Genomic DNA, 72,089 nt, shown 5'->3' on the forward strand with positions numbered 1-72,089 from the left:
ATTTGAAGTTAAAGGTCGCTGTTTCTATACATATTGTTAAATGATCTACACATCATTGTGCAATGAATATGTCACAAAAGCAAGGAAAACACTTTTCTTCATTGTTTCTAAAAGAATATATGATTACCGAGCCTGGAACCCGAACTCCTAACTCTAACAATTAAAGAAGAAACTATGCATCACTTTAGCTAAAAATTCAATAAGAATTCGCTGAAGGCTCAGTAATTTATTCTGACAAATGGAGAGCTTATGCTAATTTAATACAGCATAATCAAACTGACACATCAGTTTTTGTTAGATCACAAAAATTAAGCAACTTTGTACGTAAACACATCTTCTGCAAGAACTGCAAAAATCTAACATTGTCACCTCTCCTGATTGGCTTATACAGGGGACTGGGAACAGCTTGTGAATTTAATATTCACTTGACACTTCCCCTTTTGGAGGAAGCTAGTTCAACTTGCTGAGGGTGAAAACTGTGTGTCTTTTTTGTTGTGCTAATTTAAAGCAACTCAGTTTTCATAATTAATTCTTAAATAATCAACAAAATTTTGTCAATTTCAACACCAGAGCAAATAACAAGAAATTGAAATTGCCCACTAATGAGCTTAATATGAAGATTTTTATATTGAAAAAAATTTGCTGTAATATTATGGACTGCCCCCCCCCCTAAGATCTCGAAGAATGTGAGAAAATGAGTCACAAAAAAAAAAAAAAAAAATGGTCAGAACTAAGATGAGAGAACAGTCGATAGATAGAAAAGCTGCTAAAATCTTTGAACTGTCTAAATGAGATGGAAGTCATAAATTGGAATCAGAGTTTGATAAAGATCAGATACTGAAGGCCTGAAGAATGAATCAGTTGGCCTCCAGAGGTCGGCAAGAGAGTACAAAATTCAGTGACTCAACATCAGACGAAAACGATTGTCACTAGAGCAACAATAACAGCAGCAATGGCAACAAACCATAGTTAGCTTGATTTAAGCTGGCTCCAGATTGGTGCAAGCATTTAACTTCATTTTGGATTTGTCCAACTAAGGGTCATTTCTCATACAAACTGAGATGAGTGCCAATAGTAATAAAAGACAACACTTGCAACCTTTTTTCTTTTCTAACGATATTGCTTGAACTAACCACAGTACTTCTATTTTAGGACCCCCCGCCCCGGTCCATTTGGTTCTGGATTCAGCAATAAAAACCCAAGGATCCAATATGGCTTCAACCATACACACACACACACATGCTTACATACATGCATAGAAATAGCCTGGCTTCAACACCTGTGTACATAAACACATTCTCAGATATGAACTTGTAGGGCTCATAATAAAAGATTAGTGAAGTGAGGGTATTGTGAGATTTGCATAAGGTTTGATTTTTTATGATTAGAGTGCTACACGTTGGCTTAAAGTTAATGTGATTATTTTCTGAGAAAAGCATCATATCATAATCATATAAGTAAATGCATGTGTGTGTGTGCATATCGTAAGAACAGTAGTTCGAAATAAAATTGTTTGAAGGAAGATTTAAATTCTTGTTCATGCGCGTAATATCAGGATGAGGGGGTTTAATGTTTCCTGGTGATGGAGTTATCCAGAATATGTGCTGTTCTTGAGAAACCGAAGAGAAAACTAACTTGATTTTTGGCGGACAAATCTTTAAATACAAATCTTCTTGAACGTTCCAGACTTTTCACTATATTTTTATGCAAGGGAGCGCATCATAGTTCCTTTTGTTTTATATATGCATGTGGTTGCACTACGATGTCATCTACCTATGCATTCTTCATATGCATAGGCGTAGAAGTGATGATCACTATAAAATGTTCTGGCCAGGCATTGCAGTTGCCACAAACTCTTTTCTTTTCTTACAAACGGGATATTTATCCTAGCCTTTATATATGAATTGTTCGTTCTTGCCCACTAATTAAGGCACCATGTGAACGTTCTAATCTGTTGTCCTTTTCCATTTTCATATTAAATTACTAACATCCTTTCTTTCATTCTGTAGTGGACTGGTGGATATATTATATATATCCCCCAGTCGTACAAAATATGAAAAATGAATTGCATTGAGAAAGGAAAAATGAATTGCTTTGAGGAAGGAACGAACAACACGTTTACTTGAATTAAACAAACTAGAATTTATTTCGTGAAGAAACAAATGAAAGAAAAGGGTACCGCACGTGTTCATGTCCACGTTCGTCTCTCGCTGTTTACTGGTGAGAAGGAAAGTCTATTGTCATAGAGAGAGAAAGAGAGAAAGTCAATCCAGTTTGGTGTGCGTCTCTCGCTATTAGCTGGTGAGAGAGAAAGTCTATTGTAGTATAGAGAGAGAAAGAAAATGAGAAAAAGTCAATCCAGGCCATGGAGGTAGAAAGCATGTAAGGTGTACGTACAGTTTGTTAGCTCATGCCCCATACATAGTAGCAGGGGATGTGACGCACGCGGGCGCCCCGATGGGGGGGGGGATGGTCCGACGACGCTCAGTTCGAGAGCTAAGTCGTCAAAGGAGGAAGCAGCTTATTGCTCTTGCTTTTATATTTGTTTCCGGTGGTCTTTTGCGCATGTGTGGATTTCCTTCGAAAGGGAAGTGACGTTGTCTATGTGTGCGTACATTAGCGTGTGTGTGTATACACGTGAATGTGAGTGTATGTACGCGAACGTGAATATATCTACTTGTGTGTACGTGTGCGCGTATGTATATGACAAGAAAAGTGTCTTGAAATGTGAACGCATGTTTTTGTGTGAGACTAGGAAAGGCTCTCACAATTCCCTTTTATGACAACAAAGATAACTCAATAAAGTTGTTTTAAATGTTAGAATGAGACTTTGTTTTTCTGGTCTATGTATTCACTCATATGAGGCTGCTTGCCATATTTATCCATACACGCAACGCAGTTGGTAAAGGTGTTAAGCTAACCAATTCACATTCATATTATTCACACTTTATTTTACTCTGAAGAGATCCAAACATTTTACATCCGAGTTCATGTACACTGCGGATAATATGTGTGTGTGGGTGTGTTAATTTCTGTACCAAACGAAATTATCTTTTATTCCACAATGATGCAAATAATAATAATAATAATAATAATAATAATAATAATAATAATAATAATAATAATAATAATACATGCAATTTCGGTAATCGTGAAGAAAGAGAGAGCCTGTTTCCTCCGTTTGACTATAGGTGGCGTTAATGTCTGTCCACCCAGTTACGGAAGCACAAAATGTATATAATGGCACCGTTGAAATAAAAATAAATGTTTAATTTTAAACATGTTTTTTTTTGTTTGTTTTTTTGCAAACATATTTAAGTTTGTTTGTTTTTGTTTTTTTCAAACATATTTACGTTTTTTTTTGTTTTTGTTTTTGCAAACATATTTAAGTTTTATTTTTTCAAACATTTACGTTTTTTTTTTTTTTTTTTTTGCAGGCATAAACTAAATATTTTTGAAATATTTTTCTTTTAGAAAAGTTTGCTTATGCACTTATTGTACCGCGCTATTTTTTTTTATAGTAGTTTCAAGTAAGATTCAGGTTTTACAATATCCTTTTTCAAATATATATATAAATACTCGCGGAAAAGGTAAAATAAAAAAAATTAAGAAAAAAGGGGTGGGGTCCATAAAAAAATGATAAAAGAAAAAACGTTGATTTTGTTATTATAAGAACGTAAAAAATACTCGCGGAAAAACGGTTGTACCCATAAATATGTTTAAAAGAAAAATATAGCAAAAACATTTAATTTATGCTTGCAAAAAAAAAAAAAAAATTAAAATTAAAACAAAAAAAAACGTAAATGTTTGAAAATAAACCAGCAACAAAACGTAAATGTTTGCAAAAAAAAAAAACAAAAAAAAAACGTAAGTATGTTTGAAAAAAACAAAAAACTTAAATATTTTTGTAAAAAAACAAAAAAAAAACATGTTTAAAATTAAAATATAACAAAAACATTTATTTTTATTTCAACGGTGCCATTATATACATTTTGTGCTTCCGTAACTGGGTGGACAGACATTAACGCCACCTATAGGCAAACAGAGGAAATAGGCTCTCTCTTTCTTCATGATTACCGCAATGGCAATTTCTTTAGAAAAAAATAAAACGCTTTCAATGAAACTAACAATTTTGGGGGAATTCCTAAAACCACGTGACCACGGAAAAGGTCACATGATTAAAGGTCATATGATCGCCAAGATGGAGTCGATCCCAACGTAGCAATCGAGTAACTGTAGTAAGAGGCGGAGAGAGAAAAATGAGTGTGCTAGAAGCTATCAAGGATAGATTCCAGACTGTCCAACAGGACCTGTCGGCAGGGTAAGAATGAAATATCTTCTTACCAAGTAAATTGAAAACCATTTTATCCGATTTTTCACACTCTTGTCATGTTTTCATTTATTTATTTTTAAATCGCTCACTGCAAAACAAACGCTGTTGCTTATTCATGTAGACGACTGTTTAATAAGCGTTTGTTTTTCATTATCTGAAAAAAATAATGTTTAGAGAAATAAATTAGAAAGAACTAAGGAAAAATCGAATACTTTCATCTTTTTAACAATAATTTAAAAATAATTCTTCAAAGAAAGTAAACATCGTTGTCACAGTTTATGCACTCGTTATTTATAAAGTTGAAATAGCGTATTTATTTAGATTTTCCTCACCCGGTCTCCGGCTCCAAATTCCTCGAAAACCAAAACAAACTCACCACACACAATAAAAAAAAAAAATAGATAAATTAAAAAAAAAAAGAAAAAAATAAATAAATAAAAAAAAAACGAAATTGGCCTCCAGGCCAAGATCAAAGTGTAGTATCTGCTTCTTCACTGCTGTGCTTCTTCAGATGCCACACTTCAATTTCTTCTTCTCTGTCAGTGGAGGAGAAATCCTTCACGACTGAGACAATTTTAAATTTTTATTCCTTTTTTCCACCTTAAAAAAAACTACCCTGGTGTCTAACCCTGTCCCATGGGGGAGGATGCAGCGTAAATAGGATTCTTAAGAACGTATTTGAATTATATTTTACCAGTTTTATTTTGCCTTTCACACTTGTAAGTAAGATCTGATTTAAAAATATGTATGTAAACATCTTTTATATCTTATAAATATAAGTGGTTTAAAATAGAATGAATGGCGTTTATTTTTTTTTACTTAAAATATATATATTTTGTATACGCAATCTGCCCATTCAAAGGATTAGGGAGAGCTTCTTTTTAGTGGGTATACGCGTAAACACAATCCATTTAGTTTTTAGATGTTTATACAAAATTTGGTACTTACACTACAGAAGTGCTGAAATAATAACGTTATTTAGAAATTAACTATTCTATACTTTCACCTAATAATTATAAATTAAAAAAAAAAAGTGCAAATAGCGCAAAGGAGTCTGAAATTCGAGTCTCGTTTTCAGTTTGGGAAAAGTTAGGTCACGTAATACTTAGTCGATGGTGTCACGGCAGAAAATTAACCCTTTCAATGGAGATGGGAGTATGTTTTACTGTCCACAGTCCTTCGAAAAAATAGTAACAAATCAAATACATAATAAATAAAAGGGTACTTGTACAGTTTAATCAAGACATTAGAAAATGAAAATATCGAAAAAAGTTTAAATTGTACGTCCGTTATGGAATGAAATTCTCCGAAAAAAAAAATCATTTAATTTCTTCAAGTAGATTTTTTTTTTACAGCGAAAAAACAATTTGTTATGATATCGAGCAAGGTTAGATTTTTAGGAAGAAAAGCTAATAATAAAAATGGGGAGGGAATGTCGGCACCTTAAATTGAGTTATCTCCCTGTGGCGTATTCCAAAAATTCCAAGATGTCTATCTTCAACGCGCTGTCATAAAAACGTGTTTTTACGCTGTAAAAAAAAAAAAAAAAAAAAAAAACCTACTCGGATACGTACAATATAACCCTTTTCTTCGATAGTTTCATTTTTTTAATGTCTTGATTAAACAGTACAGGTGCCAATAAATGTTACCAAAGGCAAGATTAGTTACTCTTGTACCTACTTGGACATTTTTTTTAGTGGTTTTACTCACTTTAAAACGTTTAATCAGTTCGAAAAAAACAAAAAAAAAACAGTGTCTAGCCTTTATGTGAGAGCGCCCCAACACCACCACCACCTCCTCCCTAATGTAAACAGAAAACAGTAAAATCTCCTAAAAATGTTAAATAGTATTCTAATTGGTAAATGTCGACGTGTTACTTATGGAAAAATGGTTAATTAAACTGCAGAAGCACCTGTTAAGCTACACAAGTTCTATAACTGAATCCTTTCCCCCCAAAAAAGAACGAAAAACATCACCTGTTAAACTACACAACTTCTACAAACAATTGCCCCCCCCCCTAAAAAAAAAGAACATAAAAAACATAAAAATGTTTGCTTATGTTTTTGTAAACCGCTCGTGAAAACTTTGTTTTAGATCAATTAAAATGCATTAAAACTATGTAAGACAAAAAAAAAAGGAATCACATATTTCTTTTAAAAACTTTCCTGCACGATGTGATAAGTCACTTCACTATGCCCGTTCGCACGCGAACGCATCATGTAAGGAAAACATTACTGAAGGCGGTGAAATGGTGCAAAATAGTCCCAAGGTCCAGGGGTTCATACCACGTGAATGGTTAATTTGCGACGGGTTTGATTATCAAGTTCATTGTCAGCGACCTCAAATACCCCTAAAAAAGCAAATTAGAGTGGTCAGTGTTCTGTTGTAGCGTAAGGTAATATTTACCAAAAAAACTATACAAAATACTGTTACCATGACATATTTAAACGGTTATCTCCAAGATCAGTGCTTAGAAGAATTAAGCTACTGGAAGTGGATACGGTTCATAACAGAATGGAACGGAAGCCTGACACAAAAGACACAACCATATATTTATTTCAAAAACGTTAAAAAAAAGAAAAGTCATTTTTTTTTGTTTCGTGATAACACAAAAAGTGTGGTTTAAAACTGAAATAATAATTTAATAAATTATTCTATATGATAATTTATATGAGCCTCCAATGCACCCTACAGATTTAATTCTCCGGTTAACAAACGGAGAAAAAAGGAGCTCAAAATGAAAGAAAAATAAAACAAATTATTTTTACAATTGTAGCCATCCGTATTATAAGATTTGTGTGACGTCACTTCCAATGTAAATAAAGAAGTGCGGAGCGTCAGGATAACCAATTCTCCTATATGTAATATCATGTAACTGTAATTTAATTTATCATCCTAACTTTTTTACCATTTAAAAGAAGCTTCAAATAAACGCTAATATCTAAAAAAAAATTTTTTTTTTTTACAGCGTACTGTTATGTATAACCAAAACCCCCACCACTGCCTTCCCTAGCCCTCTTCCCTTTCTATATAACTCTCCTATTAAAAGAGGAGGACTTCTTATTTGTAAGATGGCTGCTCAATAAAGCTACGATTACACTTAGTTCTGTGTCGTCTTCATTCTAATACTAACCCATGAACATAACATAGTAGCAGGGTGTTTACGGAATTTGTAATATCCAAGAAGAATGACGGATCATCAAATAACGTGTAAGCAGTATTCCTTTCGGTTGTAACTTCTGTTATGTTTTTATAGTTCGGTTGCTCCCACATGGATATATTAATGGCGTGCCCTCACCTCATGGTCCCTGCTGATCTCTACAGTCTGTTATTATTATCATTATTATTGTTATCGCGTTGCTGTCACAAGTGATTCTTGCCTAAACTTTTTTTTTTGTCTTTGCATTGAATTTCCAAAACAGAACATGGTTGTCACGCAGTGATATCCGCCAAAGAGAATATGACTACCGCAACTAATACTGTCTCCTTGACTGGCGATATGTCCAGCTTACACATCAAGGCCCCAGAACAACTCATATTTAGTGGGAATAATATTTTATAAACGATGGTCCAACTACTCATTATTGATAGGTCTGGAGCATAAACCATGAGAAAATATGCCAGGGCATGCAGTTTGTCTGTACCATAAACTATGTGGAAATATACCAGGGCATGCAGTTTGACACTCCAAAGGCTGAGCGCACTGTGGAGAACATACTACAGGCACTGGAGGAATATTCTGTCTCAACGAAACTTGTGAGAGATTTGCGTTCCATCAGAGGAAACAAGGTGAGGGAGAGGCTTTTGACAAATTTTACAATAATCTAAGAGTACTGTCGAAGATGTGCAGTTTCTGCGCTTGATGCAGTGACTCACTTCTGCGGGACCAGATTGTAGGTGTTCATAACCAGTTAACCAAGCAGGATTTGCTAAAAATACAGAACCTTACCCTACAGGAGAGTGTAGACATGTAGAGCGGCTCAGCCCAAAGTCAAGGAATAGATATAGCCCAGGTGATGAGGGTATGTGAAACCAGTAGAGTGAAGGAACCAGTTTCTGAAAGAGAATGCCTATTTTGTAGCTATACACACGCCAAAACACAGCAGATGCCCAGCCCATGGCAAATTGTGCCATGCCTGCAACGAGAAGGCACACTTCGAGTCCAAGTGTCCCAACAAAGACAGAACAAAGCGAAAACAGAGACACAACACATGAATGAATGGAAGCAAGAAGCATTTTGCACCTCCACTATGAGTACATCAACAAGACACATCATCATCATCAGAGGATGAAGAATACATCCACTGAGTGAATGCGATAAAACCCCAAAGACAAAACTGGTAAAAAATGCCAAATGCTTCTGAATAAAAAAGATGTTTTCCACATTGACACGGGGACATCTATTAATACTCTTCCTGAAAAGTTTGCCAAGAGGATGAAACCCTATAAAGGGGTCTTATCAATGTAAAACAAATCCCTGATGAAACTATGTGGTGTATGCTGAAGAAAACTAAAAAAAACTCAAAACACAACAAACCTGCTCAGTAGAATTTGTAATATTAAAAGATGAAGATGACTGCCAACATCTGCTTGGTTTACGGCAAAGCATACAAATGAGTCTTGTGGAGAACTTCCACTATGTCGCAGCAGTCAACATAGAAAAAAACTATAAGGAGGTGTTTGATGATCAACTTGGCAAACTGCCGGGTGTTGCCACTCTCCAGCTCAAGCCAGATGCAATACCAGTTGTAATGCCCAATTGGAAAATACCTGTAGCTATACGTTCTGAACTGAAAAAGGAGTTAAGTCAAGTTAAGTTAAAAAAGTTAAGTTAAAAAAGGAGAGTAATTAAACCAGTAGAAAAACACATTCCGTGGATTAGCCAACTTGATATCACAAGAAAGAAAAATGGGACAATGAGAAAATGCCTGAATTCTCACAATCTCAACAAAGCACTCATATGAGAGCACTACACTATACCAATTCTTGAGGATGTCCTTCAGGACATGAGAGATGCAAAAATATTCACAAAAATGGACCTCTCATCAGGATATTGGCATGTTGAGCTTGATGATGCATCCAGTGGACTGGCCACCTTTCAGACATCCTTTGGTCGATACTGTTGGTATTGGTTACCATTTGGCCTGAACTTCTCAGCGGAGATATTCCAAAGAAAGCTGAATGAACAATTTCAAGACATTCAGAGAGTTATTATTGTAGATGATCTGGTCATTTATGGGAAAGACCAAGAAGAACATAACAGGCGGCTCCACAAACTACTCCGAAAATGCCAAACAATAGGAGGAAAACTTAACCCAGAAAAACTAGAGATTGGACTAAACGTGATCACTTTCATAGGGCATTGCATCACCAAAGATGGCATTGGAGTCGACCTAGAAAAAGTGAGGGCTATCACTGATATGGCAGCACCAGGAAACATTGGAGCTCTCTGCAAATTCCTAGGCATGACAAAATACATAGGGAAATTTATTCCAGATCTAGCAACAATGACAAAACCCCTGCAGAACCTGATTAAAAAAGATGTTCTGTGGACATGGTCAGATTTCCAACAAGCAGCTTTCAACACTGTAAAAGAAGCAATGACAAACTCCCTCATCTTTACGTACTACGACCTTCACAAAGGATTAACTCTCCAGAATAATGCATGTGAGTATGGGTTAGGAGCTAACACAGGTTGACAAATCAGTTGTATTTGCAAGTAGATCCCTATCAGATGCTGAACAAAGATATGCACAAATTGAGGAGATCCTGGTAATTGTAGATGGCCTATAAAATTTCACCTGTATACTCACGGAAGAGAAGTGGTAGTTCTGACTGACAACAAGCCCTTCATCTCAATCAGCAAAAAGCCCCTATCAAAGGCACCAATACGGCTACAGAACCTCCTGCTACAGGTCCGGCAATACAGCTACACACTCCAATATAAACCAAGGAAAGATATCTCATTGACAGATATGCTGATGAGCACCAACAAGCAAGCCAGAGTTGGAAGAAATAATGTCAGTGAATAATCTGAGAATGCAACCGATACAAGACCACAGGTTTGTCAAAAGGCAGTAGAGGACTCCCACATGAGACCACTGGCAGAAGTAATTGCTAAGCCTAAACCTAACTTGATCAAACTGTTCTTCAATTACAGAGATGAACTCAATGTACAAAATTGACTAATACTGTGAGGACAGAGAATAGTCACACTGTATGCTATGAAACAAAAAGCACATGCCGGACACCTAGGCATAAATACATGTCTGCGAAGAATGAAGGACCTCATATTTTGGCCAAGAATGTCTAAAGAGATGAGACAATACATTTAAGTCTGTGGCACCTGCACAACCTATGCTGACCACCAGCCAGCAGAAGCACAAATCATAGCACCAATACTGGAAAGACCTTGACAACAAGTAGCACAAGTACCGCAGATGTGCTGACGGTTATATCCCACAGGATTAGTGAATCTCTTGACAAAGGCTTCCTTTCCAGGGCAATTACTCTTGACATATTAAAGGCCTTCGACAAGGTATGGCATAAGGGTCTACTTCACAAGATTTCCAGCTACAGTATAACTGGAAATGTTTTCTCAATCATTAAATCATTTCTCTCTGATAGGCTCATAAGAGTAGTAGTAGATGGACAAAAATCGGAGGCCTGCAATATAAATGCTGGAGTCCCTCAGGGGTCAATCCTGGGCCCAACTCTCTTCCTGATCTACATCAATGACCTCCCTAAACACATACTTAAATCATTCGTTGACATCTATGCTGATGACACAACCATCTACGGCAACACATCAAAGGCTGTAAATGACAAAGTTCTCTCTGATTCTCTCTCCTCTGATCTCGAGCGCGTGGTTCAGTGGGGGAAAACGTGGCTGGTTGGTTACCTTTAATGCATCCAAAACCAAACTCCTATCCTTACATCATCAACGCTCTGATCCCCATCTGGCATCAATTGGGATGGATGGCTCTCATCAAGCTTCTGGGTTTGACTTTTACTCCTGATCTGAAATGGAACACGTACATCAAGTCTGTTGCCAAGGTCGCTGGAAAAATGGTGGGATCCTTCTATCGCTCCAGAAGATATCTCACTACTGATGCAATTCTCTATCTATATAAAAGCCAAGTACGTCCAAGGATGGAATACTGTTGCCATATCTGGGCAGGAGCTGCTAAAAACAGCCTATCCTGCCTTGACAGAGTACAAAATAGACTTCGTGGCTTAGTGGGGGGATGCCCTTTTCTCTACCCTGCAACCTCTCTCCCACAGAAGAGACGTTGTGAGCCTATCCGTGTTTTATCGTTATTTCCATGGCAGGTGCTCGTCTGAATTCTTATCTCTGGTCCCCCCTCGCCAATCTTTCACGAAAAACACCCGTCTAGCTGAATCCACTGTGAAAAATTTCCCCTACTCTTTATCTGAGCCTAAATCAAAACGTGGATTCCATGAACAAAGCTTCTTTCTTAGAACTGCACGCCTGTGGAACTCTGTACCGTCTGCCTGCTTCCCACTGGACTACAACTTGGATGTCTTCAAGTCCAACATTAACAAATTCCTAATGAACCGCCTCCTTAAGTAAACACTTCATCAAATCTCCACACTAACGTAATGTACTTGCAATAACCCTTATCCCTGAGTGGCTTCCGGGCCTTGATAAGTGGTGATCACTGTGTAAAAAAAACAAAAAAAAAAAAAACAAGTAGCAACAGACCTCCTATCATGGGGAGGGAACAGCTATCTGATCACAGTGGACAGACATAGGAATTTCTTTGAAATTGTCAAACTGAACACACCCTCATCAGAAGCAATGATTGAATGCATGAAAGCGCATTTTGCATGCCATGGAACTCCAGAAGTACTGACATCTGACAATGGTCCTCAATTTTTCTCATACATGTTCAGAAAATTTGCAAGGAAATAGCTGTTCAAATGCAAAACAATATCACCAGGCAACAGCCAAGCAAATAGTACTGCTGAAGCAGCAGTAAAAATCACACCTCTTCCATAAACGCAAAGGGTCAGGAGAAGATCCATTCTTAGGGTTGTTAATCTACGCAATGCACCAACTGAAGAACTAAGCACCAACCCAGCACAAAGACTCTTTGGTAGGACAAGATTAACAGTGCCAGCTGTTGAATTAAAACTTAAGCCCTCTACTCACACTCAACTGATGAAGCATGAAGAAAACAGGAGAGGTGGCTTAAACACCATGAAATGGAGAAAGAGCTGAAAGGCCTCAACGTTGGTGACAATGTTTGAGTTCAACCATCCAATCCCTACACAAGAGATTGAAGGGAAGCAACAGTCCGAAAATACATTACTGGTAGGTCCTATGAAGTAGAAGCAAAAAACATTATTTATTTCACTTACATTAAAGTTGTAAGTAAAAAGAACAGAAAATCAATATTATTATGTTAAAAAAAACAAAGCTTTTTCTCGATAATATAATTATTTGAATTACAACAAATAAACAGAATTCTAAAACTAATTATTTTTAAAAAGATTTAAATAATATTAAATTCCAATATTCCACGATATGAAGCTTAAACATAGAATTTTTTTATAACAAGTTTCCAATATTAAAAAATATATTCATATAATAAAATATATGACTATTGGAGATGTTAAAATCGGAAATCCAGCATCAGCTTCAAAAAAATTAATTTTGATTTGATTGTTTGAATTGAAGAAGTGTCAACTTTGTTTTTGCGCCTTTTTCTAAAAAAATGTATGGAAGCCTCTAATTAATTAGCAGACCTGTTATTTACATAATTTTCGTCAACAGAGAATGACGTTGAAATTAAGTTAATACAATTAACTCTTGTCTGTGTAATTCATTAAAGAGAAATTTATTTATTTTACAAAAAGTAAGTCTTATATTATTTTTTTTATCCCTTTTTTATTGTAAATGCTTATTTATTCATTTATTTTTACATTTACATAAAAAAAAATATCATATTCGTTATTCATATAATTCCTATATTGAATTTTATTACTTAAACAAATCCGAATTTGGAATAAACTTTCTGAATAAGGACTTGATATCTGTATAGAAATAACATATATGAAAAAAATAAACAATATTACAAAAAAACTATTACTGGTTTCACCGTGTTAAATATAGTGGAGGATTATATATTTTTTAATATAAACAAATGAAAAGAATAATTGATAACCTTTTTTTTTCTTGTTCGTTTGAAATACATTTTCAATGCAATTGTTAAAAAAAGAAAAACTATTCAAAAATAAGTTTCATTTTCATGCAGATGATAAAATACATTTATTTATTGTCTAGGGGAAAAATATAAGGTAAGCAGAGTAATAGATACATATATATATTTTAAATTAATAATTTTTTAAAAATCAATATAATATAAACGTAAAAATGAAAATCCGATAACAAAAAAAAAATGTTACTTCCATTCCATATTTAAGAAGATGTTTCCTCTATAGTATCAGACCTGACAGAATGGTTAATTGTAGGTATAGACCGTTTCATACCCTCGAAAAATTCCAGCAAAAACCTATCAGCCAGCCGTGGTTCTCTCTGGAATGTTTTTTTTTTTTTTGTTTTGTTTTTTTCTTCCAACAAACAAATAATTTTAAACATGTTATTGATTAATTTGTTGTTAACCCTTCAAACTTGCTTTAATTCAATAACATGTTTAAAATTGTTTATTTGTTCGAAAAAAAAAACCCAAACTATTTTATAAAGATCCAATGTTGCTTTCATTACAATATTATATTAAAATTATATTTTCTTACGGAAACTTTTCAATAAATGTTACTACAATTATATTTTGATAAATTTTTATATAGTAAATGTTTTTGTTTTCATTGCCCGTTTTCAGTAATTTATTCACTTTTTTCTATAGTTCTTATCGGAAGTTTAATTTTTTTGTTATTTATTTCATGCTTCGGCCCTAGTTTAAAATAATGGTGTCTCCCTTATATTTTCACAGCAGGTGCGTGAAATAAAATGGCGTCTCCAATTTTGGCAATAAAGTGTAGAAGCACCTTATTTTTTATTTAAAACAAAGTGTTTACAAAATGCCGGCAATAAAAAAAATAATATTTCTATTATTTTTTAAACAATTTTAATGGTTTATTTTGGAAGTATATTCCATAAAGAAAATAAACAACCCACTTTAAATGGAGAAATTACGAGTTTTGTATGTTATTTGCAGTTTTGTGTTAGGGTTGTCAAAAATTCCCCCCAAATTCTGATACTGCTAGTGGCGCTGTAAACGAAAATAACGTTTAAAATTACGGCAAACGAGTAGTTTCCAAGATATGAAGAAATGTTAGTTGGGGGATCACTTTTCTATAAAAATTTAATGTAAAATGGGCACCCACTTTATGGCCATCGTTTTTTTGTTTTTTTTAGGGCGCTTTCTTTTTAACAAATAAAAGCAAAGAAAAATGAGTATGGCCACCTTTATGTTGGGGGTTGGGAGTCAACGTACAATGAACACAGTTTAATGTAAAATGAGCACCCCCTTTCAAAAAGTGTAAACAGAATTTTTGTCGGGGAGAGGGGGTCAACTGTAGGTGCTCATTTTACGTTTAGTTGTGTTCATTGCTACATCAAAGAGGCACTTCGCCTTGTTTGAGGCGAAAATGTAATTTTAAAAAAAATTGCTCGTTGCCCATTAAAAAAAAAAAAAAAATTGGCCATAAAGTGGGTAGTCGTTTTAGGTTAAATTATCCCTCCTCCTTTTTTTTTTAACTAACATCTCTTTATATCTTGGAAACTACTAGTTTGCCGTAATTTTAAACGTTATTTTCGTTTTCAGCACCCCCGAAAACCTATAAAAGTGGTAATTTAAAAGTATTTTCTGAGGGTGGACTAATTCTGCACATTTACCTTATTTTTTTACTTTATCGTTTTTTTTTTGTCATGTAATTTTCTTCTTTTTTTTTGTATTAAGTCAAACATGGTACGATTTTCTTTTAAATTATTTCTTTAAGTATGTGAACTTCATTTTCGACCTGAAGACATACAGCGAGAGGCATCAGCATTTGATGAAAGAACTGGAAAGACAATTAGTGTTAAATTAAAAAATCCCTATCTTAAGGATGGTGCTATTCCTCGAATATTACCAAACTGTCCCTCCTATTTATAGTCATCAACCACTTTTAGAGAGTCTCCTAACGCAAAGAAAATGCATTTAGAAAATTCTGTTCTTAAGCGTACATTATGTGAAAGTGTTGCTGACGATAACTCATTTCGGAAACGTAAAACTTTCCATAATATTGATGATTTAGAAAAAAAATTAACGAACTTCTATTAGGCAAGACAATACCATCATTATATGCTATATAAAGAGATGCCCATACCCCAAAATAAAAATGTCTATGGTGATTGAACCGGACTTGGCCGTTAGAGTATTCTGTAGTGATGTGGAAATGAGTGCTATGGGGGAGTATAGAATTCCTAAACATGTAATAGAGGAAAATACTCTGCAGATTTTGATGGAAAACATGAAAAAAATAGACATCGAAAAACAGGAAATGAAAACTTCTAATATAAGTTCTTTATTAAAATTAATCTTATCATTTTTGCTATTAGTGCAAGATGAATCATTTAAATATTTTAATGCCATTAAGTTCATATATGAACAAATTAACATAATGACAATGAATAAGGTTAATTATTTGAGTGAAATGATGGTATTTTCTTCCTTATTATATAACTGCTCCCCTAGAGGGTACAGACAGTTAAGAGACACTAAAAATGTAATTTTACCATGCTATTCAACCATTCGAAGATTAACCTTATCAACTTCTATGAATCCTGTCATTGAACAACATGATAACAATTTTCTCATGTATATTAAAAGTAAGTTCAAGTTACTAATGCAGAATGACATCACAGTATCTTTATTTGTTGATGAAATACATCTCAAACCTTATTTTGATTATAAAGATGGTAATATTGTTGGCTTAGCTCACAACAGCAATGAACCTGCCACAAGTGTATTTGCTTTTATGCTTAGCAGTGTATTCTCACAATATAAGGATGTTGTGCATGTTATGCCAACTAAGTGTCTTCTAGCTGAGAACTTATTTGACATAATTAAATGTGTAATAATTGGCTTAGAAGATATAGGGTTTAAGGTATTATCTGTTATAACAGATAATAATGCAATAAATAAAAAAGCTATGTCTTTCTTTTGTAGCCCATCAAAGCTTTCAATTGTATATCCCCATCCAGTTAGAACGTCTAGCCCTCTTTTCTTCTTATTCGACTCAGTGCATATATTAAAATGCATTAGAAACAATTGGCTTAGCCAAAAAGATGAACGTAAATGCATGATATTCCCAAAGTTTTGTTATAATGGAAATCATGAATTAGATAACATCCAAAGTGCTCCATTTTCTAGTTTACATAAACTTTATGCCCTAGAATCTCAATCACTTGTGAAATATTGCTATAAGTTGACTTTAAAAGCTCTTTCTCCGACTACTTTTGAAAGGTAAAATGTTAATTTGGTTTTGCAAATTTTCAACGAATATACTATTCAAGGTTTGCTAATCTTAGGAAAACAGGAATGCTTGCCAAATTATGCAGAAATTGTAGAATACATTCAAATATTTTATATTTGGTGGACAATACTGAATTTGAAAACACCATATAAAGGTTGTCGACTTCGTAATAAATATGCTAATCCACTTACATTAAATAGTAATAATTATAGTTTCCTAAATGTGTTCTGTGACTGGTTAGAAACTTGGAATAGCATTCCTGGAAGAACTGGTAAGTTAACAAAGGAAACATATACTGCTTTGCACCATACTACTTACGCAATGTTAGAATTGACTAAATATTGTATAAATGTACTGAACATGGTGTATATATTACCAGGAAAGTTTCAGACAGATAACCTTGAGGCAAGGTTTGGCCAGTATTGACAACTTAGTGGAGATCAGTATAATATATCGATACGTCAGGTATATGAATGTGAAAACAAACTCAGAATGTTGTCAGTTTTAAAATTGAGCTTACCAATTAATAATTGAATTATTGAATTGAAAAATTTAAAAGAAACTAACTGGGATGAAATGACAAGGGAGCAAGAGTTACATGTTTATAAATTTAACATAGATGTCACAGAAAATGATGTTAATCAATGCAAGGAAGTACTTCCTGTTATATTATACTTAGCAGGTTATTGCTGTCATGCAGTTTTCAAAAAACTGAAATGCAATAGCTGCAAATATTTAATATCCGGGAGAGAGGCTGTTGAAGAAATATCTGAATTAAACAGCTACTTTCAGGGTATTAACAGAGGTTCCCTGCTATACCCAAATGATATAACTAATTATTTTGCCTTATATAATTATATAGTTATAAACAAACTTACAAAATGTGATTCTTTTTTACATTTGATTCATCAGAGAAAATTAGCCATGTACATAACTTTAAATATTTTGGTTGATCAAAATCGATTATTTCATGTTGACTCTTGTGATGAGGATCACACTATTCAGCAAATTGAAAAAATGCTGATATGGAGTTCATCGAATTCCCTTATAAACAATTTTTGTCACAAAGAGAATGACAATATTAGTAAAAAAAAAAAATATCAGAAAAAGAAAAATTCAAACTTTTAATTAAATTCTACAACAGATTTTTGAAAAGTTTTAATATTCAATGTTTGAAATATTTCTGCCTTAGTAACTTTGTTTATACTAACATTTGTTTGAATTTAATTTTTAACTTATTGTTTGTTATTCCGTTAAACTAATTTATTATTTGTTATTCAGTTAAACCAATTTATCGTTTGTTTTTCAGTTTTGATTTTTAAAATAGTTTTTTTATTTAAAAAATATTTATTGTTCATTTTTATTTATTTCTATTGAATAAACTTCAGTTTCATACAAATCAAATCGTATTCCTTTTCTTTTTAATCTTTTTAACAACTTTTCTCCCTTTCAATTCGTTTTTTATTATTAATATTTTCATTATTAATATTGGATGAGTTTCAGTACAAAGTATCATGTTTATCTTTTTTAATCCAATTTTGAAGTTTTCTAACGCTTTCCGTAAAAAATGCCTGCTCATTATCGACAGTCTGTGTTCCACTTATCTTGCTTGCTAGGACCTATGGCGATGACATCATTTTTCAGCTGACAGGCCATCTATGACAATGGTCACGATTGTAGTCAGCTGGAAAGCAAGGAAATTGAAGGGAGTTTCATAGGCATGCAGTTCTAAGAATTTGTGTAAAATTTAAAAAAAATTTACCCAGTTATTTTGTAGCCTGTAGAGAACGAACTCACACACAGACACAGAGTTCTTTTTATCTCTATCTCTACATATATATAAAAGGCACTTTGTATGTGTGTGGGCCAGTTTAAACAAAATTTCACACAAAGGTACTTTATGTGTCTAGAAAGGTTCTTAGATAAGTTTTGTATTGGAATACCTCTGATAAGTATCGAAAATCGATTATTGAAAAAAACTTTTTAGTGTCTGCATGAATATCCAAAAGAAAAAAAACCCTTGCTATCATATGGGCCACATAATTTTTATTTTTTGCCCACATTAGTAAATATGTGAAAAATTCTAAAATCTGATACTCAAATAGAAATTTCCGAGCAAATATGATGCCATTTTTGGATTTCTGGAGTCCAAAAATTTACCTGGGTGAATTTTCATGGTTACATCATGTCCCAAACCGAAAATATTTAAGAAAATGCAATTTTTAAACATCTAGCATGATTTTTATATTCTTTTTATGTTTATAGTGTTTTTTAAATATTGTTTTTAGGTTCTAACAAATTTTGATGCTTCCCCTCTTTCATAAAACAAAATAAAAAAATATGTCTATATATTTGTGATCTTTTCAGACTGAAAGAACACTGTCTGCAAACATTCTTTCATACTTTGAAAAAGATCGAGGAAAAGGCATAACTGTTGGAAGACAGGAGGTTTATTTGACTTGATTTGTGTTCCAAATCATTGACTAGTGAAGTGGAAGGACAAACAAAGAGAGATTGATAAACATGAATCATAACAACAAAAATCAGAGCATTTAAAAATAATGTGTTCACATATGTAGTGCTTATAATGAACAGCCGATTTCTCTCACTCACTCTTTCTTTGAGCCATGTGACATCACATCCGTTTCTATCAATTCCCTCAGACAGAGTAATTCAAACTTGAGTTCAGCAAGTTGACCCTGACTGAATTTTCATTTCCTGATATTTTCAACTGATCAATTTATACACTAGTGAGTCTACTTACCAAATGTTTAACATATTCTGTCCAATCAGGGATGCAAAATCATGATGTTGATGTTAATATTTTGTTTCTTTGAAAATAAAGCAGGACTAATTTTCATTCTGAAACATAACTCTGGGGCTTATTTTAAGGGGTCTTATTTTTTATGTATCAAAAAACATTACAAAGTAGAAAATTACAAAATTTCTAAATTATGAAAACAATTTACATTTGTTTATAACTAACATGTTTTTTTTTTTATTCAAAAACTCGTTAAAAAATAAAGAATTAATCATATCATTCTGTGAAATATAATTGACTGGCAAGTCACATGATTCCAATATTCTAGCAGTGCTTTTGTATGACTCAGTTTCTTGCAAAATTTTCGCCCTTACTCTCTTATGTCAAAAAATAGGAACTTCATTAAATGAAAAATATTGTCAAGGGTTCTGTATGACATGGAGAGGTGTATATATTATGTACATCTGTCTAATACATGTAACGTATAAAACTTATGACAACGTATACATTTTTACAACGGACATGTAACAGTTCTCTGAGCCAATCAGAGAAACATACCTGGTCCATCCCTGATCTTGTTTGACGGATCCTTGGGAACAGCTGCAAAGAAGACTCATTCCAATGAATCAATAAATCTCGGACTGTCTCTTCAGCAACCTTTATTTCCGATGTTTCCCCATTGGAAAGCTGCTGCTGGTCCTAGACTTACGCATTCTGATCCCCTTCTATTGGGAACCATCACTGTCCGACTTGATCTACTCTCTCCCACTTCCGATCTCTGACTCATCATATCTTTTCCCAAAACTCTACCTAAAGTCCACGTCACTTTATAATGACCCCTATGTAAGAGTCATCAGACTCTAGAGGTCAATTTATTTTAAATTATTGTTTATGTTCTACATTCTTTAATTTATTAAACATCTTAACATAAATAATTTTCTCTGTGAATATTTATTTTGTTATGATAGCATTCTATTTTTACAAATATTACAACGATCATAATCGTCGACTAGCAATACCTTTGGCATTGCGCTGCTATATCTAACAGAAGTTCTTATCCAGGTAGCTTGCTCCTAATGTATTGGTAACACAACTGTCTGTAAATTCCATCACACAAATCATAATTTCTTGTACAAAATTTTCATGATTGTTTCTTAACATTCTTTTTTCAATGTAGTCATTAATTAATGCTAATCCATAGAATAGAAAGTGCACCTGACATTTACTTTCAGTTACCTTGTAACTAGTGGTGAGACGATTAATCAAAATTGGAATCGTTATCGTAAGAATTGTATATTTTGGGGGGAATCAGAATCGGAATCGCATCGTTAAAAAGTACCTTAGATTTACGATTCTTTCATTACGATTCTCTTATATTTTTAAGTTGAACTGTTTGTTTGAAGTAAGATTAATGCTGTCAAAAATTTATGATAAAAACGTCATAGAACTTTTCATAACATATTTAATATGATATACAAGAATTTTATTAACCACTTTAAAGGTAAGTTATTTAGTTTAATGAGTTTCAAAATTTCTTCGAATTTTTTTCTTTCTTTAATTCTTTGAATTAAAAACAAATTTTATTAAATTTTAGCTTAACTTGCTTTTATATTTCACCATTTCGTTTTTTAGTAATAAACGCTGCTCTACATTAAAAACCAAGCTTGTGTCTAACTCTGTCCTCGTTGGGAGGCAAGTAAATAGGAAGTAATATGGTGGCTGAAAAACGTTTTTTGACCACTATAAAAGCATTATAATACATTTAAACCCTGAAGAATTTCCGCCATGCACACTTGTTGTTTTAAGTTAACTAGCCACTATTTGTGTTACAAACTTAAAAAAAAAAAAGGAAAAAAAAACGTTTTAAAATAGTAAAGACACTAAAGCTTTTTTCATTTTGGAAGAGAGGTTTCAGGCGCCCCTATTATCTCAAAGAACCAGCTATGTAAACACTTTGCAATATTTTTCAATAATTATTTAAAAAAAAAATTCTTTATAATCAATTTTTATTTAAAATTAAGAAATTATTTTCTAAAATATTTTGTTTATATATGTTTACATTTTGTTTTTAAGTAAAATTAAGAAATTAATTTTAAAAATATTGTTTATATCCATCTTCATTCAAAAGGATTAGCTTCACCGGTTATTAACCTAAATTTTCCGAATGTCAGAATGAGGCTTGTCTACCGGACCTACTTATCTAAGCTTCACCGATTTTTGTTATGATTTTATCTGTATTTTTTTTTTTTTTTTTTTTTTTTTTACCGAAGTTTATGTAATTATTAACAGGAAAATTGGTGAAAGTCAAAATGGAATCCACACTATTTTAAAATATTATTTTCAAGTTTAATTAAAGTTTTACGATACCCTTTTCTTATTGTTTTTGTATTCTTTTTTTGTTATTTTTATTTATTTATTTTTTGGGCTGGATTTAACAAACAGAATGAAAACAAAACAAAACAAAAAAAAATTTGGTGCTTATGCACTTATGTTACTATTATTATTATTTTTTTAATGGTTTAAGTGCCTCACCCAATGTTTGAAGAGATTCTAATTGTTTTGTAGCGTCTACCCGGGAATTTATTTTGTTAGGACATTTGAACATTTCACCGTTTCCGGAGAGCTCCGAAAAGAAAGACAAAAAAAGGTGTGGCGCCAAATTTCAAGAACTCTCTCGATTTCTTTTTTGCTCGGCACCTGAAAGGTTAAGACGCATTACTGTCACGCTCCGTCGCTTGTGCGCAACACACCTTGCGCCGATTTCCCTTGATGAAAGAACACACAAAAAGAAAGAAAAACATTCTTATCTTTCCTTCAGCTGACGCATTTCCTATAAAGATTAATTTCCAACGTAACGTCAAAAAACATTGAACTGGTCAAGAAGGATTTCTTTTCTTTGTCTTCGGATTAAAAAATAACACGAGTGAGATATTCCAGGCAAATAAATTCACATCTATTACAAAGAGCTAAGTCTGATGATTTGTTTGTTTTTAATTGATTTTTCCAGATGTTTACTTTCGTATAAATGTTTTGAAAAATTAATCGTAAGTGAGATGCTCGTTGTTTTTGCCCAGCGAGCACCCCGCTTCACTGGTGACCCCTCTTCTTTGTCAGACTTTGGCAGAACACGCAAGGAAATGTGGATATTACCTGTAATCACACAAGGGAAAATTCTCAGCGACTACGCGCACACCGAAATGACGTACATGTCGACCTTAGCGGCGCATCGGTTTTTCTAGGCGTAACGGATCTCACGGAGATTTTCTGCAATCATCGTTCTCTTCAACGCGTTCCCCCTGATGGACAGTGAGGCGCTTCCTTCAACGACGGCTACTCAGGCTATTTTGAGGATTCCTCTTTTTTGGACGCACGATCCAACATTATGGTTCGCACACGTAGAGGCCCAGTTCTACACGCAAAGGATTCTGAGCGATGTGACGAAATTCAACCACGTGGTGGCCGCATTAACGCACGAAGTGATGGCTGAAGTCCGCGACTTGATAATGGCACCCCCTAGATCGATCAGCTACGATTATTTCAAATCGGAATTGATTCGGAGGACAACCGATTCACAGCAAAAACGCCTTCGTCAACTTCTCGTAGAAGAAGAACTCGGAGATCAGAAACCATCGCAGTTACTCAGACATATGAAGCTGTTGATGGGTGAGAACTCACTACCGCCGGACATACTTAAACAACTTTTCGTTAATAGACTGCCATCGAGTATTCAAATGATACTCGCCTCTTCGAATGACTCCACAACCATTGAGGAGCTAGCGGAATTAACTGACAAAATTATGGACGTGACCGTTTCCATAGCCCCAGTTCACACGCCCAACTCTAACGATGCCCTGCCTAACGTCGCAAACCCCTCCACGGATATACGCGAGGAACTAGAGCAACAGGCTCAAATGATTCACGACCTGAGTGAACAGTTACGTGACCTCGAGCTCAAACCAAAAATGCATAAGCACCCCACTGAGCGAGTCCGTCCCCGGCGATTTAGCAGCACTCAGAACAGCGGTGGGCTCTGCAAGTACCACGCGCGTTTCGATGAAAGAGCTTACCGATGCCACCAGCCATGTTCATATACGAAGAAACGTCTCTCGGGAAACGCCCAGGCCAGGCAGTAGGAGCGGCAGACACTCCTGGCAAGAACAACATTCGTCGCACCCTGTACGTGACTGATAGAACCACTGGTATACGATTTCTCGTTGATACCGGTGCGGAAGTCAGTATCATCCCTAAGAAGTTCGTGAAAGAGAAGCGTCCTCAATCAAACCTATTTCTACACGCAGTGAATCACTCCTCTATTCCTACTTACGGAGAGACATCGATAACATTAAATCTTGGATTACAGCACGCACTACGTTGGGTCTTCATCGTCGCAAAGCTACCCATTCCGATTTTAGGGGCGGATTTTCTGCGCCATTTCGGCATCCTTGTAGATGTCAAACGCGGCAAACTCATTGATAATAACACTGGACGTTCTGTGCAAGGCATAATCAGTGGGTCGACCGAGATCAGCCCAGTTATACGTAAAGACACCACGGATCCGTATACAGATTTGCTGCGAGGTTTCCCGCAATTAACGCGTCCTATATTTAACGGTGACAAAGTCAAACACGATGTCACTCATCATATCCAAACAAGGGGACCGCCTGTGAGCGCGCGCCCGCGCAGACTTAAACCCGATCGTTTAAGGGCGGCTAAACAAGAATTTCAGCACATGTTGGATTTAGGCATTATTCGACCTTCTAATAGCAACTGGTCATCGCCACTCCACATGGTGCCAAAAAAATCAGCCGGCGAATTCAAATGATACTCGCCTCTTAACAGTCGCACTACTCCGGACAATTACCCTATTCCGCATTTGCAAGACTTTTCTAACTCGCTTCACGGAAAAACAGTGTTCTCCAAAATCGACCTTGTTCGCGCGTACAACCAGATTCCCGTACACCCAGAGGATGTTTCTAAGACTGCGATCACAACTCCTTTCGGCCTTTTCGAATTCTTGCGCATGCCCTTTGGATTACGTATTCCAGTCCCTTTAAGGTATTGAAACGCTACTCAAAGTTTTTCGTTATCGACATTGACGGAAGACGAGATTCAGTCAGTGTTGATCGCCTGAAGAAAGCTATTCTGGATGACGATGTGCTAGCACGCAAACGGACACAAAACACTGCAGTTCAGAACGGAAACTGCGATTCACCAGTAATTACAACTTCTATCAAATCGGGCAAATTAGTGCAACGTCCTCATCGATTTGCTGTGTATACCCAGTGACTTTTCCACTTTCTTTTGTTCGACATACTGTCTAGTAGGGGGGGGGGTATGTAGCGTCTACCCGGGAATTTATTTTGTCAGGACATTTGAACATTTCACCGTTTCCGGAGAGCTCCGAAAAGAAAGACAAAAAAAGGCGTGGCGCCAAATTTCAAGAACTCTCTCGATTTCTTTTTTGCTCGGCACCTGAAAGGTTAAGACGCGTTACTGTCACGCTCCGTCGCTTGTGCGCAACACACCTTGCGCCGATTTCCCTTGATGAAAGAACACACAAAAAGAAAGAAAAACATTCTTATCTTTCCTTCAGCTCCTTACTCGACGCATTTCCTATAAAGATTAATTTCCAACGTAACGTCAAAAAACATTGAACTGGTCAAGAAGGATTTCTTTTCTTTATCTTCGGACTAAAAAATAACACGAGTGAGATATTCTAGGCAAATAAATTCACATCTATTACAAAGAGCTAAGTCTGATGATTTGTTTGTTTTTAATTGATTTTTCCAGATGTTTACTTTCGTATAAATGTTTTGAAAAATTAATCGTAAGTGAGATGCTCGTTGTTTTTGCCCAGCGAGCACCTCGCTTCAGTTTTTTAAAGGAAAATTGGTGAAAGTCAAAATTAGCACTTGTGGCGATAAACAAAAAGCTTTAGCATGTACGTACCTCTTATGGAATGTTGTAGATCGAAACACAGTGAAATGTTATTTGGTGCTAGTGCATTTATTGATCCGCGTTATTTTTAATAGTACTTTCAAGCTTCATTAAAGTTTTGCAATACCTGTTCTTAAATTGTTAGGTGAAAGTACCCACTCTATTTTTAAATAGTATTTTCAAGTTTAATTAAAGTTTTACGATACCTGTTTTTATTAAATTGTTAGGCGAAAGTACAGAATAGGTACACAACATCCTTCCATTCGCATGTTAAGAATGGCTTTCTAAATAATGTCATTATTTCAGCACGGCTCAATAAGTGCATGAGTACCTTTTATCTTCTTAAATAAAATAAAAACTACTCAACGAACACTATTGTTTTTGTTTTAATAATTATTTTTTATTCAAAAATAAAAAAATAAAAATTTCAATTGTTCAAAACTTGTTTTTTTCCCAAAGCTTATGTAGATGTTTTTTTAATTACCATATTTTTCATGCAGATGCTCTAAAAATGTTTCAAAATTTAATATTTTTTCACTTTTCATGTTATAAGCCTCTCTATACATAGCCTCATCAACATGAGACCATTTCATTTCTTCTACTTATCCCGATATGTATTTCAGTCTTCTTTTAATATGGGACCACTACCAGTAGGCTTCAATATTATTGGTGCAAACACCAGTAAGCGGATCCACAAAATTTTGTGAATGGTTTACAGTCCCGTGAACATAATTAAACTTGAAAATAATATTTAAAAATAATGCGGATTCCATTTTGACTTTCACCAATTTTCCTGTTAATAATTACATAAACTCCGGCAAAAAAACAAAAAAAAAAAAACAGATAAAATCATAATAACAAAAATCATGAGCAAATTTCAAGCCAAAAAAACAAAAAAAAACAAACTAGGTCACATATGCGAAAATTCTTTCCTTGTAAAAATAATAACTTCTCTCTCAGTCGAACAACTTACAACATCGGAGCCGATGTGTATTTCGTTACAGGGATAGTATTTGTGTACGTCCGCCCTTTTTCTTTATATTTTTTAATATATAAAATAACTCCTGAAATTGATTGTTATTAATTTTATGGTGCATGTTTAATTCATGGTTAAAATATTTGTTTTGACTTTTATCTTCAATGAAAGAAATTTTATGAAAAAAATCAAATTGTTTTCGAAATTCCCTTAATTGTATTTCCACTTTTTTGCCGGACCAAATTTTTTTGCTACACAGAAACTTTGATTATATAATGGTATATTTCAAAACAACAATTTCATGGGAATCGGAATCGTACTTGGTATTGGAATCATTAATCAACATTTTCCTAGAATCAGAATTGAAATCGGAAAAAATTTAGGAATCGTCCGAAAACTACTTGTAGTTTTTTGTTTCCACCATGTCTTTTCCTATGGTCCTCAGATTTCATGAGTGATGTTTCTGATAGAGATAGAAGAATTGCTGTCTTCTAAGTTGGCTGTTTTAATTTGGTAGTATTCATCATTATTCACCTGTCAACCTATCCATTTCAGTAACACTTATTCTCAAGTGGTTCTTGGCCTTGATCATTGGCATCTCATTAGAAAAACAAATGATTGAAACAAACATGTTTTTGCTGATATAATATTAGTTATATGATAAATAAATTAAAAAATTTTTTATTTTAGTTTCATACAAAATAAATTCCATTGAATATTTTGAGCTTGGCATTCGTTTGCTTCTCCATGAAACTGAGTTCATTGTGGAATTTGTTCATGCTGTTATATGAAAAGGGTAAGTATGAAAATAGCCTAAGGTCTCTCAGCTCCATTTTTTTAGTGGGGAAGCATAAGTAGTGTAATGGATACTGCTGTAGACTATGGGATCTGTTAACCCAAGTTCAAATATAGTTGCATATATTATACATTCACTTGCACAAAAAAAGATCTTCACACAGTCTTTGATATGTACTAACTACAGCCACATCCTATACATCTGCCTTTCTGACTAAATCTCAAATAATACCATACATGCAAGATGTAAGTGCATAGATGGCCAGCTGAAACCTGGATTAACACTGTTAAGACAGACATGGAGCTGATAGCTGGCCCCCACGTTTTTGGTATTTGTTGTTGAAATCAGGGATGGCTGAGGTTAGTTAAGAACTCAGCTGTCAGTTGTTGTGGATGGACTGCCTTAGTATGAGACACTGGAACTGGCTCAACTGGGTGAATGCCATTACAAATCACAAGTTTCAATTCACTTACACTGTATAACGATTGGGATAAGTTTGAACTAGAGTTTTGATTCAGGAGTTGATTTAATAAATATGCAATTCCGATGCCTGACTTGAAGGTGGAGAAGTTAACTGAAAAAATCTCACTCTTGACTTTCATTATCCACCTGATACGTACAAGTCTTTCTAGCTTGTGTTTAATTAATCTTTTACATGTTTTGGCTTTAAGTAACCACAGAAGAGTTGATAGATGTCAGACTAAACTACTTTTTCAGGGGTTGAGTTCGGTTATACTTCCTTTGTAATATGAAGAGGTGGAAGGGTTCTTTGCACTTTGGTATCTAAATTTAATTGCTCTTATTTCTCTCCATGAACAACCAAGTGCCCCATTGTCCACTAAAACCAACTGAATACACGCATACACACACTCATAGCATTGCTGTAATTTACAGAAAAGTATAATCTTTGAAGCAGTGATTTTAGTATATTAGTATTGTACTCTACATTATCCTCCCTCTGCTTAATGTATGTTGAGAATAGGGTTAGTTTTCTAACCCCTCCTCTTCCTCTTCTTCCTCCTCAATGTAGGTTAACAATAAGAAGGTTAGTTTTATGTCATCATGTGGGAAACAGCAATCTTCTTTTGTCTCTATTTTCTAAATTTGACCATCTCATTTACATAATATATCTTGTTACAAGCTTTTTTCCTTTGCCTACTTAATAAAATTTTAGACTCACACGCATTATTTTCATTAAGGAAAGATATTTTTAGTGGGACATGTGCCTCAGTGTTGCCTGGGAAAATTAAGGAAACTAGGAATTGTAATCCTTAGAAGTAAATTGACCGGAAAGATTTTTTTTTACTCAATAAAAATGTTTAGGAATGTCCTCACCGATTTCTTTGCTTTGTTGTAATAGGTGTGTGTGTCTGCATTTTTTTTTTTTTTTTTTTTTTTAGGGTGGTGATGGTAGTTTGTGGTGGATTTGATTTTAATTTATAATATTACAAGAGAATGTAATGTCTGACTAGTATACAAATGAACGAAAATGCATTATGATGGAATGTTTTTGTAATGAAATGAATATGAGAAAAAGGGAATACTTACTAATCCATTTGCTTTGCTGTAGAGTGTATACGTTTATGTTTTTTTAGGGGGTGTGACAATTTACAATGTAGAAATGGATCACAACCTCTAAAAAGTCCAACTCTTTTCACACAAAATGTTAATTTTTTATCCACGATTTGAAAAATATGCCTAAATAGAACTCTTAGAAAACAGTAATAGCTAATAATAATAATTTTTGTTAAAAATCAATTTGCAAATCAGCTCAAATACATTGACCACATAGACATGCTTAGTATATAAAGAAGCTGAACTTGCTTTATTTTGAAGATGAAATTAGAGTTTTAATGTCATTTTCAGTGTGATAAATTTCCCAACTTTATAAATAGAAACAATTTTAGAATTAAAAAAAGAAATTGGATTATTTTTTTATAATAAGCTTGTTATGAAAACGAAATTGCTTTATTAACCTTTTAGTATTCCAATTTTTGGCATGAGTACTTCAGTTATCATAGACTTTTACAATCTCTGCAATTCAATAACAAAGAAGTATTAGTTATTTTATTTTTTAACGTTTTATTTATTATACAGTCATGTTTTAGGAGTTAGTCATCTATTGTGTGTTTGTATAAACTACAATTATACAAAATTACAGCTGATACTGATGGATGTGCCTGTATAAGAATTATCAGAACTTGTCATCAGGCAAAATTTTGCAGTGATGTACTTGGTATAAAGCTTTCATGGAGGTGATCTAATGTGCCTAGAGTCAGATCAGAGTTGTTGTCTGAATCGATATGATGTAGAACCTGAAATCTACAATGGAGATAGTGCATCACTTAAAACCATCCTTGAGGGATCTGAAAATGTATTTTGTGATTATAACTGTTTCCTATAAATAAAAGTTCTGTCCTCTGAGATCGCTCTTATATAGACATATTTATGTTTGTATAAACTACAATTGTACAAAATTACAACTGCCCCCCCCCCCCAAAAAAATTATTTTAAATTAAAGTTAAATTTAAGTTTGATTAAAAGGAAAAAATATTAGCTATAAACATCTGAATGACAGTTTCTTTATTTTAACTTTGGCCAATATGGAGAAGCATTTCATGAATTGTTACTTATAACTGCTGTCCTATTCATACCCTCCCTCCTGAATGGAGTTAGAATATTCCCCACAAATGCTCCTTTTACACATCTATATTATTTGGCATCTGCCTAGAAAAGAGATTGATCATTGTTAAGCCACCTTATGCAGTGGCATTACTCATTAGATCCATCTCTCATTATACAATGAGGTGAAATCTTTTTGTAGTAAGATTAATGAATAATATGTTTCTAATCTCAAATATTCTAATGTCTCTGCCATCCATCTTATTGCAGTGATGTTTTGATGATTTGAGCATGCAGTTTGTTGCTCAAAGTCAGAATTAATTTGTGATGTAATTTTACCTACCTCTCTGTCTAGGTGGTGCAAGCGTATTTGTTGGGCAGCTGAGGATGTCAACGACAACCATCAGGTAGAACTACAAAATGGTCAGTCTGTGAGGGTCGATTGCTTAACCATCTCTTGTGAGCTTGCTTAGGACCACCATGCATGGGTTACCATGGTTTGGTATATTGTGCAGGCCAAGAGTGAAGCTGCATCAATCTAACGAGGGTGAATGCTGTTGCAATAACAGTAATCTTAAATTGTCAAGAGTTTTTTTTTTTTTTGGTTTGGTTTGAAGAGGGATATTGGAAAAGGTGATGTTTAACTATTGGGGACATTAGGGAAGCCAAGGGGTCATTTGATGAACACCTTGAGATCCAAAGGAACTTTTGATGGCCACATTAGAAAGAGAGAGTATTAGCTAAAATACATTTCTGTAAACCACATATTTATACATTTGTTTTTATTTTATTTCACAGTGTAACTTATTCAAATGCCAGGTATGCTAATAATTCAAATGTGGGAGAGTCAAGGAGGACAAGTTTTTTTTCTTGCACATGAAAAAATGAAATGAGGGTTTATCTATTAAACCGGAAATCAACTAAGATCAAAAATGTGGCCAAGTCCACATTAATCGCAGATAATTGGTTGAAGGTTGTGATAGATCTTATTGTCGAAATTATCTATGGTAAGAAGTCAGTTTTACCAAATATGAAATTCTGTTAATTATTGTTTGTTTATTGTTAACTTCTTGATTGCAATGAATTATCAACAAATGGAAATTAATGCTTTAATTTCTTTATAATATATATTTTTAAAATATTTGTTATATCGAGTAAAATCTTATTTACTTTAATTATTTTCTCTTTTTATTTTTTTTAACTTTAGGATCAGTTTAATCAAAGGGCATGATGCAGTCGTCCCACCCACGAAAACAAATACGGACAACGTTAATTATGATGCTGGAGCTGATCTTCTCTATAAGTAAGTACTAAATGAAACTAAGAACAGCTACTTTTATGATGTATTCATTCAATTTGTGTGTATAGTGATGGCACTGCTGTTTCAAACGTAAGCATGATAGACAGAGCCTTATAGGTATTGTACAGCCAGGTAGATCAAAGTGTAATATCTGTTCCATCTATGAGGAGGAGAAATCGTTCTTGACTGGAGCAATTTTAATTTTTGTTTTATCCAAAAAATGTTTCTTTAGGGAACTGAATATCTCCATATGAAAAAATGATATTGTGTCTAAGTTTGCCATCATGGGGAGGCAAGTAAATAGAAATTCAGATAACTCTTTAATTTCTTGATTATCAATTATTTACAATACACTTCTTAGTAATTAACTGTTCAATCATTATAATTCAAAATCATACCTGTTTTTTCTTCACCTGTTACTCTATGTACATGTAGGTTGTTATTCTGCTGGACTGAAGACAAACTCATAGCTATAATCTAAATCATCACATACTTCTCTCATTATTTAACTAATTGATTAAAAATTAAAATCACTTCAAATAAGAAATTATTTATCTGATTGCAATTCTTTGTATTAAAGCTTTTGAAAACTAATGAACTAAATACAAATATGCAATTATATTTTTTTGGTACTTGTACAGTTTAATGAAGACATTAAAAAATGAAAATATCGAAAAAAAGTTTATATTGTACGTATCCGTTCTGGACTGAAGATCTCTGAAAAAAAATTTCATTTAACTTGATTGAGTAGTTTTTTTTTTTTTTACAGCAGAAAAACACATTCTTATGAGATCGCGTTGAAGGCAGCCATTATGAAATTTGTTAAACACGCCATGGAGAGATAACTCCAGTTAAAGCACCGACACTCCCTCCCCATCTTTAATACTCGCTTTTCTTCCTAAAAATCGAACCTTTTGCTCGGTATCATAACAAATTGTTTTTTTGCTGTAAAAAAAAAACTACATGATGAAATTAAGTGAATTTTTTTTTCTGGGAACTTTGTTCCATAACGGATATGTGCAATATAACCTTTTTTCAATATTTTCATTTTTTAATGTCTTGGTTAAACTGTACAAGTACCATTTTTTTAAAAATATATCTATCATAAAATTTCATTTTGTTGAATAGTAGTTATCCAGAAATTGTATAAGCCATAGATTGCATTGGTTGATCATATTGCTAACATGACCACTATAAACACAACTAATTTGACTATTTGACTAATAAAGCATTTATTTTCATTATTGTGCACATTACTTCCAGTACATTCACAACTTTAGTTCTTTTTTTTTTTTTTTTTGCAAAGATCAATGTATGGCATCTATTCTGATACTAAACTTTATCTGTTCTTGATCAATGGAGGAAAGATCCTTCTAGTCTGAGGGAATTTTAATTTTTGTCCCAATACAAAGTGCCCCTTTTAGGAGTCTGGATTTTTCCCACATTAAATGCTGACCTTATGTCTTACTTTGCCCTTTTGGAGAGGCAAATAAATAAGTACTTTCTATATTAAAAAATATATATTTCTATTAATCTCATTCTTTTTGTTTCTTTCTTTGTTAATCCATACTAAAACTTATCAGTTGACAAAAACATTTGTTGAAGGATCTTCTAGAATGCTTTGTTTTGTTTCAAAATATTTTAAAATTCTATAGGTATTCATATATTTTTGTTATTCAAAAAAATTCTATTTTCAATTGGCAGATACCAAAAAGTATGGAAAGACGTCCAAACTGCTAATGAAGAAAATGCCAAGAAAGCAGAGGTACATATTACCATTTTTGATTATGTATTATTTTTTAAATTTTATTTGTCAGACCAATGCTCTCCTATTTTATGTCCACTTACAACTTATATTTTAATAATTATTAGAATTGTGAACTTAAGAAGGTTTTAATCTATATCTAATATGGATGATTTGATTACATTTACCAAAATGAATATTTCTGATACCTATAAAAATAATACAATATATAATACCATGTTTAAAATGGCAGTAATTGTACAGTCTCGGAAGGAATGCTGTTCAGCTTTTAAAGCTACTTAATAAAGAGAACAGTGAAGTAACACTATATTCATTTAGTTTACTTATTTAAATCTATTATATTCATCTTTTATTTATATTAATTAGTAAAATGAAGCTGCATTTTTATCTTATGTTAAAGTAGTGTTTATCTGTAACTAAACCTATACCATTTCTGAAAAAGTGAAGAGATCAAAGTAAATTTCTATTGTGCTACTTAGCTTCTACATTAGTGATGTATATTGCAATGTGTATATTTGATTTATTTCCCTCATCATGCACTATATCAGTAATTTAAAAAGTATAATAAGAAATATGGCCAAATCCTAGACGAGAGCCATCCATAGGAGCTTGGTTTTAGATGCATTAAAAGTAACCAGCCACCTCTTCCCCCACTGTACCACATGCTCGAGATCAGAGGTGAGAGAATCAGAGAGAACTTTGTCATTTACTGCCTTTGATGTGTTGCCATAGATGGTTGTGTCATCAGCATAGATGTCAACGAATGATTTAAGTATGTGTTTTGGGAGATCATTGATGTAGATCAGGAAGAGTGTTGGCCCCAGGATGGACCCCTGAGGGACTCCAACATTAATACTGAGGGCCTCTGATTTCTGCCCACCAACCACTACTCTTATCAGAGAGAAATGATTTAATGATTGAGAAAACATTTCCAGTTATACCATAGCTGGAAATCTTGTGAAGTAGGCCCTTATGTTATACTTTCTTGAAGGCCTTTGATATGTCAAGAGCAATTACCCTAGAAAGGAAGCCTTTGTAAAGAGATTCACTAATCCTATGAGATATAACCGTTAGCACATCTGCTGTAGATCTGGCAGAATGGAAACCATATTGCATGTCACTAAGAAGGTTATTTCTGCTGAGGTGGTTGACTACTTCTCTATTTAATATGGATTCCAGCAAGTTACTCATGACACACAGGAGACTTATTGGTCTGTACTGAGAGGAGGATGACTTATCACCTGAATTTTTAAATACAGGGCATACTGATGAGGTTTTCCAGGGTGTTGGAAAGCACTTCTCCTTAAGGCAACGCTTAAACAGTTTCGTAAGTATGGGGGCAAGTTCTAGTTGATGCTTTTTCAGCACTATAATTAGAATGCTATCAGGACCGGTTGCTTTACTGGAATCAAGGTTCTTGATTAGCTTGGCGACATCACGCACAGATATTTGTATATTGCATAGCGTGTTGTGTGTTATAGGAGGAAATATGGGGAGTTGATGGCTTTCATCACATAGGGTAGAATTAGCTGCAAAGTTCTTGGCAAATAGTTTGGCCTTGTCTGATGTTGACGAGATGACCTCAGGTCCATTGATGATGGTTGGGATAGAATGCACGCTTCTGTTCAGGATTCTGTTTGGTATTTTCCAAAACTGGTGGGAACCAAGCTGCTCCTCAGCTACTTTTGATTTAATGGACTGAGCATATAGCTCTCTTGCATTTTTTATTACTCTTTTACAGTGGTTGCTGGCAGTCCTGAAAGCAGCTTTAGTCTCAGTACATCTATTACGTTGGTAGCTATGGAAGATATCTTTATATTCATTTACATATATAAACCCTATTTGTAAACATTTAAAAAAAAAAATTATTATCATCTCCTGGATTAAAGCTCATCTTCATTTTTATGATGTTTTATAGACAAGTTAATGCTTTTTAATTTTATAATTTCTCCAGGCAGCAGATCGAGAAATCCAAATACTTTATGGTGATATAAAAAAGAATTGCAATAATTTGACTGGATTCTATCGAGAAGTCAAAAGTTTGCCAAGTTTTTTGAGTGTCCTTCAGAATCTCACTGATTTGTTAGGTAAGTGAAAAATTATGACTGAGTTGTGCAGAAAAATCATGTGAATGTAAAACTATTATTGAAAGCAAAATCATTTCTATTAAACTTTCATTCCAAACCATCTCCAATAAATGAAGCAAATAAGTGTGACAAATCAAGTAATGCAGAATGGACTGATCTATAGGCACTCTTATAGAGATGTTTGACTGTATCTAAAAATATGAGTATATCAGCCCGACATACAAATAAAAATAAATTAGCACACTATAGCATTAGTGCAATAAACAAACACCTAGGAATTGTGTGTGTGTGTGTGTGTCTTTCTCTCTCTCTCTCTCTCTCATATATATATATATAGAGAGAGAGAGAGAGAGAGAGAAATAAAAAAGGAACAAACCAAATTATGTGTTCATCAATGTTTCATCTTTATTTCGAGACTTCCTCTGGATGAATGAGATTAAGAAAACAAAACACCAGTACAAATATTTGAAAATAAGAATTCAAATACCTTACAAATACTTTGAAAACCTTGCAATATCCCACATATTTTATATTAAATGCTAAGAAAGAAGCCTTGCAAATATTTTCCAGGATAAAAAGCAAAAATCATATACACCAGACAGTTCTCTCATAAACAGACATCTTTTACTTACACCAATAATACAATAACTTGCAACACACTAAAAAAACTAGAAATTCCAATGATACAAACCACATCACAAACTATAAAACAAATATTAAAACAACAAAACATTTCCAAAACAAACCAGTTTCCAATGCAGACATATACACCATTCTTTGTCAAAATTGCCATCATAGATATGTTAGTGAAACCCAATGTGATTAGAAAAAAGGCTCAATGAACATAAAAGAAATATAAGAAATAGCAATTCTCTGAATGCATTATTCTCTCATTCATTGCAGCATTATCATACTTTTGATTTTAAACAAGCAAAAATAAATTTATTTCAAATAAATTGTGACAGAGACTTCTTGAATCAGCGCTAATCACAAATTCAAGCACAATCAAACAACGTGGAGGTTTCTATAATTTATTATTAATAAACTTCTATTAAAAGAACATAATTTAATTTTAGACACAGGTTAACTCTCTCACACTATAGAAAACACCTCCTATAATATATATAATCAGTTGATAAATTTCATAACAAAAATACACTCATTTCATTTCGGTTTCACATTTGAGTTTGAGTTGTAAGGAACATATTTGTTCCAAAAAGAATATGAATTGCATCATATCTTTTAAAATCTTTTTTATTTTTAAATATATTAACGACTATATGACATTATAAACAAATTAAAAAAAAATATCTTACTCTCTTTCACAATGCTATGCCCCCTTTTTTCAAATTTCTAGCAACTTTTTTCCGTTTCTGAAATGGAACAGGATCATACATTTAATAACGTTAAAAATATATATTCTAATATTTGTACTGGTGTTTTGTTTTCTTAGATTTCCTCGGGATGAATGAAATTATCTATGCTCCTATAAATTTGTTTTTTTGCGTGTGTATTGATATTCATATTAAAAACCCTCTTTTCTATTTATTTAAAAAGAAAATACAACTTTCTTATAAATGGGTTGTGGAATTGCGTTCACTAGCAAAAGATCTAGCTAATTTGCATATTCTTTTAAACATTCATTTTAATTAATTCCCTATTAATTTATTCGGTTTTCTTATGGGATGATCATCTTTAGTTAACTATTACGTGTAATTATATTAATGCAGATATTCTACATAATTTATACTTGCATAATATTTGCGTAAAAAGTTTATAGTAAACACAAAACTGTTTCCATATATATTTATGTATATGCATATATTTTTATTTAATAAATTTTGCCTACCAAAATCCTCCTAGAGTTTTTGGTCTACAGACAGGAAACTTCATATATAATGTATTTGAATCCATGCGAAACTTTATATTTGGGTTTTACTTGGGAAAAATCATTGCAAAAGTATGATAATTAAAAAAAAAAAGAAATTTGCCAGGTGATGGTCGAATGCTGGCATTACAAATGCTATGAATGTAGTAGCTATTGGTTCATGTTTTAATTTTTAGTCTTGCATTATAAATGTCTTCATAGCCCAATCATTGACGACAGAGGCAAAAATATATTGTGAGCTGAACGTTTTGGTTTTGATTCTCGGTGGTGGCGTACAAGTCTTTTTTTGTTTTTGTTTTACTTTTTAAATCATTATTATATATTGCGTCCAATATCTATAAAAGTTAAAATGTCTGTCTGTCTGTGTATACTTCCCTACCATACATATTCACACTTTTTTATATATACATATGCACATAAAGTTATGAACAGTACATAGGGCCCGAGCAAAGCTGGGAGGAACTGCTAGTTAGTATATTTGTGAAAGTGTCAGTGTGTGTGTGTGTCTGTGTACATTTCCCTACACAATATCTCTGTAAATTTTCAGTCTACAGACTCGAAATTTGATATACAGGGTACAGAGATTTGGGAAAATCTTTGTAATCCGTTTTTGACCAGAAATTTGGCTGTTAAGGAGTCAAAGTTCAACGATTTGACTTTTGAAAACTCTACCAAACTCCTCCGACAATTTTGTATCTAAACACTTGAAATTTTAGATATAGGTCCCTTGGACATGGATGTAACTTAATAACTTGATTTGAGCCCAAAACAATAAATGTTAAGGGGTCATAATAGAGGTCAAAGTTAAAAAAAAATGTGACCTCTGCGATTTCTACCAAATTACTCAGACAATTTCTTGTCTAAACATTTGAAAATTTAAGTGAAGGGTATTCAGAGATAGGGCAAGTTTTTTAATCGGTTTGAGTTGAAAATTTAAGTTACCAATATATAAATGTATGTATGTTTGCATGTCTGCCTAAAACTTTCGACAGAGGTGACGGATTTTCACAAGATCAGTATTGTTTTAAAACTCGACCCTTCAGACGACAAATACCGTAAAATTGGCTAAAAAGAATAATTTCTTCACCCTCAACAGGGCACTTTTTTACAGGGAGGTGTCGCTTTTTTCGCTGATATTTTCGAAAGTCATCCCCTCTTTTCGATTGTCTAGCCTTAATTTAAACCTATGTCACTTTCGGTTTGACGGTGGTCGTAACAGCAAAGATGTCACGTTTTTTTCCTGTTCTTTTCCTCCTTCGCGGTACGGGTTCAAGGTTCCTTCCTACTATCACTTCTTTTTTTTTTTTTTCTCAACACACACCTCCAAACACCCGGGCAACACCGGGCACCCATGCTAGTATATCTATAAAAGTGAAAATGTCTGTGTGTGTGTCTGTCTGTGTACATTTCCCTACCAAATAACTCTGTCAATTTTCGGTCTACAGACTCGAAATTTGACATAAGGGATATTGAGATTTGGGAAAATCTTTTTCATTAGGTTTCGGCCAGAAATTTTGCTGTTAAGGGGTCAAAGTTCAACGATTTAACCTTTGAGAACTCTACTAAACTCCTTCGCCAATTTTGGGTCTAAACACTTGAAATTTTATATAAGTGGTTAAAATTGAAGTCAAAGTTCAAAAAAATTTTTATCTCTGTGGTCTCTAACAAATAACTCGGCCAATTCTTGGTCTAAACATTTGAAATTTTACATAAAAGGTATTCAGACATAGGGCAAGCTTTTTAATCGTTGTTTTTGCTGAAAATTTGGCTTCCAAGGGGTCAAAGTTCAAAAGATTTGACCTTTATGATCTCTAGCAAACTATTAAGCTAATTTTAGGTCTAAACATTTTAAATTTTACATAAAAGGTATTCAGACTTTCAGCAAGCTTTTTAATCATTTTTGCGCAAAAATTTGGCTGCCAAGAGGTCAAAGTTTACAGAGTTGACCTTTGCAAGCTCTACCAAACTCCTCTGCCAATTTTGGGTCTAAACACTTGAAATTTTAGATGTAGGTTTCTTGGACATGGGTCAAACATTTTAATTTAATTTGAGCCCAAAACAATAAATGTTAAGGGGTTAAAATTGGGGTCAAATTAAAAATTTGACATCTGCGGTCTCTACCAACTTTTCTCAATGGTAGTTAAGTAAGCCTATTATATAGAAAGGCATTACCATACATATTCACACTTTTTAATATATACTTATGCACATAAAGTTATGAACAGTATATAGGGTCTGAGCAAAGCTGGGCGAAACTGCTAGTTGGTAATTAATCTGATGTCACTATTATAAACAATTCTGACTTTACTCATTTTCAAAATGTATCATTCTTTTTCTGGATTTGAACAATATTTAACTGACAATTATTTTTATGATGAGACAGAATATTATTTTAAAAAGAATTAAATTGCTATAATTTTAAATAAAGAAGAGATATATTTTTTTTTATTTATAGATGGAGAGCTTGTCTTGCTACATATAATTACATTGTGTGTGCCTCCCGCCTCTTGGGAACAGCATCCTAGAAACTTTTTTCTTACTTGAAAACTTGCCAAGTGACAGAAAATCTCTGACCGGAAATCACATAATTTCATTGACTTCTATTTGAGGTCATTTTTGACCTTTAAGATATCAAACATTTTCATTCAGTCTGTTGTAAAAAATGTGAATATATATTTAAACTTTATTTATTTATTTTAAAGTTTATTTAATCTGTGTGTTTAGCGATGAGAATGCTATGTTAAATTTATACATGAGATTGACATATGAACCCATAAAATGCTATTTCAAATTGAAGCATGATTGGCAGACAGACAGAACCTCCTATAGAGATGCATAGATATATTTAATAAACTACTTTTTTATATTTACTTTTGGGGTCACCACTTATCAAGTTTAAGAGCCATTCGAGGAGAAGGGTTAATGATATTACAGATGATTGCCAGCTGAAAAATGAGGAACACTATAGAAGTATTAATATTAATCAATGGTACAAACTGTGTTTGTTTACTTATGGAGTGATTGATGACAAGAATTTGTTGATATTGAATTTGAAGACGATCAAGTTGTAATCAGCTGGAAAGCAGTCATGTATTCCACAGAGAAACTCTTGCAAAGAAACTCTGTCCATGGAAATTCTGCTTGATATAGGCATGTGAAGGGAGAAAGCAATCTTTTTTCATTGTGGTAGCAAGTCAAATTCTTACTATGAATGTCTTACAAAAAGAAACTCGAAATACAGCATCTATGGAAATAATGATAAAATAGAAAGAGATTGGTAACATTTTTTCTGTTAAGAAAGAGCTGTAGGAAAAAGATCAACCTCCTCCCACTAGATTTTAAAGTCAATTTATTTACTAATTCATTAGTTTAATTCCATCTACTTTTTCAGATGAAGTCTCTTATAGAAATGTGTGAATGCTGTTAAGATTATATGACCTGTTGTGTTACAGTCACTACAGTTATTTAGTCAACTTTATTTCATTTGGAAATTTATAAGTTATGATATATGTTTCTTGTATAAGTAAAATTTATTTACTTCTGTATTATCCTTATTAATATATAGGTAAAAACGACTATATATATAGGTAAAATGTATAGGTAAAACGACTAATTATTTTACCATCTAATTCAATTTTTTTAATATATTTACAGAACTTTTTAATAACTGTTTTATTCTTTTTATCAAACAAAAATAGAACTTTTATAATGACATATATTATGGACTGTTTTTCAAACATCGAAATTTTAAAATTAAAGTTAGTTTTATTTAAAAAAAAAATAAAATAAAAATGACCAGGTGTTTTTTTTTTTTTTTTTTTCAATTAAATTATAAACTTTATTTGAACTTTCAACAAACATTTACAGACATAAAAAATAGACTTTATAGATATTTTGTAATAATTTTTAAAAATATATTTAACGAAAAAATTTTTTTATCATTTCATTGTTGAATAAAATTTCAAAGTAATAAATGGCGAAAAAAAAAGATCTCGAAAAGAAAAAACACCTTGTCTTTTTTTTTTTTAAATAAAACTTTAATTTAAAAATTTTGATGTTTGAAAAACAGTCCATAATATATATTTCATTACAAAAGTTCTATTTTTGTTTGATAAAAAGAATAAAACAGTAAAAAAAACAAAAACAAAAACAAAAAAAACAGTCCATTAAGTTCAAATAAAGACTGTTTGAATAAAACTTATAAAAAAAGGTTCATTTTATACGGTTTTGGCCATTTTTTTGTACGTTTTTAATACAATTCAATATTTATTTAAAGTACGATGTATGTCGGTGGTCAGTGAAGAAGAAATCCTTCTAGGCCGAGGCAATTTTTATGCATAATAAAATCACAAGTATAAATAATCGAGATTTTAAAAATATATTATTTTTATAAAGATGAAATGTAGTATCACAAGATAGAAATCTTTTTATAATTTTTATTTTTATTAAAAAAAATGCACTCATAAAGACATCCATTTATTTAAATATCTTTTATTTTTAAAGAAATCTTGCTCACGAATATTCGTCAAAAAAAAAAAAATTATTTTCAAAATATATTAATTGTCACTGAAGTTAATGTTTTAAAGAATAATTAAATAAATATTGAATTGTCTTAAAAACGCACACAGACCACCCCCCCTTAAAAAAAAACATGGTACATAAAAATCAATCTTGGTCGCAAAAATCCGAAACAGAAAGAGACACCAATTTATTTAAATATCTTTTATTTAAATACATTCGTTTTGTTACTTACTTTAAAAAATGTTTTGTAAATATATACTTTTTTTTTTAAATCTTCAAAAGTTTTGTAAATATATTTTTAAAAAATTGCTGGCGAATATTCGAGCATGTTTGCTATTTGACGTGTTTGCAAACAACCGATGCCATGTGCTTGTGCCAATGTCAAGGTCGAATCACCGGTGTTAGTTGAAATGTGCGCCGGGCACCGCCAGGCGTTGTCGTCTGCTACAGGGTATCTATTTTTTACTTGGTCCAATTCTTCTATAGATATCAAGAAATATTAGAGAGGTTTAAATCAACAGAGTGAACAGGGTCAGTAAAAATCCCTAGATAGCTGAGAGAGATGATTGACTTGTTTAGTTAATTATGAATTACAGCTAATTAGAACAATATTTTTTAAAAACATAACTCAATCCCAATATTTTAGCATGTATTTTGTGTTATTAATATAAATAGGAAGCAAATGTTGGGCAACTCACATTTAGTATAATAATAGTTTTCTGTTCACTATGAAATTTTGTATTTGTTTTTCTCTTTTCTGATATATTTGTCTATTTATATTGTATTTCTATCTAATAAAAAAAAAAGTCGATGGAATTTCTAAAGAAAAAAATCTGAAATATGTATACATTTTTTAAATCAGCCAGTTTAGAAGAGAGTTGTGATACTGTAGAAGCAGCTTTGGTCCAACTGGAAGATCTCGGTGAACAGCTTGAATTAAAACAACACAAAACCTCACATCTCCAGCAACTTGAAAAATACAAAAAGAAAAAAGACGATGAGTTACGAAAGATGAAAGGTAAGAAGGAAATAGATCTGCTTTGTCTGTTTAATGAAAAATCAACCATAATGAGGTTATTTCATTTTAATATAGCAGTGGTAGTATAATGGTCAACATTGACTGTAAGCTCTCTCTAATTATAGCATCACTTTGACTAATACACTTTGGAAAGGTATGAGCACATCTGCTCCTTCCTCTAGCTATAGTGACACTCGAGTCTCAAACAAAATCTAAAATAACACTAGAGTGGTGAGTATGGCTTAATATATTTATCAATAGATGCAGAAACGGGGTGGGGGGTCCTCTGAACTGAGTGAAATCACTCAAAATCTTAATGCCAAAACACAATACATATTGTAAAAAACTTGTTGCATATGATTAATTGAACACTAGTTGCTATTCTACCCATAGGTAGGGTGGGGGAGGGTAAATTGCAGATTAATACCTTTTTCAACACTATTAGTGCATGAATAGATGTAATTATATTTGAAACCAGCATAGTTGATTTCATATGTGATCTTATTCATATATTAAAAATAAAATAACATTAATTTCATATGAACAATGGACACTATCCCCCCCCCCCCAATTCACTAAAATATATTATCCCAATTAAATCATATCAACTTAACAATACCAGGCTGATAATGATATTTTAAACTTTTCTCTGGATCAAACTCTAAAGCAAATATAATCGGCAAATAATCTATGTAATAGAAGTGAATGTATTTGTATCCAAGATAGGGCATGTGTAACAGAGAAACAGATAAGCCGACAAAAGAATAGTAATGGTGACTGTTGCTGCTTCTTTCAAAGCTTGATGTTGATCAACAATTCAGAATTCAGTTTTTAAGTGATCAGCTGCTGCTGCTTCAAATGAGACAGAAAAAGATCAAGTTTGAGGTAATAGCAGTCGTTTTGTGTTTCTTATTGATTAGTTTTGTTTACACTGCAAAGCGATATTGAGTGGGCAAAGTAAGTCAGTAAAAGTTATACCTAAGAATGACAAATTAAATGTTTACTTAAGATTAATCACAACTGTGAGATCATGTCTTCATCTTCATCAAATTCATGTATTAACAGTTTAATAAAAAACAATTCAATTTGAAAGAAAATTATTAAATGCCATGATAAGGAGCATTTTTATCCTCCAGATACAGCGATTTATAATTGATATAGACTTTACTTTTTAGACAAGTTTCATCTTGTTTTATATATATATATATATATATATATATATATATATATATATATATATATATAGTCACCCACATGTAGTACTGTTTCGTTGTTTCACAGCTCATCAGTGCGGCTAGACAGGCAACTACCTCAAGCCAGGATTGAAACCCGACCGCCTGTACGACAGTCAGGGCTATATATATATATATATATATATATATATATATATATATATATATATAGCTTAATGTAAAAGGAAAAGAGAAAGATCAATTCCACAAAAGGAGACTTATCCAGATAATGCCAAGCTCAACAATAATTGTTGGAGCTTATACAATAGGACAACAAGAGTATGAAATGAAGACACAAAACTATATATTGGTAGATATAGAATGGATCGTTTATTGAATAATGGAATACAGGCAAAATTTGGGGGATAGAAGGGACTCTTTATGCTAGGGTATTTCGAAGCCTAATGCTTCTCATCAGAAGAGTAGAGAAGGTGCTAGGTAGCATGGGGAAGATGCGGCATCTAGCGTAAGCTTCATTAGGGATGAAAAAGATTAAGAGGAATTATAGAATGTTGGGGAAGCTTTATAGAATTCTAAATAAATAAGGAGAAGCTTATTATATATAGTATGATATATAAGAATATATATGGTCTTTAACATAGTATTGAGATTAAGGGGTATATGTTTTATGGTTAAATAGGGGGTGTATTGTTGCTGCGTGGTAATTTATTTTAACAGTTTGTGGGGTGTCTATTTTCTATAGAGTGGGTAATTTTGATTAAATTTGATTAGTGGCACTTAAATGGCAAATGGTGGCTATAAATTTGCTTATAATTGGGGGGGGGGTTATGCAAGGTTGTAAAACTGAAAGGTAATATGCGGCAATATATTTATAAGTTTCTACTGTTATGATATAGGGAGTATGATTATAAGGGGGCGGTCGGAGATTAGGGTGGCAATGACTATGAGTGCATATAACTTGATGCAAAGGTTAAGTAGACATATTGATGTCAAAGTGTGGGAGTGAGGAAACCATTGCTACTTATGAGAGTGGTAAAAATATACCAAATAATAGTAGGGTAATTATAATAGTACGAAGGATAATAGTAATGACAATTATAATAATAGTAGCAATAATAAAGCTGAAAATAAATTAGAAGTAAAATTGAATATTAAAAAAAATAAATAAAAAATATAAATAAAATAAAGTTAAAGGCAAAATTAAAAGTAAACATTAAAATTAAATATAATGTTACTAATAGTTAAGATAAAATTAATTTCAAAATTACTGTTAATAACTGAAAATGGAGATAATGGTAGCGGTTATGGTAGCAATGACGGGGGTAATAATGGGGATAATAATAATGATATCAATTATAATGATGATTATAATAATGATGATAAAAACAATAATAATAACAATAGTAATGGCGTTAAAAACAATGCAGTAATAATAATGATAATAATAAAGGCAGTAGTAACAATACTTCTACCACTACCTCCACCATCACCACCACCATTACCAATAATAATAATAATAATAATAATAATGTAAATACTGTTAATACTAATTATTAGGGGTGCGTAAAAGAAGGGATACAGACAAGTGGGGGGGGGGTTAGAGTAGCAGGAAGTAGGGTTGAGGAGTGAGGGGTGAGTGGACTCGTACAAAATAAAGTAAAATAGAAAATATATATATATATACACACACACACACACATATACACATACATATATCCGTATATAAAAAAAAAATAAATAAAATAGATGTAGAATAAGCCGGGAAAGCGTAAGAGTTCGATGAACAAAAGGCCTTTGGGTTTAAATTAAAATAAAGGATTGCTTCACTAGGAATGGTAATTTCAAGAGTCCACCTTAAAACTTTAAATTTCTTGAAGTTCGATTATAAAGGCCATCAAATTTATGTTTATATAGACAGGCCAGGCCTAAAAATTTGAATACATACTTTCTCGTTTATGAACACGAGGGATAAGTCCATCGAATCGCCATAACTACTTAATGTAGTAGTTCTAATCTCTAAGAGATACAAGAAGTATAGTTTATAGCAGTCCTTTAAATTTCCATATTTCTCCAAATAATTTGTTGGGGTGGAATTTCGTAGATGTTTTGGTCTGGTGAATTCTTATTCCTCCTAATTTGGCTGGCAAAATCTATTTTTTCAATGGAGACTCTTGTGATGGAAATTACTCATAGCTGGACTGGTTTAACTGTATTCAAATCTAAGTTATATTATCATTAGGAAGTAGCATCTAGATGGAACGCATAGCTGGTAGTTGGAGGGGGTAGGATAGGGATAGGGATATGTCTGTATGGGTGATGGGGGTGGGTTGGGTTGAATTGGGGGGGAGCTTTTCTTAGGTTATATTTTCGGTACATTTAAAAGTTTCAATGTAAATACTACTCGGTGGAGGGCTTAGTGTAAATCTAATAGTGGAGACCGAATGCGCTGATTTTTAAATAATTACTTATTGGGAGGGGGGGGGGGGGGCTCGCCAGTGGGGTTTAAGGGTGGTGGTTAGATAGTTCTAAATTTAGGTTTTAAGTCTTTAGCCCTGTGAGGTGGTTTCTAAGCTATATTTTCATTGGGCCTGGATTTTATATTGTTTAGGTTATATTCTCGTTGCATCGTGCGCTAATTGGTGGTTTGGTTGCAATTTAACAGGTGGTATTAAGTGTACATATTTACGGAGATAGGGTTTGTTAGGCAAAGTTGTTTATGGGCTCATGATTAAGGCAGATATATTGTTAATTAGATATTGCCAAGATGCAGGCTATTCTAGGTTGGAAATTTATTTAAAGTTATGTAATGGTGTGTTATTCAATAAATGATCCATTCTATATCTACCAATATATAGTTTTGTGTCTTCATTTCATACTCTTGTTGTCCTATTATATATATATATATATGAGGGGCATTCCAGAAGTAATGCCTCCTATCTTTTTTACTCGTCTTGAATGGATGAGAGGGAATTGTAAATTATGTTATGATGACTGAACTTATGCATTTATGACCTGAAACCTTCGTATCTCTGTTGCAGATATTGACAGTGTGAGACTAAGTAAGCAACTGTCATGAATGTGCACCAGAAGCAGAGATGCATCATTGAATTTCTGGCAAAAGTGCATTGAGAATGGTGGTGACTAGAAAAATAAATTTGGAAGCACAAACGGTTGCTCATTTTAATGATACCACTCCTATCTTCATAGCTCTTCAGCTTTTTGAGTTAAAAAAAATAGGGTGCTTTACTTTTGGAATGACCTGTGTGTGTGTATATATATATAATATATATATATATATATATATATATATATATATATATATATATATATATATATATACTATAAAACAACTTGACTCATTGGGTCACCTATTCAGATCATGTGAGATTGTTTGAATCATTTGTTTGCAAATACATAAAATATAAAACAATAAAAACACAAATGCCCAAATTATTTTTTTCTACTCTCTTTGTTTACAGGTTAAATATTATTATTATAGTAGTGACATTTCCTTTAGTTTATAATAGACTATTCCAATCTTTTTATTATATTCTTTTTTATTACCTTTGACTGCTAATAAGCAGAGAGGAAGAGAGATTGACAAAGGTGATAGTAATAGATACCATATGAAATAAAATTGTGCGTGGAGGAAGGAATCAAACAACTATCAGGGATAAAAGGTTGAGAATGATTGACAGGAACTTAGTAAGAAATTGGTTTCTTGTTAACTTAATTGCAAATTACAACTAATTAGAATAATTAGAATTTAAATTTTTTTTCAAACTTAACTCAATCTCAATACTGAGGAATATTTTAGCATGTATTTTGTGTAATTAAAATATATAGGAAAACGCCTTTGGTAAACAAATGTTAATTAAGTTGGCTTTAATATATTAATAGATCGTAGCAAGATCTGTATAAATTTCACAGTTATATCCTTCATCCATTATATATTGCTACCATGCTTAAAAATATTTCCATTCTATGGAGGTCCGACATGATCACAGACCCTACAATATTATTGTACCACTTTTGTTCAAACTAAAACACTTATCTAAGTATTCTGGTTAATGTAGCTTCAGATAATATTTTGTTATGGAAGTCTTACTCCAAAACCTTTGTAGAAGTTTTTGACATATTTCCATTCTATAGATATCTGGCACAAATACAGGCTCCAACAATATTATTATGGCATCTTTGGACAGAACAGATATTACACTTTGAATTATTTATTCTCCATATAATAAAAATAAAATTCAGTATATAAAAATTAGGCACAAGCCCATCAAAAGTGATGGGATAATAGGAATCGTTGGTCATCCCTTATTTTCTATAATGGATTTGACTATCCTATTTTTAGCTAGAATCATTACAATCACTACAATATCACATTTACTTTAGGGGTTCATTCTACTTAAAAATATCCCCACTACTACACTGTTATCATAGCCTGAAGGTCAAAAAAGTGTATTTCAGTTTGAATTTAATGTTCGAAAAACAGGGACATCAGATGAAATTTTTAAAATAATTACTTTTATTGTATTGCATTTTCAGTGATTGAGCAATTCAGTCTTTTAAAAAGAGGTGAAAGTTGATATGTTTTAAATTGCCTAAACATATTATAACGATAAATTTTTTTCTTTTTCTATTTTATAAAGGTCATCTCTAATCGATTTTTGTCTATTATTTTTCTTGTAGAACAAATGAGTCAGGAACATGCTGTGCTAGTAGAGAAACTGGAGAAGAAGAAACAAGAAGTTTTAAGAGAGAGATCAGAAACCTTTGAAGAAGCATTCCAAGATGATTTACATTTTTATAAGACACATGGTCATACAGAACGTAAGTCAGTTTACTTTTTAAATTGCTACACAATTTCTGCAGTTATTTATTGGCTTAATTTAGTTTTGTTTCTATGACCCCCCCCCATCCCTCCACTGTAGATTCTGGTACTTGCAGGAAGGACAATATTAACATTACTAATCTCATGAATGTGAAACTGTAATGACATGCTGAGTTATCAGTCAAAATTGGTATCCACTTCAACACGGCCATTTGCCTTCTCATTCTTTTAATTTTTTACTTTTGTTCACTAAGGCATATTGTCACTGAAAGCATAAGGGGCTACTGTGACAGAGATCAGATTTATAAGGGGCAACCTGGGTGGGGAGTTGGACAGAAAAATGTTTGTTTACATTATTTAAATTTCTGAATGTTAGTATGACCAGGGGAGCAGGGAATGATTCCAAAGGTAAGTGGTTTACAGGAAAGAAGCTATTAGAGTAGAAATTTTCCATCTAGATATTTCTATAGTGAAGGAATGGCTACTAGCTCTAGAAGTGTAATGCATTTTGGTGCATTTTCCATTGAATAGCAATAGTCGATTTGATAATCTTTTATATTGTCGACTACAAAAAATCGGGTCGCCTTCTATTTCTTTTGGGATATCTTTCGACTTTAACATCATCATCATCATCATGGATACTCTTGTCTCCGCCATCTTTGTCTTCATTTGTTTTAATAATTTGAGGAAATATAATTTCATCCTCCTCATATGATGGGGTTTCGGCTTTAAAATTAAACGTGTCTGTGAATTTTACACATCGGATTCTTTTTATTTTATTTTTCTCGGGAAAAAAATACTAAATTTGCTGGACTGTTTTTATCGTATCCAAGAAATATACCTCTGTCGGCTTTAATATGCAATTTACTCTTTTTATCTATATATGCGAAGCAAGTTGGACCAAATATATGCATTCTGTTTAAATTTGTTTTTTTACCACAGAAAGATTCATATGGGGTTTTAGATAGTGTTTTGTTAAAGCACCTGTTGCATATATAGGCTGCCGCCATAAGTGCGTACGTCCAGATGTTTTTAGGGAGTTTTGATTTAATGAGTACGCATCTTGTCATTTCAAAAAGTGTCCGCCATCTGCATTCCCGTTTTGGTGTGGCGATCTAGGAGCTGATTTTTCATGCTTAATATGATGATTAATTAGTAAAAGTTCAAAGTCTTTATTGGTGAATTTCATACCGTTGTCAGAGCGAATACACTTTACTTCACCGTAGGGAACCATGTCGGCTAAATATTTTTTAGTTGCTAGCAGGATATCAGATTTGTTCTTTAAAAAGTAAACCATTATTGAACCTGAATGGTCATCTACGAAATTCAACACATATCTATAATGTTTTCTGACCATCGGTTCCACAGGACCGTTCAAGTCACAATGCACCATTGATAGGATCTTTTTCGCCTTTTTGTCTGGTATCTTGTTTTGATAGTTTGTCATTTTCCCCTGCGTACAGACGTTGCAGTTGAAATTTTTTGATGTTTGTATTTTCAGTCCAACTACAGTCAGCAACTTTTTGAGATCAGGAATATTGCAGTGTCCAAGAATTTTATGCCATGTCTGTAGATCATGGCAAGCAGTTTTCGATGGGACTATGCTATTTAAATAATATAGTCTTCCATTTTCTTTAATGTCGAATACAGTTCCAGTTTTGATTTATTGGGGCTAAAGTTTATATTTGCACCTTTTAGTGGCAGCTTGTACAGAAAATATATTTTGTTTAAATTTTGGGATTAGAAGAGCGTTTTCTAGAACACAGAAACATAGTTCACCTTTATTGTTCCTTAGCAAGATTTTAGCATCGCCTCTTTTCAAAACGATATTATTCACCCGACTTCTGTCAGCTAGTTCTACAAAATGATTTTGTGGCTTAAAGTTGGGATCAAAATTGATAAAATCAGATTCCTTTGTAATTACATGTGCTGCGTCACCACAATCAACAAGAAAATTATTATTGTTTGTTGAAGCATTAGGTCGTCCACAATTATAGCAAATAATTTTTGTACTTTTCTTAGGAGAAAAATTGTTTTTGGCAAAGTTACGGTTTTTATTCCTGGCATGGGTATAGGTCCTGGATATGACCTTAAACTATATCCGACGGTGAGGCCCCAGGTTGCGGTCTTTGGGGAGTGTGGAGCCACCCTTTAATTGCCATTGCTCTCAGGTTCACTCTGACCCAAAGTGGTAGTACCTGTTAGGGTCCCAACTATGGGTTAAATAGAAACCGACTTGAAAAAAACAAATATATTCTATTAAAAAGTTTTTCTTCAAAATCACTGAATTCGGCATTAAATAACCTGAAAATGGTTGATATGCCGTAAAACAAAAACAACCAAATCAAAACCAATTGGCATAGTTATAATTTAATTTTGGTGTTTTTATATGTGTATTTTTAAATTTCATCATATTTGTAGATTCGTTTTTTTCTGTGATCATTTTTTCAGTTTCCTCATAACTTCTGAGTGCTACCTTGAATTGGCTGAAAGTCATGGGTTTTTCTTTCTGCGTTATAATGGTAAATGACTTAAAATCACTCGGTAATCCCTTAAGGAACATGGAAATTAACAGACTGTCACTTATAACTTCACCAGATATTTTTAAAGAATTTGCAGTCGTTTTGGCTCTTATAATATAATCAGTAATGGTTTCGGCTTCCATTCGTTTTAGAGAGGTCAGTTCAGTATATAAATAAATAATTTTTGGTTTTCCTTTCGATAAATAATGCTCTCTCAATATGTTCAATGCTTTGCAGCCATCGTACAGGGCTTCTCTCATTACCAGTGATAGACTTCGGTCATCTAAGCACTGTATTAATTCCACAAAGACAGTTGCGTTCTTTTCAATGAAATCGGGGTCGTTTCTGTTTTCAGGTTGTGTTTGTAGTACTTTGTGTAGCTTTTGGATTCGTAGATATCCCAGAAATTTAACTTGCCACAATTCGAATTTTGATTCGGATCCATCGAAATAAAGACGCACGCTGGGCGCATAACCTCTAGAAGTGTAAGCCATGTTTAGTTTCAGAACAGTTTCGGATGGTTCATTGTTCTAAACAAGTCCTGAGAGGTGACTGGTTTGCAGTAGAGAGTTCCACAGAGCAAAAGATTCCTACCATGTCGAGACGGAAAAAATATATACGAAATTGCTACAGAAAAGGTTTAATATTTATGGAGCAATTCTGGTTTCTGATTGGCTGGTAGCAGAACGTGAATTAATTCGATTTGTCAGTTCCTAGCAGCATCGTTTATAAATAGAATCGTCTGACTGTGTGAGATCATACCCCATTATTAATAAAAAATGCACTCTTATTTAGAATTGTTAATTTAATTTATCTTCTCATTTCAGGCATAATGGGCAAGGACCGAGCCAAAAATCTTGATCTTGGTGACATCACTCTTGACCAGGATGAAGCAGCATTGGCGGTCTTCCTTGCCTCCACAGAAGTAACCCCATGTAGTGAGCGGGGCCTACTCGGTATAACTCCTTCATCTGAAGTAGCTGGGGACATTACGTCTCCATCAGAAGCAGACGCGCTCACTCCTATGACCCCTGGTAGTGAATGGACAGCCACAGATGAACTTTCTTCTCACAGTGACTCTGAAGGCCAACTCCTGCCAGGACCGTCAAAAACAGTAGACCATGTGACAGAGATGGAAAGAAATACTGACCACAAAAGCCTTGCACTTACATCCCCAGTGGAAGAGTATAAAACTGAGGAGCTTAAAAATGGCATGAATCTGTCAACTGCTGACGAGGAGAATGAAGATTTAAGTAATCAGAGTGAAAGCTGAAATGAATGATTTTTATGCAAAGAGTAAAAAAAAAAAAAGTGGAACAAAAATAAAAAAAGCAACAATAAAACATTATGCCCATGTTTGAATGTTATGGCCTTGCAAAATCTCATGTTTATCATTTTTATATGCAGGCTGGTTTTAACATTATAGAAAACATTTTTTCATCACCAAGAATTAAAAATATGTTTAACAATTTTATTTTAATACTTTTATCTAAAATTCTAAAAGTCACCATCCTGGTTAATTAGTCCAAATCCCTTATTAGAGTATTGTAAAAATAAATAAATAAATGAAAAAAAAAAAAATTATTTAGTAAATTTGGAGATGAGGACCCTCAGCTAAATATTTATTCTCCCAAAGTAAGATTCTTTTTTTTATTTTATACAAGCAAACTATGTGTGAACACCTTGAAAAGCTTGTGAGGAAAAAAAAAACCACCCAATTATTTGTGAATTTAGACTGGTAGATCAGTTTTTGTCATCAATTTAACTTAAAATAGTCAACCATTTCTGGGTCATCATCTAACTGGATATCATTTTAAGGGCATATAATCAGCAGTGTTTTTGTTGGCAAAAAAAAAAAATCTCTCCTTATCTTTAAAACTAACCCTTAAGTCTGGGTGCTCCTCCGTAATGGTTACATCTAAGATTTAACTAAAAAGTGTTACATATTCAAACAGATTTATGTGCGAAATTCTAATTCTAAAATTTCTTTTTTTTTTTTTTTTTTTTTTTTTTTACCTCAGTTTTTTCATGGTGTTAGTAGAACCTCATTTTTTTGGTAGGGTGGGTTGGGGATGAGAGAATTTAACTGAAAGTCTTCATCTACAATAATACAATTATTTTTCTGGTGTACAAAATATAAGTAAATATAATTTTTTCAATGAATTTGATTTTTACCTGCTGTGGGCAAGTTTTGTGTTTCTTATGCTGCCAGATCTGTCAAATATAATAAATTGTTTTAAAAAATCCAACTTTTCACAAAAATTAGTATTGTTTTCTTTTAGGAATAATTTTTAGGGTATTTAGTAAATCATTTCCAATGTTTTCTCTATTGTAAATAAAAAGCCTTTTCTTTTTTGCATATGATAACATTTGAATATTCGCATGGCCACCTTTCTAATTGTCCCTTGATAAAAGTTATTTTTTTTTATAAATGTAAATTTCTGCACAATCTGTGATCCATTACAATTATTGATTACACACAAATAAAACTTACAAAATGAAAAACAGATCATCACACAATCTTGGTTTAATGTTTTTTATTTAATTTTGTTATCATTGTTGTACATTTTAATCTGATTTTAAATTGATCACTTTTTGTTTGTTTATTGGTTACTTCTAAGCTCCAAAAATAGGTGACAGAATTGCACCAACTTTGACATGAAGCACCATTGGTGTACCGGATGTATTTAAGAACAAAATTCTTTTGAAAAAGATCTTGTAGTTTGTGTGAGATGGGTATATTTGCTGATGACACCACGCTCTATAATAGGCACGAGGGGAGAACGAATGAATACATATCTAAGGCAATTGCAAAAATGCCAGAGGAAGACCTCCAATCTGTATTGGAATGGGAACAAAAATGGATGGTCACATTCAATATTGCCAAGACTAAGCTTGTTTCCTTTAATAATTACAAGAAACCATCTCAACCACCAATAACTATGGCTAAAGATACATTCCATGAAAATACTTCTATCAAACTCCTCAGCTCAACTCAATGTTCATAGGGAACATGAGTTGGAACAGATACATCGAGAGCATTGCCAAGGCTGCTGCAAAGAAGGTGGGCTCTATCATGTTAGAAAGTTACTTACACCTGAAAATATCCTGTATCTTTACAAGGCTACTATTCACCCATGTATGGAGTATTGTTGTCATATTTGTGGCGGTGTATCTACTACTGGTATCTCACTCCTGGACAGGTTTCAAAAAAGAGTCACCAACCTGATAGGTCCTGAACTATCATCTAGGCTTCAACCTCAGTCTCACTGATGAAATGTTGCGTCCCCCTGCCTGTTTTACAAGTATTTTAATGGTAGATGCTCTGACGAACTACAAGCCCTTGTACCCCCTCAATGTATATACCCTTGACAAACCCGGCAAGCAGCAAAATCCCACCCCTACACAGTAGAAATCCCTAGATGTAAGAAAGCCTTCTACTCGTATAGTTTCTTCCCCAAAACTGCTAGACTCTGGAATTCTCTTCCAGGTTCCTGCTTCCCCAAATGTACTGACATGCAGAAGTTCAAGTGTAATGTGAACAGACATTTTGCTGCTCAATTCCCTACATAGTATCCCTGGTACTTATGTCTCTGATAAATTTAACTTAAAATAGTCAACCTTTTGTCAACCAAAATGGCACTGTGCCTTGTTTGGGGTGAAAATGTAATAAAAAAAATGTCGTCTGAAATGAGAATATCCCTGTCATAGCATATGTAAATAGCGAGTTTTGTTAAGTATTGTGTTTTCTTGGTTTGCAAAGTAGAAGTTACTAAAGATAGGTTAAATTCACTGTCAAACCAAATGCCAAACCCCAAAATCCTCAACATGAAATATCTCAAAAAAGAAAACACGAATAAACCTAGAACCCCATCCTCCTACGTAGATCCCTACTACCATGTCTCCTTCTCCAACATCAGGGGTCTACGTTCTAACCTTCCAGAGGTTGAAACCCAATTACAGGAGATGAAACCTGACATATTCTTTCTAAGTGAAACTAGAATAGGGCCGACCACCTCCCTAGATGAGTTCATAATTAAAGGATACTCTAACTTAACATCTAAATCTGACCCCCAAGATTGCCACGGGCATGGAATATGTGCCTACATTAAAGATGGCTTCCCATGTGGCAGGGATATCTCCAGAGAAGACCCTAATCTACCTTCTATGTGGTTCCGGATTGCACTTGCTTACACCACTGCATTTATATTTGCCCTCTATTGCCCCCACAACAGCGGAGTTACTGTCTTTAAGAGTATGTCGGAGAAAATTGACCACATCCTGTCTGCTCATCCCTCGGCTAACATTCACATTTGCGGTGACTTCGATGTCCATAATGTGGAATGGCTGACCCACTCAAATAAGACTGATGATGAGGAGAGGTTCTGTCATGATTTTGCCATTGCCTATGACCTCACTCAGATTGTCCGCGAACCCACCCGTGTTCCCGATACTACCAGTCAGTACGCAAGCCTTCTAGACCTTTTTCTATCCACTTCCCCTGAGCTATGCTCATGTTCCGTTCTATTTCCTCTGGGATCCTCCGACCACTGCGTCGTATCAGTTAAGATAAAAATGAAATATAATAAATCTACAGACGTACCTCTCCACCGTACTGTAGACTGATACTCTATGGCGGACTGGGATAGCTTCCGTACATTCATATCTGACCTACCTCTCCATTCCATGTCTAAAAAGGATGTTTCTCTCTAGTATCAGACCTGACCGAATGGTTACTTGTAGGCATAGACGAATTCATACCATCCAAAAAATTCCAACAAAAACCTAACAGCCAGGCATGGTTCTCTCCTGAATGTGCTGCTGCCATCGCACACAGAAATCACTTTTTCCGTAGCTACTAACGTGATAAATGCACTGAAACTAAAGCTGCTTTCAGGACCGCCAGCAACCACTGTAAAAGAGTAATAAAAAATGCAAGAGAACTATATGCTCAATCCGTTAAATCCAAAATAGCTGAGCAGCGGCTTGGTTCCCACCAGTTCTGGCAAATAGCAAATAGGATCCTGAACAGAAACGTGCGTTCTATCCCAACCATTATCAATGGACCAGAGTTCATCTCGACAGAATCCAACAAAGCCAAACTATTTGCCAAAAACTTTGCGGCAAATTCTACCCTGTGCGACGAAGGCCATCAACTCCCCATATTCCCTCCTATAACAGACAACACTCTATGCAACATACAAATATCTGTGCATGAGGTTGCCAAGCTAATCAAGAACCTTGACTCCAGTAAAGCAACTGGTCCTGACGGTATTCCAATTATAGTGTTAAAAAACTTAAACCAGAACTTGCCCCCATACTTACAAAACTGTTTAAGCGTTGCCTTAAAGAGAAGTGCTTCTCAACACCCTGGAAAACCTCATCAGTATGCCCTGCATTTAAGAATTCAGGTAATAAGTCATCCCCTTCTCAGTACAGACCAATGTCTCCTGTGTCATGAGTAAGTTGCTGGAATCCACAATAAATAGAGAAGTAGTCAACCACCTCAACAGAAATAACCTTCTTAGCGATACGCAATATGGTTTCTGTTCTGCTAGATCTACAGCAGATGTGCTAATGGTTATATCTCATAGGATTAGTGAATCTCTCAACAAAGGCTTCATTTCTACGGCAATTGCTCTCGACATATCAAAGGCCTTTGATAAGGTATGGCATAAAGGCTTACTACACAAGATTTCCAGCTATGGTATAGCTGGAAATATTTTCTCGATCATTAAATCATTTCTCTCAAATAGGCTCATAAGAGTAATGGTTGATAGGCAGAAATCAGAAGCCCACAGTATTAATGCTGGAGTCCCTCAGGAGTCCAAACTGGGCCCAACTCTCTTCCTGATCTACATCAATGATCTCCCAAAACACATACTAAAATCTTTCGTTGACATCTATGCTGATGGCACAACCATCTATGGCAACACATCAACAGCCGTAAATGATGATGTTCTCTTTGATTCTCTCTCCTCTGATCTTGAGCGCGTGGTGCAGTGGGGAAAGAGGTGGCTGGTTACCTTTAATGCATCTAAGACCAAGCTCCTATCTCTACATCATAAACGCTCTGATCCCCATCTGGCATCAATTGAAATGGATGGCTCTCGTCTAGGGGAGGCCCCATGTTTTGATAAGCTTCTGGGTTTGACCTTTACTCCTTTACTTAAATGGAACACATACATCAAGTCTGTGGCCAAGGTCGCTGCGAAAATGGTGGGATCCTTCTACCGCTCCAGAAGATATCTCACTAATGATGCAATTCTCTATCTATATAAGAGCCAAGTACGTCCAAAGATGGAGTACTGCTGCCACATCTGGGTGGGAGCTGCTAAAAACAGCCTATCCTGCCTTGACAGAGTACAAAATAGACTTCGTGGCTTAGTGGGGGATGCCTTTTTCTCTACTCTGCAACCTCTTTACCACAGAAGAGACGTAGCAAGCCTTTCATTGTTCTATTGTTATTTCCATGGCAAGTGCTCGTCTGAACTCCATTCTCTGGTCCCCCCTCACCAATCTTTTTCAAAAAACACCCGACTAGCTGAAACCACCGTCAATAATTTTCTCCACTCCTTATCTGTGCCTAAATCAAAACGTAGATTCCATGAACAAAGCTTCTTTCTTAGAACTGCACGCCTGTGGAACGCTGTTCCGCTTGCCTGTTTCCCTCCCGACTTCAACCTGGATGTCTTCAAGTCCAACATAAACAAATTCCTGATGAACCGCCCCCCCCTAAGTAATGACACCTTACCAATTCTCCAATACTATTGCTACACTATCCCTTTGATTACTGTACACACAATAACCCTTATCCCCGAGTGGCCATTGGGCCTTGATAAGTGGTGAACTCCATGTAAAAAAAAAAAATATATATATAAAATCTTTTTCTTAAATATACTCATTGGCATAACTAATTTTTATATAACACATCTTAGAAAAGAACACTGATATAAACTCTTGTACATTAAATTACAAAAGCAAATGTTTCCATCACTATAAAATAACACACGCACACACACACACACACACACACACACACACACACACACACACACACACACATATATATGAATTGTATGAAACTAATCTCCTTACCCAATAAAATACTATTTTATGAATTTAAAAATATTAGCCCTAATTAATATCAAATTCTCTAACTATATCGTCAATGAACAAATTACTCAGCATAATAACTCTAACTATATTAATCTACATTCTTGTAATCAAATGTAAAAAGCCCTAAAAAAAAATATACCGATACATACCTCCTACTGATAGTAATCATTATCATATCACACAAATCCGAAGATTCTATTGTTGGCATTGGTTTCCTCGATATTTTTCTAGTCTGAATTCTTCTTAGAAAGGCATTGGGAATTATGGGAGGTATCACATGAAAATTACCAACATCCTAAATGAAAGTGATTTTTGTGGAATGAACTGGATTCAAACTTTGGACACCCAGTTTGTCAGTTCATGTCATTAACCACTAGACCACCATTACCTCCTACAGTAAGATAAGAAATTTAAAACCATAAACCTTGTAGTAACAAATAACTCTTCCCCATTCCCCCCCCCCCAAAAAAAAAACCCCAAAACAAAACAGTAGAATGAATCAATGTCATCTGTAAGTTCCCATGGCATTTAGAAAAATGTAACTCCTAAAATAATAAAGAAATTAATTGCTAAGTGGGTTCTATTTCTATAACACTTTCACATAGGTTTACAATACATATGTCAAATTCAATTTACCAACATTAAAAAAAAACAACTACTCTTCTGAATTTAGACAACTTTTAATCAGCACAAGAATACCACATAACAAAACTAATTTAAAATAAGAACATAAGACAGTAAAGAGATTCCATGCCCCCACCTGACCATGTAAGGATGCATCGAAATCTTATCTGAGCCTTCTCCACATTGTATTGCTGAAGTTATATCACAGAAACATTGATAACTGAAGATTCATACATTAAATTTGGAAAAATCTGAACTTGAAATTCTGTCAAAATTTCAACCAGGACCAAATTTTTAATGGACATATAAGATGCAAGACATCATTGGCTACAATATGGGCCAAGTATGATAAATGAAATTAATGTTGTCAAAAGTGTGATTTACATGTTTTTGCTGACTTTGACATCCAAAATTAAATCAGTTCTAAGTTAGACCGATATTTTGACTAAGTTTGATGACGATTAGTCAAGCGATATGGATGCTAGTCTGTACACAATAAACTATGACAAAACCAAAACACTCAAATAAAAACATAACCGCCTTGATAGGTAAAAAAAATTTAAATATTCAAAACTATTCACATAAAATCTCAACAACCCACAACTATTAATATTACATATAAAACAAGTAAAACTATTATAGAGTTTAGTATACATACAAGTTATTCTTCGTGGTGTCATTTTCTGTTGTTCACTCAGACTATAAATTGTAAACTCTTAGCTGATACTGACCATGGTTCATTATTGATTTAACACGTCCAATCATGCAGTATCTCGATGACTTTTATTGAATTTTTTAAAATTCTAGCTCATTTGTTTAATGTTGTCTGAAGATGATTTATGAACGAATTGAAAGTACTTACAATAACTGGATCTTTCATTAATCTTTGATTACATAACAAAAACAAAGATTATTAGATGAATTGAAAAAACAAAGAAGGCATAGTGAAACGGGTGGATTTAAACTGCAGTAAAAGTCAAAATGCGGGTTTGTTTTACTGTACACATAGATTTGAAAACGTCATAAAACAAATATAGAACAAATAAATGTTATCAAAGGCAAGATAAGTTACTTTTCTGACTAACTGGATATGTTTTTAGTGTTTATATTTAATGTAGCATGTTTATTCAGCTCGAAAAACATACAGTGTTTACCGATGTATTAAAAAATTTAAAATGGCAGCCGACTCTGTCTTTGAGGCGGTAAGTTTGGGAAAATTAGTTATAAATAAAAAAAACAGACAAAATACTGTTAGAAACTCGCTTAATATATGTTACCGTGACACAGTAATTCATCGGTAAACACTGTATGTTTTTCGAGCTAAATAAACATGTTACATTAAATATAAGCACTAAAAACATATCCAGTTTGTTAGAAAAGTAACTTATCTTGCCTTTGATAATATTTATTTGTTCTATATTTGTTTTGTGACAACTTTTTCGAATCTATGTGTACAGTAAAACAAACCCCAAAATGCTGTAGTGTCTATGTTCATTACTGCAAAGTTCTTAAAAACAAACAAGCCAGATTAAAGGGATTGTTTTCTATCATTATGTAGCAAAAATAAAAAAAGAAAAAAATTCATTCAGTTTATTTTCTTCACAAAAAATTCTTTGAATTCATCGGAATCTGAAAATCTATTTGTTTCTGTGCATTAGGAATTTTTTTATTCCTTCAGTCTCATAGCGTTCAGTGGCTATACCAATTTAATATATTAGTCAAAATATTAACATTGATTGGTTGTTTACATTAGGTGGGTTGTAAATCACTCATAAATCATTCCTTTTACAATTTAAGCAATTTTAAAAAAAAAAACTGCATCCTATATGCTATGGAATATGGTACGAATTATAATGCTAATACAAATTCTATGAAAATTATTTTATTTTTCTTCAATTTTTATAAACTTTAATACAAGCAAAACATTTGATATTTCATAAAAAATCACAGTATTTTTGCAAGCATTCCAGCTCTTTACACATTTCTGGCTGAAAAAAAAGAAAAAAAAAGAACAAATAACCTTATTTTTCCTACAAATACATAAAGATTTAACATATTTATACACTTACATGTCCTTATAAAGTTATTGGTATACTTTTATAAGTTTCTCTTTGATACCAAAATATTTTCTTTTACTTTGAAACCAAATTCTCAAGAGACTAACTAAACAACAATAATTTAACCAATGCAGTGTTGTGAAAGGTAGATAGAGTATGACCTCAGTAAATGTCCTTCGACACTGCTATTTGTGGAAAGCAAAGCTTCGATATCGCCCTTCTTTTCATGGAGAAATAATCACAATCAAAGTTCATCTAAAGATTTACAAAATTAACTTTTTTCATAGTAACTGCACTATGTAATCTTCAGCAGCCTTCAGACCTTTTTTCTACTAAAAAGATATTCCAACATTCTCTAAATGGTTAAAAAACTGCTATTTTGAGATCAGACTTGTATAATCTGATCCTATAGCATAATGAATAATTGGAAACAAAGAACACAAGTATTGGCGCATGAATGAGTAAAAATTGCGAAGCCACCCAGTCTAGTACACAACTACATTTTTATGTCGAGTTGACAAAGAATAGCCAAGTAGAATAAAGCAAACATCATAATGTCAGTATAAGCATGAGAATGACCTTTGTAAACGTATGTTTGGATGTGTGTTTTAATGCATCATAATGTCGATTTTTGTGACTGGAAAACTATTTATCTTTGAACGTTTTACTTGGGTATCATATTGTTCATGGTGTTTGTGTCAGATCAGTCATTAATTTATTGAGAAAAGCATTCTTGTAAGACTGTTCGGAGATGATGCCAGCAGTTCTTAAGTTGTACACAGGTAATGAATGACCACCCGAGATATGATTGAAACCGATAGTAATGCTCATAGTAAGGTGAAAAAATTAAAGTGGCAGACCATAATCAAGAATGATCTGAAAACTTTTTGTTCATTAACTACTATATCAAGATGTAGGGGAGGTCACCACTCCTTTCTCAAGATTACTCCACTTAACTTTAATCCTCACTTTATAATGTTGAGTGTTTAGCAAGGATGGCATCAAGTAACAATTTTTGAGTCTTTAGTATGTCTTGACCAAGGATTGAACCTCGGTCTTCCAGCCCATTATGAACGCTCTTACCATATTTTTTATTTTTTATTTTATTTTATTTTTTTTATTTTACAAGGTGGTCACCACTTATCAAGGCCTGGAAGCCACTCATGGATAAGGGTTATTGTAAGTACAGTACGTCAGTGTGGATATTTTAGAGTGTCTACTTAAGGGGGCGGTTCATCAGGAATTTGTTTACGTTGGACTTGAAGACATCCAAGTTGTAGTCAGGATGGAAGCAGGCAGACTACAACTTGGATGTCTTCAAGTCCAACGTAAACAAATTCCTGATGAACCGCCCCCTTAAGTAGACACTCTAAAATATCCACACTGACGTACTGTACTTACAATAACCCTTATCCATGAGTGGCTTCCAGGCCTTGATAAGTGGTGACCACCTTGTAAAATAAAAAAAATAAAAATAAAATAAAAAATAAAAAATATGCTAAGAGTGTTTATAATGAGATTGGAGTTCAGACGAGCACCTGCCATGGAAATAACGATAAAACAAAGATAGGCTTGCAACGTCTCTTCTGTGGGAGAGAGGTTGCAGGGAAGAGAAAAGGGCATCCCTCACTAAGCCACGAAGTCTATTTTGTACTCTGTCAAGGCAGGATAGGCTGTTTTTAGCAGCTCCTGCCCAGATATGGCAGCAGTATTCCATCCTTGGGTGTACTTAGCTTTTATATAGATAAAGAATTGCATCAGTAGTGAGATATCTTCTGGAGTAGTAGAAGGATCCCACCATCTTTCCAGCGACCTTGGCAACAGACTTGATGTACGTGTTCCATTTCAGATCAGGAGATCTACCAAATTGGATAATTGCCAAAAACGTAACCTACTCTCTCACATTTCTTTTCTTCATAATCTCTACTTGTATATAAAAGGCACTTTGTGTGTGTTCTCTCCATGGCTGGGTCATTTTTTAATTTTTATTTTACACAGATGTACTTTATGTGTCTTGGAGTGTTATTAGACAGGTTTTCTATTGAAATGCCCCTGATAAGTATAAAAAATCTCATTAAAGAAGGAACAGTTCGATTTTGATCAAAGTTAACACTCTCATACAGCCTAACATCACAAGTACATTTTAAAAGTTTTATCACTGCACAAACAAAAGGGGCCGGCATATAAAATCAATAGTAAGTTCTTTGGTAGCATGCGGGCACATTTAAATTGAATATTTCTGCTTAGAGCACAATTGAACCATGATATTTAAACTTTAATTTAAGCCATTATAAAAAAACAATTTCAGAAAATCAACCCTAAGTTCTCTACAGTATAATGTAAACTACAATGTATTCTGGACTAAGCCACTCCAGGGAGGTATGTGAAGCTTCCTCCTGGTGCATTGTGGTGGGCTCAGGCAATTAATCGATTTGATTGGAAAATGGGCAATTTCACTGATGTTGATGACAATAAAAATATAGGAAGTGTGGAACATTTATTGATCCTCATTCAATCCTGGGCAACGTCTAGTCTCCCTGTTAGAAAAGAAGGCAGTGAAAGTTTTCTTGTCATGTTTTATAAATTTTCGGAATCAGATTAAAAGTAGTTTCTTTCATGGTTCTACAATAAAAGGTTTCTACCACTTTTGATACTGCAGTTTCTGATGTTGTTTTCAATCTTTGTGTCTTCAGTGTACAGTATTAAAAACATAAAAAGTAGTATTAAATAAAAACAATGTTATAAAAATACAAACAAATTATTAAGAATGTTCAGAAAAATGGGAAAGCAACATTAGAGGGCTCAAGTGATCAACTTTCACAATTTTGTTGGTTGGTTGTTTTTGTTTTATGGCATATCAACCCTTTTCAGGTTATTTAATGCCGAATCCAGTGATTTGGAGAAAAAATTTTTTAATAGAATATTTGTTTTTTTTACAAGTCGGTTTCTATTTAACCCATATTTGGGACCCTAAGAGGTACTACCACCCCGGGTCAGAGTGGACCTAGGAGCAATGGCAATTAAAGGGTGGCTCCACACTCCCCAAAGCCTACAAGCTGGGGCCTCACCATCGGATAGAGTTTAAGGTCATATCCAGGACCTCACAATTTAGTACAAAAAGATTATGTTAAACGTATAAGAATAATGTGATGAATTATCAATGGCATAAGAGTTAAGGTTGTGATTTATTAAAAAACATATTTTATTCAATTATATATATATATATATATATATATATATATATATATATATATATATATATATATCTATATATATATATATATATTATGGCAGTGTAATTTGGTTTCCGAGAAGTACATCCACTGAAAAAACATGTGTCTACCAAAAAGTGCTCAATGAGTTAACAGAGCGGGTATATTAAATTTATTTGTACAAACATTAATGGCTGCATATGGGCTTACATATGTGCACACATGTTTCTGTAATCGCCCGTTTTAGGGAGACTACGTCTTCAGGCCAAGAATTTCCTTCGAAATTTCACTCAAGATACAAAACCATTCTCTTATATTACTTACAAAAATAGAATCTTATCTTAGGTTAGGGAAGGAGACACAGAGAAGTATCTCATTTGGAATAGGGGGTAGGGAGTTGGCCTGTGGGAGGATAAATAGGACATGCCGCTGATCTATCTATTTATCACATGCTTTTATTTAATCTCATCTTAACTTTCATAGGGACAATTTTTATTTCTATTCTTTTATAACCTTAAAATCATCCATTCTCCAGTATACTATTAGAAAATACTTAAGAAGTTCGCCAATTTGACGTCAGTAACCACGGTCAACTTCTAAATGGCCACCCAGTAGGGACAAAATGATATTTCCGATTTTTACACACGCATATTTTGAAAGTATCCATACATGCAAATACACAGGTGTGGATGCACACATTTAGTATATTTCTTCATACATACGCATACATATAAAAATATACAAAATATAACAATACAGCATATACATGCATACACATAAGGAAGAAAATTAAAAAAACAGTAAAAAAAAACTCATACATCTGCATACATATACACACAAATGTACACACATACGTACACATCTATATATCTACATAAATACACATATGTACACACATACATACATTCACACCTATACTATATATAGATGATTACAGAAACATGTATGCACATATGTAGCCCTTAATGTTTGTATAAATAAATTTTATATATATACTAGACTACCCGCGATCTGTTTAGTCAGTATGTTATATTAGCTATGGAATTAATGTATGAGCGTGACACTTGTGATGTAAAGATAATAATTTTTTTGTGACATAACAGAAACATTTCTATTAAAGTATATTAAAATGAAAAAGATTATAGATAGATTTCTATGAGTTGTTGTGTTTATAATTGTTTATTTTTGAAAAACAAAAAACAAAAAAACTTACAGACATTGAATTATAAGTGATTTACCATACTTATAGGCAAATGTGCACTAAACAGATACCATAATACTTAAAGTTAAATTCAAATTTTGATATATCTTTTAATTTAAATGCAAAAAAATAAACAATTGGAACGCTGAAAACGTACACAGTAAAACAATACATTTTATTGTCGCATTGATTATTTATTTGTAACACAATTTAAAAAAAAAACATTTTCAGGGTTATTTATTTATGTTGGTAGTGTAGAAGAAAATGTATGAATGTTTTTAAGAAAGGTGTACTAAAAAATGAAGAATAAATTAAAAAAAAGAAGGTGGTGGGAAAATCGCTGTTGCAAATTGTTCTTATGGTTGTCAAGGTGTCAAAGTTGATTTATTTGTAAGAAAATTGCGACAGAATAGTTGTAATACAGAATAGTTGCAAAACATCTCCACCCTTTCCATGTTAAATAATAATTTCTAAATAATAACGTTAATATTTCAGTGTGCAGGTCAAATTCTGCAAAAGTAGCGATTGGTGTTTATTTGTTTACACTATTATGGGTTTATGTTTATGTACGCATGCACAACTGGAAGTCATAAACTGGATGTTGGGTTACAACACCCGTTACAAGGTCATTTGAGTTTTATAATTATATATATATATATATATATATATATATGTGTGTGTGTGTGTGTGTGTGTGTGTGTGTGTGTTTTCAATATGTAGTTTACTACTTGAGATAGTAATTACAATAGTAAATAGTACAAAGTTTTCATTAAGATAGCTCGATAGTGCAATACTAAAGCTATAAATATTAAAAAATTATTATTTTACAATGGGACGCCTTTAAAAAATTGGTTTTCCTATATGCTGAGGAACTTGCCCAGTTGTGCAAAATTATAATTCATGAATCATTATATACTTATATTGGGCCGAAACAACTGTACGAAAGTTGTTAATAATAAAAGCCTAACATTTTGAAAATGAGCAACATGCCTGTTCCTTGTAAAGTGGTGTTATATGTATATATATATATATATATATATATATATATATATATATATATATATATATATATATTGGAGGATTTAAATTATTTCTAAATCATATTTCAGATAAAGAACATACACACAAGCATTACAGTTGTTTACATCTGTTTTAGGGTAGTATTTATTTTAATTCATTACAATAAATAATAAGACATTACAATAAAACAATTTTTTAAGATGTGGGAACATTTTGATGGAAAAAGTCACAAGACGATCTTTAGTAACTTGTTTCTTTCACTACGATTAGTCTATTCATTAAAACTTTTAAAATACATAAGATAATTGAAAACAAAAACACAGGTACTATAAAAGACACTAATATATATTAAAAATCTGAAGACAATATGTCAGGCAAAATGGAACAAAGTACCTACTAATGTTTGACAACTCATTAATTAAGAACTACAGGAAATTATCAGCTTCTATTTAAACAATTAATGTTTGGTTGTTTTGTTGGCATATCAACCCTTCTCGTTTATTTAAATCTGAATCCAGTTATTTTGGAAAAATGTTTTCATGCTTCAAGTTCTTTATATCTTCCAATATTTATTCATGATGTTTAGTTTGTTTGTTTTAGCGAGGAAATTTCTTATTTTTGATTTTGATATTGCAAATTGGGTTTTGCAAAGAGAAAAGAAAAAGAAAAAAACAATAACATCAATGTTTGGTGCATTTTAGGTAAGGAAGCCAGTACCCTCAGACAGCCTGATCTGGTAGCACTGTTATATGTTCGCTGTGGCCAGTCATTCAAATGTACTTTTTAGTCTATATAATGTCTTAGTCGACTTTTGTCACTGATCTATAATATATACACACTGACAGCAAATAAAACACAACACAGCTGATTTACAAAAAATAATCTTTTGTTTTATTTCACACTGACAACAGCTTTGGATTTTACAGTTATGACGGTTGTTTGACATTAGTGAAGGCGTGTGGGAATGGTGTGGATGTTTTGGCAATGAAGAAAATGTGCCAGCTTGCCCTTACTCTATGACCGACTGTTTCTTTCTGGTTGTGTCGATTTATATAAACATTCTTTCCCCTGGAATGGTTAATATTTCCTATTGTCTACTGTTTCAAATTATTTGACCGATATCCTCTCACATACTTCTAGTCAAATTATGCATCCAATACACAATGTGGAAAGTCCTGCATTCCTCAAATGGAATCAATCTGCGTGTGTGCAAGCCATTGAATACCTCTTTTCTCGAGGTCACCTGTCAAGTATCCAACAGCAGTAGTTGAAAGTAATTAAAAGCTATTCAACAAAACATTAAGTCAAGATAAAAGGTTATTTTTGTACTGTACGATTATTTTTTCACCCATTAAAATGAATAAATGGTATCTACTTTTGTACAATTAAATATAATTTAAATATATTTGCATATCTCAGTAGTATTTAATTTTATTTAATTTTTTAAATTTTTATTTAAAGTTTATTTAAGTAAAAATATGAAAAATTTGTTCAGTTAATTGTTCTGGCATACTTTTTTTTATTATGAAAATTGCTTCAGACAAAGAATGAAACCATGGGTGCATGGGTGTTTGTGTATATCTGCAAAAGGCTTTTCAGATTCGAGTTCCACTGTCGGTTAAATTCCGCAAAGAGTTTTCCTATCCTTCCAAGATCATAATATCTGAGATTCATAAAGGGACACCGTTTCTTTTCTTATTTTTTGACTGAGTAAAAAAAATTCCCACCGTGCCGTCGTCTCGAGTGTTTGTTTGTCTTTTTCATATAATAAAGTGAAACTATTCAAGAGAAAATGGGAAGCTTACCTGGCCCTCGCTTAGGTTTAAAAGCAGCATTTAATAAAACGAGAAGCTTACTTGGTCCCCAGCCAGATTTAAAAGCAACGTTCATTTCGGCACATGCGTGGCGACTCCTATGATTCTTAAGTTAATTACCAACTCATTGAATTCACGATCTTCTTTGGCCTAATGGTTAGCGAGGAAGACTAATTACCCACCTCTCTCTATCTTTTTTATTTTTATTTTAACCATGTGGAAGCCATTCTTACCATCGCTTTATCCTCCACCCGGTCAACGCCCGGTATTCGCAGTTAGTCTATTATATAAGGCAAAATGTGTACATGCGCGTGTGCGTATGCGTGTGTGTGTGTGTTTGTATATCTGCCAAAAACTTTCGACAGACACGTCAGACTGTGACAAAATTAATATCGATATAAAGCTCGATGTCTCGGCCAACAAATATAAAAAATTTGGCCAAAAACATTAATTGTTTCAACGTCAACTGTGCAGTTTCTTACAAGGAGGGCCATTCAAACCTCGCGTCAACGACGTCGCATAAAACACGTTATTTCAACCGTCCGTGACGTAACAATCGCAGTAGGCGAATTGATAAGACTGCGTTTTTTCACTTCCTTTTCCTCTGGCCCGTTATGGGTTGGAGCCTGCCTAATACTCCTATTTTTTTTTTTTTGTGCTCGGATTTTCCCTTTTTTTTTTGCTCAACCAACACCCTTACACGTACCTCCACACACCCAGACACCCACGCGAGTTTAGTATAAAATATCGATGCTTTAAATTCTTTGAAGGGCGAACGGAGCAGAAACTTTAAACATATATACATTATTTTAGCTGGGAGGTCTATGTACCTTTTCCATGTCTGTATACTTTTGTGCTTATCGTTGGAAAATTATCTAATCAATTCCCACCGGAAATCTCCCTACATAAAATAATTTGATAAGCATTTACACGACTGACAATAATCGTCATGAGTTTTGATGTAATTTTCCAGTTTTTTCTATTCATTCATTTCCAAAGTGAATGAGATTATTTTTGCACAGGTGGGAATAATAAAGAGTGGCCCGCTGGGAGCCATTGAAAATTCCCATAATTGATGGACAGAGCCTTTTATAAAACTGTTTAGACATAGTTAATCTTAGAAAATGAATACAAATTCACACACACACACACACACACACACACACACACACACACACACACACACACACACACACACACACACACACACACATTCAGACAAATATTATTAAAGACATCAGAGAGCTTCTGTTTAATTATGCATTTTTATTTTATCGATTTCTCTTATCTTTTTATGTGAAAATCAAAAATAATATATGTACCATATGTATTACGACCATTTGCGCTCAATTCTGCGGGCATGATCAAATAGGAGTTGAATAATGTGCTATAAAAAATAGCGAGGAAGAAGGTTAGTAGTAGAGGTAGTGATTAGTATTCATAGGCTGCTTGGCACCCGGGTATATATATATATATATATATATATATATATATATATATATATATATATATATATATATATAGTTATTTATTTGTGGTTTTGTCTGTGGTACATTTTACGAGCGGAATGCATTACCTTAATGCTCATTGGAAATAATTTTCCCTCACGCATGTGATGCCTCTAGATGGAGAGCCACATATATTTTGGAGACGTCTTAGGTTCGATCCCTAATAGGTGCAGCTGTGCTGATGCGTCGTATAACAACAGAAACACGTGCCCATAGCTAATATATTAAAACAATATAATAAAGCCGTATTCCTGTCTGCCTGTTTGCTTGTTCACAATTTGTATTAACGTGTACAAATGATACTCTGTTTTACAATTTAATTTTCATGCTGGAAACGAACGTTCATAGACTTTTATTCCAGCATGATTTCTATGCATACTATTTATTCAAAAGAAATGCACATTGAAGAAGTAACCTGTTGCATATTATCAGGTCATCCCATAAGTTCTGTCCGATTTTTTTACCTTTGTTTTTAAATTGAACGAGACTTAAAAAAAGATATTCCGTATATGGTGCAAGTCTTTTTACATTTTTATGTTTAGATGCGTTTTTACTGATTACAATTTTTTTCTTTACAGAACGATAAAATTTAAATTTGCTTTATTACAACACTACTAATATGGGAATGCCTAAGAATCATTTGAGGCATGTAATGCTTTATGAATTCAAAAAAGGAAACTCAACGGCCGAACCGGCTAGAAATATTCCACTTTGAATTGTTACCACCTAATGGAACAATTAATGCTCAAATCCACTGTCAGCAATTAGAGCGTTTGAACCAAAATTTGAGGGGAAAAAGACTTGCTGTAGTGAATCGAAAAGGGGTGATGTTTCATCAGGACAATGCACGACCCAACACAGCAAGATTCACCTCACAAAAGATCGAAGAACTTGATTGGGAGAAAATTCCTCATCCACTCTATTCTCCTGATCTTGCTCCTTCAGATTACTATTTGCTTTGTAGCTTACAAAATCATTTGGGAGGCACAGTTTTTGTAACGCAGAAAAATGTTGAAACTGACTTTTGTAAGTCCTTCGAATCAAAGCCAAAAGGATTTTACAGTGATGGACTCAACAAGCTTGTTAATAGATGGAATGACGTCATAGATACTCAGGGAACGTATATTGATTAAATCTTTAGTGAAATGTAAGATTTGGTCACTTCTTTTCTTTGTTCATAAATTCGGACAGAACTTATGGGATGACCTGATACATTAAAGACAATCTATTTTTATAAGTTTCATGTTATTAATGGTCATTAGTAATAGAATTTTATTAATTGTTCTGTTTAGAATTATTATTTAAAGTTGATTTATTTATTTTCTAATTTAATTTATATTCAATGTAATTTATTTTAAATTATTATTAGCCGACATCAGTTGTGTTTTAAAACGAAAGATTTATTTATTTGAGCAATGAGAGTTATTTCTCGTTTGAAGATGGATGTGTTTTATGCTTCCATAAATTCAACATGTGATCTACTTTGAAGAAAAAAACCTAAACATAATTAAAAATTAGAAAATTCGGCTGTTTTATTTATTTATTTATTTATTAATTTATTTACCTCAGACCACTAAAATCAACTGATATTAAACCATTTCTGCAATGACCTTTTCTTGATTGCAGTGCAATGCTGGTTCTGTGCTGTTCTAAGTGGTCCGCTAGGTGTGTCAGAATTTTTGGGGAATTTTTCACACCCTTAACACAAAACTGCAAATAAAATATACAAAACTCATAATTTCTCTTTTAAAAGTGGTTTGTTTAATTTCTTTATGGAATATACTTCCAAAATAAACTATTAAGGTTTTTTTGAAAAATAATAGAAATATTTTTTTATCTAAAAAAAAAACAATAGTGTTTAAAAAGTGCCTGAAATGAATTGAATTGTACGAGTTAAATTTTTTCAATTTTTTCAATTTAAAAATCTATCAAAATTTTTCTATTGGTTCAATTTTTACAATATTTTCAGGTTTAATGTGAAATTTTATGCTCTTTCCAATAAACCAAATATAATATTCTAGACAAACGTTTTTTTAAAATTCCCCCCACCATTTTGAAATGTCTATTAAAATGAAAATAATTAATTTTCTCACCTCAGATTTATATATCACAAATTAAAGATAAAAGATCAATAAATAAAATAATCTAATTTAAAACAAAACAAAAACAGAATAGTTTCGTGCAAATTTATCTGTAAAGTCAAAAGTTTAAAACTTTTTTTTTAAACCACGTTGATTTTTTTAAAAGTGAAACCTCACATTTTTAAAATATTGTCCTGAAAAAATTGAACACCTACAACAATTTTTTTCTGTTTCATTCAAAGTTTTATTTTAGATTAAAAAAATCACTGCATAAAGAAGAAATAACATATATTAAATCAAAAACTCATGTATTTCTTTAAGAGAATAAAAAAATGGAAATTTGGTCGAGTGGATTGTGTTTAAACGGCAAAAACTGATAAGTGAAATGTG

At 33.2% G+C, this 72,089-nt stretch overlaps 1 protein-coding gene across 1 annotated transcript; it reads left to right on the forward strand.

Annotated features, from left to right (window-relative positions):
- The first annotated feature begins 4,164 nt into the window (after positions 1–4,164).
- LOC145259560 (dysbindin-like) lies at positions 4,165–53,583 on the forward strand. Its single transcript, XM_080117251.1, has 7 exons — positions 4,165–4,321; positions 31,137–31,232; positions 32,934–32,994; positions 34,949–35,081; positions 42,353–42,508; positions 48,400–48,540; positions 51,891–53,583. Exons 1-7 carry the CDS (start codon positions 4,260–4,262, stop codon positions 52,334–52,336), a joined length of 1,095 nt encoding a protein of 364 aa, XP_079973377.1. The 5' UTR covers positions 4,165–4,259; the 3' UTR covers positions 52,337–53,583.
- The last annotated feature ends 18,506 nt before the right edge of the window (positions 53,584–72,089 follow it).

Source organism: Euprymna scolopes, chromosome 1 (assembly GCF_053919585.1).
Source record: "Euprymna scolopes isolate OS-2025 chromosome 1, ASM5391958v1, whole genome shotgun sequence".
Lineage (NCBI taxonomy): Eukaryota > Metazoa > Mollusca > Cephalopoda > Sepiida > Sepiolidae > Euprymna > Euprymna scolopes.

Excerpts from the sequence above, each read along its gene's own strand:
- LOC145259560 (XM_080117251.1), top strand. The coding sequence starts at position 4,260 with ATGAGTGTGCTAGAAGCTATCAAGGATAGATTCCAGACTGTCCAACAG. Across the intron at positions 32,995-34,948 it reads AAAATGCCAAGAAAGCAGAG|GCAGCAGATCGAGAAATCCA; the intron begins GTACATATTACC and ends TAATTTCTCCAG. Across the intron at positions 35,082-42,352 it reads GAATCTCACTGATTTGTTAG|CCAGTTTAGAAGAGAGTTGT; the intron begins GTAAGTGAAAAA and ends TTTTTAAATCAG.